At 44.5% G+C, this 72,089-nt stretch overlaps 1 protein-coding gene and 2 pseudogenes across 1 annotated transcript in view; 2 read left to right on the forward strand and 1 right to left on the reverse strand.

The window, feature by feature from the left end:
• Window positions 1–25,090: 25,090 nt before the first annotated feature.
• LOC139826340 (uncharacterized) lies at window positions 25,091–26,503 on the forward strand (annotated as a pseudogene).
• Window positions 26,504–30,880: 4,377 nt separating this feature from the next.
• On the forward strand, window positions 30,881–54,586 carry LOC136115748 (carbonic anhydrase 9-like; annotated as a pseudogene).
• Window positions 54,587–70,901: 16,315 nt separating this feature from the next.
• LOC136115747 (gamma-secretase subunit Aph-1b-like) overlaps window positions 70,902–72,089 on the reverse strand; it is a 5,926-nt gene continuing 4,738 nt past the window's right edge. Inside the window, exon 7 of the mRNA XM_065861966.1 lies at window positions 70,902–72,089. This exon is cut by the window's right edge and continues 337 nt beyond it. The gene's annotated coding sequence lies outside the window, so the exon portion shown is untranslated.

The following is a 72,089-nucleotide window of genomic DNA, read 5'->3' on the forward strand; positions in this document are numbered from 1 at the left end:
GGGTGACACAGGGTATGCATAGGTACTGGCACAGGCTTCCCCATCCTCCCCTCTGCTTTTCCTAGGGAAAGGGTTTGCATGAGGTAGAACCCTTATGCATGTCTATGGGAATTTGGGTGGTTGGGTGAATTGGGGCAAGGGGCTGCCGGGATGGAAGCTGCGTGTTTGGTCTGTCACATTTTCCTGTGGCATTCTGCCCCTGTGTCTAGGGTCACTCACTGTTGAGGAAGGCAAGGTTTTGGTGCTCATTTGCCTCCTCTGTTGTGAGTTCTGGGGCTGCTTTCCCCAGCAGGAGGAGGGTGTCTGTGTGGTGCAATGTAACTTGCTACCCAAATTCTTCGTGGTGTGGGAACTGGTCTTGCCCCACACCTCCTCCAGCACATTGGCATTGCGGGAGTGCCACCAGGACAGCCACTTTCCTGACTACTCTTGCTTACAGAGCCTGAGCAGGGAAGCTGCAGACTTGTCTCGTTAAATGCTTTGTCTTGGGATAGTGGGAGATTTTGGCTGCTCCAGAGTAGCTGCAAGAGTGCTGGTAGAGCTGCTCAATGATGGAAGCTGTCCTGTCTCACTCAGTGGGGTAGAGTTAACTTTTAAATATTCTGTGTGGTAACTGGGAGTAATGACAATTACTCAAGAGGTTCAAATAAAATCATGAATTTACTTAAAACTCAGTGGAATTAAAACAAATATTGGCTTGGCAAAAGTTTGTAACTATATCATAAAACTTAACAAGACTTCAACAACAAAACTCAACAATATTAATCTTGTGTGCTCAGAATAAAGTTAGAAAGAGAGAAAAAAGAGAGATAGATTAAGATATCAGAAGAAAGGTAAGATTTCACCACTACAAGGGTCCATCGATCCAGCGACAATCTCTGTAGCTCTCTTGATGGTGGATGCTCACTACTCACAGTGGATGAACCCAATTTAAGTTTCATGTCAATCATTTAGCTTAAGTAAATGCATACTAAATATAATCTAGAAGTATAAGGTTGTATGAATTTTAATATATTCTCTGTTTCATGTTACTTAGTAAGCAGGATTTGCTTAAATCTTAAGCTGTAAAGTTCTGCTCATATTTACCAAAAGCAACTACAAACTATACTGAACAGTTGCAAGATAAGGCCTCTTTTGCACTTTGCTGAGAAGAAAAGGATTTATTCAGACAAAACAGTACTTGCAAGGCTATGGACTAGAAACAATATCTACAGCTAAACAAAACAAAGACACATAAGAGATCAGTGAAAAGGATCCAATGAGAAGAAAGATGACCTCAAAGTGGAATATTGCTATAGGACTGAATCATGGTATGAATGGTCTGTAGAGATATGGTTTTCTATGGTCGGGTTGGACCTCTGTGAGGGCACCTAGCTTGAGCCAGCCCTCCTGCTATTCTGCTCCATTATTTTTTTTTTTCTGAGAATTTTGTTTCTTGAAAGTCTGCTCTGCATATGGTTATCAGACCTCACCTGAAAGTTTACCTCTGCTGACGTGCAGAAAAAACTTTACAGCCTGCGAGGTTATAAAGAAGGTATGTTTATTCTGTGCCAGGCACGAGAGGGATCTTTCCTCTAATCTCGTGCGCCTTCTAACAATAGGAGGTGTGTTTAAATACATCAAGGTGTTACATACGGTAACCCCAGGAATGCCTGTACATATTCATAACCTTTCCCTGAGAAGGCGGTTCTTATTAAAATGAGTTCCAGGAAATAATTTCCATAGTCTCCTCCTTGGCCCCTCCTTGTTGCACTTGCGCAGTGCCACCTGGTGGTCGTGAAAAAGGGGTCTTTGGATGAAGGCTTCTCAGCTTCCTCACTTTGAACTTTTTACTTTTGGCCAGGATGCAAACTGCTGAGCCGGTTAGAACTGGTCCGGTGTACTCCCTTTGCTGAAGATCTTCGTTATCTTGTCTTCTCAAGGATACAGCTGGGTGCTGCAAAACTTCTTATCTTTGCAGAGTTTGCTTTCTTAAATGAGGTTCTGTTTTCTTAACATAATAGGTTACACAAAGCTCTAAACTAGACACTTGCTATGTGGTTAACCCTTTAAGTGTTAGTTCCCTCTATCACTGGAGTTCTAAAATATAGACTCCAGAGTGAATAGTTATCAGGGAGAGAAGAATCCTTAAAGTTTGCACCGCAACAGGTACAGGTACCTGGAGAGAAGGTAAGCAACATTTGGCTTGGCATATTTCTCCCATGCAGTAAATAATAGAGTGAACCTGCCACTGAACTCTTTTAAGTCACACTTGTCTTTGAGAAATCCAAACACCGTTCTGCAATAAGCAGAACCCTAAATTAGTCCCTTGAGATAGCTGCAAGGAAGAGATAAGTCCTCTCTCCCTCCCTGCCAGGAGTTGCAAAAAACAGCTGTTTAAGGCATAACATACCATGTCCAATGCAGAAGCTAATATCTGTAATTTTTCCATTATGAGGATGATAACAAAGTTTCAGTCTGTTATGGAAATTACGCGTGCCAGCCACCATAAGAGGATTCAAATCTAGGTTTCCACATAAGCTGAAAGACACATTCCTTTATGAAAGTACTTTTTATTAATAGCGCTACAGCTCGAGCTGGGTCCCGCTGAAGAGGGACCCCAGACATATAAATACCTGGGCAATTATACCCTTACTATCTAAGTTCCCCACCCCTCACGCGATAGTTCAGACCAATAGTAATATTGAGGTCTGGGGTCATCTTGGTTTTTTATTGGTTTGATTTGTTTGCTGTTTCATTACTAAGTGGTTGCTAAGTGGTTCATACCTGTATTTCTGATTATTAAGCTGTATTTCTGATCATTAGGAAATCATAGGATTCATATAGCTTAGGAAAATATAGGAGTGTAGCAATTTTTTTTTAAGACTAACCAACCACAATGTGCTTTGTATAAGCATAACTTATACCAGAGGTAACTTTGTGCTTAGTAATTATACCCTGTTGTTAGCATTGTCATAGATTTATGGCATATTCTTCTAAAACAAGACCTGGTCTTTAGAAACAGAACCTGAAGCAGGATGCTGAAGTAATAATTAACCAAAGACTATACGATGTTGCTTAATGTTGCTTAACGGATAAGTTTGTGTGCTGCCAACATGGAGAGTTCAGTTAGCAGGCATGTGATGAAGATGAGAAACAACATCTGAAGAGGAAGAAATGACCACCAAAAAGACTGTAGTGCCCACAAAAAGGACGTTAGATGGTAGTAGAGACTGTAGAATAAGTAGCCTCATGTTTATGTAATTAATTCTTAGAATAGGCGTGTAATATGTTAATGGTTTCTAAGAATTGTAATGCATATGTAATTTTTCTGTCAATATAAGCCAATTAAGAATGATCAGTTGACGACACACTTATGGAGGAGCATCCCCAACGCTGTCCCGGGACGAATAAAGGAATGCTACTTTTAAAACCAAAAAAAGTGGTTTTAAGAGTTTATTAATTTACTGATTTTATGGTATCATTTTGGTGACCCAGGTGGGATAAAGCTCCTGATCCCAATGGTTCCTGGGGTCATGGAGGTTCCAGATGGCACTGATGGATTCTCAGGGAGCACCGTCAACTCCTGGACTGGAGGGCACTCGAGCAAAAGACCATCTTATTCTGTAAGTAAAGCATTCCTTTTGATAATTTTAGTTGAGTTGCCTGCCCCTAAGTAGTGGTGAAAGCTCTGCAGGGTTGGACTAAGAAAATCCAGATTGTCCCTGAGGTCAGCTGATTGGAGCCAGCTCGGCCAGAGCCATTTCAGTGGATCCCAAGGTACAGGGGGGTTCTGCGGTTCCTCGGGTTTTGATTTTGTGACCCAGAAGCCCCTGGCAGCCCTTGTGAGAGTGGCTGACATGGCGTGGGCATTACCACAGTGATGGCGATCATGGTCCCGCCCCTCGCCTTGAAAAAGCCTCTGAGAGGGCAGCAATGCGTCGCTGCCCACCAGGTCCTGGGAGGGGAACCAGCTTGTGAAGCTGGTGAGTACCACCCACACTGTGCTGCAGCAGCAGGTGTGGTAGCTCGTGTAGTAGGGTACAGAGGTTGTCACTCCTTGCTTGTTAGACCCTCTCACCTATTGCCAGTGTCCCAGACTGCTGTCAACCATGGTCTCCTCCAGAAAGAGAGCTTGTCACAAAAAGACTGTGGCGACTCAGACAGAGGCCCTGCCCAGAACCATGACTGTTCAGGTCTCCAGCTGCAGGGAGTGCCAGAACCTGCTGCTGCTGGGGAGGGAGGCCAGTATTTCACCTGCATGAGGTGTGAACAGGTGCGAAATCTGCTCAGCATAGTTGCGAAACTTAAGGAGGAGGTCGAGACACTGAGGTTTATCAGGGAGTGTGAAAAGGAGATTGACTGGTGGAGTAACTCCCTGGTGTGCAAGTCAGAAAGGTCCCAGGGAGATACCCCCCAAAAGGTGATGGACCCCCTGCCCTGTTGGGCAGAGGGGGGAGACCCGAGACAGCCCCTGCCCTGTCACTGTCAGGCGGAGGTAGGGGACCAGAAAGAGGGATTGGAAGCAAGTTCCAGTTTGGCGTCACGGGCAACCCCCCTCCCTACCTGCTTTGCTTCCCCAGGTACCTCTCCATAATAAGTTTGAGGCCCTGGATCTTGAAGAAGAGGTAGCTGAGGATGTGGTGCAAGACGTGCCTACAAGGTCACATAGGAAGAGGCAGTTGACTCCACACCTCAAGACTGCCTCAAATAAGAAAGACAGACAGACAGACAGACAGACAGACAGACAGAAAGAAAGAAAGAAAGAAAGAAAGAAAGAAAGAAAAAGAAAGAAGGGTAACTGTAGTAGGCAATTCCCTTCTGAGAGGAACAGAGGGCCCAATATGCAGAGTTGACCCTCATCGTAGGGAAGTTTATAGTCTACCCAGAGCCCAGATCAGAGATATCACCAGGGCACTCCCCAACCTGATGCACCCAACAGACTACTACCTGATCTTCCAGACAGATGGGGAGGAAGCTGAAGTCTGAGGGGAATGAAGAAAGATTTCAAGGCCTTGGGATGGATGGTGAAAGTGATTTTCAAGTGATTTTTCTCTTCTCTCCTTCCATTTTCAGGTGACGATGTGGGATGGAATAGAAAAATTCAGTCCATAAATGATTGGCTACAAGACTGGTACTACAGGCAGGGCTTTGGATTCTTTGATAACAGCTGGTTTTATAAGACACCAGTCCAGACAGTGATACGTGGGAAAGGTTTATCTCACAGGGGCAAAAGGATGCTGGGACAGGAATTAGCAGGGCTCATTTGGAGAGCTTTAAACTAAATTTGAAGGGGGATGGGGTTGTGTCTGGGCTTGCATCAGTGGGGCAGCACCCTAGAGTTGATGAGGACCGGGAGGCCTCCCATCCCCCTAGGGCAAAATAAGTGTACCCAGCTCACTCCCTGAAATGCCTATACGCCAATGCACACAGCATGGAGAATAAGCAGGAGGAGTTAGAAACCTGTGTTGGGTCAGGAGATTATGATCTGGTGGCAATTACAGAGACATGGTGAGACAGCTCACATGACTGGATTGTGGTCATGGATGGCTATGTCCTTTTCAGGAAACACAGGTGTCAAGGGTTTAGATTGTGGGGTGACAATAAAACCCTGGCAGATGTATTGTTAACCTCCTCTCCCCCCGCTTCCCCCTTTTGCCCCTCCCTCTCCCCCCTTCCCACTGAGGACAGGCTATCGGGAGGAAAAGAAGGACAGAGAGTTGGAAAAATTAAAAATGTTTTACTAATGCTACTAATAAGATTAGAGAAAATAATACAAAATATACAAAACCAATCTTGAAAGTCTCAGCAACTGCAGAGCCAGCACCCAAAGTCCTGGATTGGACTCTGCAGCCAACCGGAGCTGGATTCAGTCTCTCACTAGGCCTCAGTTCGCAGGGACGACTAGCAAGGTCCTCTCCTAATGTTGGCCATAAGCAGAAGGAAAAAGAAGAAGGGAAAAGGGACGAGATCCTCGTGATCTCCCACTTTTATATGAAGTATTAATGTGAATGGAATGTTATACACAGTTGGTCAGTTTCCTGGTCACCTGTTTCTCGTTGCCCCTCTCGCGAGATGTCCATCCATGCTTATCAATAATTTTGCATTCCATTGCTATGTTTACCAAAACATGTATCTGGTTCTCCAGGAAAATGCAGTTAATATGAAGGCTTTAGCTGCCAGGCAAATTCACTAAAAGAGAAACTTGTTTTTTAACAAAACCAGGACAACAGACCAGCCAGGCGTGGTGGTAGAGTTGCTCTTTACATGAGAGAGCAACTACAGTGTATTGAGTACTGTCCAGGCACGGATGAGGAGCGAGTTGAGAGTCTATGGGTGAGAATTAAGGGGCGGGCTGGCAGGGGTGATGCTGTTGTGGATGTCTATTACAGGCCACCAGATCAGGGTGAGAAAGTTGATGAGACCTTTAAAAGACAGCTGAGAGCAGTCTCACAGTCATAGGCCCTGGTCATCATGGGGGATTTTAACTTCCCTGATGTTTGCTGGAAGGACTACTCTGCCAGCCATCCACAGTCCAGGAGGTTCCTCCAGTGCCTTGATGATAACTTCCTCATGCAGATGGTGGAGGAGCCGACTAGGAGAGGTGTACTGCTGGATCTCATCCTCACTAACAAGGAGGATCTGGTTGAAGCAGTAAAGGTTGAGGGCTGCCTTGGTTGCAGCAACCATGAAATGGTGGAGTTCAGGATCTCATGTGGCAGGAACGGAATAGCAAGCAGAATTGCAACCCTGGACTTCAACAGGGCAAACTTTGGCCTTTTCAAACAATTGCTAGGGGAAATCCCATGGGCAAGGCTGCTTGAAGGTAAAGGAGCCCAAGATAGTTGGTTAGTGTTCAGGGACTGCTTCTACCAAGCTCAAGATCAGAGCATCCCGACATGTAGGAAGTCAAGGAAGGGAGCCAGGAGACCTGCGGGATTGAACAGGGAAATGATGCATAAGCTCAAGTGGAAGAGGAGAGTTGTCAGAGGCTGTTGTCAGAGGATGTAGGGAGGCAACTGGGAAAGTGAAGGCCTCCTTAGAATTAAACCTGGCGAGAGGGGTCAAGGACAACAGAAAGAGCTTTTTCTGATACATGTCAGATAAAACTAACACCAGAGGCAATGTAGGCCCACTGATGAATGGGGTGGGTGCCCTGGTGACAGAAGATACAGAGAAGGCAGAGTTACTGAATGCTTTCTTTGTCTCTGTCTACTCTGCCAGAGGCTGCCCCGAGGAACACTGTACCCCTGAGGCCCCAGAAGAAGTCAGGACAATGAAGGAGTCTGCCTTAGTTGATGAGAACTGGGTTAGGGAGCAATTAAGCAATCTGGAAAATCCAGATTAAGCAATTAAGCAATCCATGGGTCCGGATGAGATGCACCCATGGGTGCTGAGAGAGCTGGCTGAGGTCACTGCTAGACCACTCTCAGTCATCTTTGCCAAGTCTTGGGAAACGGGAGACGTGCGTGAGGATTGGAGGTGCTGCAGTTCACTCTGCAACGTAAGTGTCCTGGTTCAGGAACGGCACGGCAACCACCCTCAGGTCGCTCGGTCCATCAGCTTGCAGACACCAATGTGGTGGACGGTAAATGGCGTTTATTGGTAGGTAATAAAGCAATATATACCTTGAGTTTTACAACGTCACATCCGTCTGCTTAGATAACACACGAAACACTACACCTATCAGGGGAGGGGCCACTATCTTCCCGTACAGCGCGAGATCTTCCGAACGCAAGACCCTAACTACCAACATTTCCCCCCCCCCATGCACAACTAAATTAGCTAAAATATAAAAGTCTTAAAAAAGATATATGCTTCTTAGTGTAATACTGTGTAAAAAATCTTTAGAGGTAGACTTCATAACATAAAATATAAGGCACAGTGAACAGGTGAAAACTATGAGGTAGTTATTAATAATGGGGTGTTAGTAGGGATAACTAGGGATAAGATTAGTAAATACTTTTCTTAAAGTAGTTGCTGGCGTTCAAGCAAAAGGATATTAACTTGCTCTAGCCGGCTTTTAACAAACGACATCAGCCTATTCAGTATGCAGGGTCCGAAAATCAGTGTTAGAACGATCATTATGATCGGCCCTGCTAGGGTGGATATCAGGGCTGTTAACCATGGTGAGTGGTTAAGCCATTAATCAAACCATCCTTGCTGGGCCTCTCTATCTCTTCTTCTCTTTTCTAGACCCTCCCTAAGTTTGGCCATTGTGTCTCTGACAACCCCTGTGTTATCTGCATATACACAACATTCTTCTCCTAAAGCTGCACAAGGTCTGCCTCGTTGTAAGAACAAGAGATCTAGTCCTCTACGATTTTGTAAAACAACTTCGGACAATGATCTCAATGACTTTTCTAAGGCGGTGATCGATTGTTCGATTCGAACCAAATCTTCATCTACTGCTACTCTGAGAGAATGAAATCTTTGATTTTGTCCGACTAGCGAGGCTATTCCTGTTCCAGCCCCCGCGGCATCTACGGTTAACAGGGCAGCTATGGTCAGAGCGGTAATGGGTTCTCATTTTTGCATGTGATTAAAAGTAGAAGGGGATAGATGTTCATATATGTATTCTTCTGGATGGTATATGATCCTTGGAACAACCATTGCTTGTATACAGAATTCATTGTTTTGATCAAATATGTTAAGGGATATGCATGGTGTGACTCCAGTTTTTGAACATATCCATTTGGTATTGCTAGCAGGAACTAACCTTTCGATTCTTTTTCTAGCCTGATCTCATTTGCGCATAACGCCTTTTTCCCAGGAGGTACCTTACCGACACAAGAGCCTTGCCCTGATATGTATTGCATTGTAATTCCTGGGATGTTTGTGGTGTTCCAAAGGCATTGCGATGGGTTAGGCCCGTTTACTAGTCCTGGTTTAGAGGGTACACCTACTGCTTCATAAAAGGGTGGCCTTATATCGAAGCAAAGCCAGCAATTTGCTGTGATATTTGGATTGGTAGAATTCAATAGCTGGTATGACGAGTTCAACAACCTCCATAGGGGAGGCATTTCAATTTTGAAAGTATCGAGTGTCTTGGCGTTATCGGGAGCTGCAACCTTGGCATTGTTCTTGGTATTGTCTACCACAGGTTTAGATGTCTGTGGGTTAAGAACCCGGTTAGGCCCAAGTGTCTGAGGTGTTTGTAGCCTGACCTTGGTGATTTGTATTAGTGTTCCTGGATCCTTTAAGGTCTTACGAAGAAATACTGACCATGTTTTCCCTAAAAGCCAACCCACATTGGTCGGGTTTCGGATCTCTACGTCTAGACCGACACAGTCACCTCTTCGATCCAGCATTTCATTGTACGCAAATATTGGAGGGATACATCCCCTTGGTCCCCAATCTACTCGCAAAACTTCATCCTCTTTTTTGGACTCCACTTATTGCTTGTAACAATGGTTTCACATCCCCAATACCCACAAAACAAATATCCTGGATAGTGACAGTAGCTTTTTCCTGGATTTGAACTAGGGCACCAATATGTTCCCCACAATGAATGAGTTATGGGAAATAAGTCACTTATTTTAACTGAAAAAGTTGGAGCACCCGTTGTTGTGATTTCCCTTATTACTCGATTGCTCCCCACGTTCCGTAGGATCCACTTGAATGGCTGATGGTGGCTGTAATCTGATTCTGTTTTACCTGTAGCAACAAACCCCAGAATCAAGATCAAACAAAGGCATCGCAGCTTCCCACCACGGAGGCCGCTTTGCTGTTGTCTGGACTCTTCCAGTGCAGAATTCTCAGGCTCAGACAGGACGCTTGCTGATTTGTTGACGTCGTCTGTCACCGGGGCATACGGGCTACAAGGGCGGCCAATGATCCGTTCCTGCAAATAAAAACTCACGGTTTTCATTAGTTTTATTCTGAAGCTCTGGTTTAATGGACTTAAGCGGACACCATTTGACCCTGCCATCTTTTTTGACCGCCGCATACCCTCGTCCTGTCAGAACCAGTTTCCACTCTTTCTCCCAGTCTCCCAGCTCATTTCTGACTACAACTGGCGGGCCCTCTTCCAATGCTCGAGTGGCCCAATGTTTTTGGACAGGACTATTCACCTCTTCTCCCCAGGGGAATTGATTCAGTGCTAGCAAGGCAGTCGCTAACAAACGTACCTGGTCTCCTGAGGGAATGGTGGAGGTAAAACCTTCTGGTTTTGCTAAGACTTCTAGCTTGGATTTCAGAGTTTGATTTGCTCGCTCGACTATAGCTTGACCTGTACTATTATATGGGATACCATGTATTAGAGTAATACCCCATTTCTGAACGAATGCCTGGGTTGATTTGGACACAAAACTCGGACCATTATCCGTTTTGATCTGATTAGGGACACCAAACCATGCCATGGCTGTCAGCCAATGTTGGATGGTTGCTTTGGAGTCGGCCTTAGAGTGTTGTGTGGCTACGATTACCCCGCTATATGTGTCTACGGTTACCGCGAGCCACGCTCGAGGTCTTAGCAACTGACAGAGTGTGAAGTCCGTCTGCCACACCTCGGAAGCTTTAAGACCTCTGGGGTTGACTCCACTGGACCACAGTGGTGCTTTTTGACAGTGGGGACACGTAGCTACTATGTGTTTTGCATCGGCGGTTGAAACCCCACATCTCTTAACTAGCGCTTTAGCTCCAATGTGGAGGGACTCGTGTAGCTGACGGGCATCTCTCAGTGTCCATACCCCTTTTGCAGCGGCATCTGCTTTATCATTACCGATTTGGTAAAACCCTTTGATCGGGTCGTGGCTGTTGACGTGGATGACCGATATGGTGCCTTTCCGGGAGAAAAGTGCTTCTTCCAGCATTATGGCAGCCGTGGTTGTTGACACGCCGGGCCCCGTCATGGCCAAGCAAAGTTTTGCTACGAACAATGAATCAGTCACTATATTGAGGTGTTCCATTGGGAACAGTCCACACGCCAGTACCACGGCCATCGCTTCTAATTGCTGGACTGAAAGCGCACAATCGGTCATTTTAACGCAGTGCCATTCTCCTCCTGATTGCCACACCGCTGCTGCGGTTGAGGTCGTTGAGGATGCGTCTGTAAAGACTGTTGGTCCCTGCTGGGGTCGGTCCAAGATCTTCCGTGGGAGGTCGATGTTGACAATTTTCAGCATTTGAGCCCAAGGCGGCTTAATAGCGTACTGGACTTCTCCGCGAAATCCGGCAAGGGCTATAGCCAGAGATTCTGACATCGCTACTGATTGCGTTAGCGACTGTTTGCGAAAGGGTAGGTATATCGTAGCGGGTTCGATACCTAGGTATCTTAAAGCGAGTTTTCGGCCTTTCATGGTGAGGTTACCAAGGCACTCAACTCCTGGAGAGAATGCACGTGACGGTTTCCCCAGGACTATCCACTGTATTGGCCGAGCTTTATCTTGGGGACCCTGGGCTAATGCCCCTACTCCCCCGCCTTCTGTGAAGTATACATACAGATCAAGTGGTTCTTTCGGGTTCCACCTGGCCAGTGTGCTTGATGATACTTGTTGTTCAATAAAATCGAGAGAGTTCATTGCTTCTGTCGACAGAGTCTTCTGCTCCCATGGGTTTTTTTCCTTTTAAAAGGTCGTGCAGGGGAGTCATGATCTCGGGAGGAATCAGGACGATATTGCGGAGCCATTGTAAGGACCCCACTAGTTGTTGCACGTCATGGAGCATTTTGATGTCCCGACGGATATTTATTGAGGGGGGGTTATTTAAGAGCCTGTGATCCCCACACCCAAGAAACTTACACAGGGTCCTTTTTTAATTTTAGCACTCACGATTTCAAATCCGTTTGTCTTCAGAGTCTCCGAGACCGTTAACACTAGCTGGTCCACCTGACTACCTGACGGTGCGGCGATCAGGATGTCGTCCATGTATTGAATGATAGTCGCGGTCGGGTCACTGCGTCGAACTGGTGCCAGCACCCAATCCACCGTGATCTGGCAGATGGTAGGCGAGTTGATCATTCCTTGAGGCAGCACTTTCCACTGGAAGCGTAAGTTAGGACGTTGACTATTTGGAAATACAACAGAAAAAGCAAACTGCTCCTTGTCTTCATCATGTAGAGGTATCGAGAAAAAACAGTCTTTAATATCAAGGACGGCGCAAGGTTGCCCTTCCGGTATCATAAAGTTCATAGGCAACAACGTCTGAACAGGACCCATTGGTTGAATTGTCTTGTTTACCTCACGCAGATCATGTAGGAGACGAAACCCTTCACCGGTTCACTTGGGTATAACGAAAACTGGAGTGTTCCATGGGCTAGTAGAAGGCTCTATATGACCTCGTTGTAGTTCGCGGTCGACAAGCTCGAGAAGAGCATCCATTCGAGGCTTCGACAGGGGCCACTGCTTGACCCACACTGGGTTGGGCGATTTCCACGTCAGTTTGATCGGTGGGAGTGGGTATGCGGCAGTGGCCCTTACGGTAAATTTGTCACCCTGGCTTTTAGGAGAGCTAAAGCATCCCTTCCCAACAGAGGAGGGACTCCTGACATGACATAGGGGAAGAGAGTAATTGTTTTCTCTGGTCCCTTTTCAGTGTTTAGCGTGATAGCGACCAATCGAACGCTCTTCCGAGCTCGGGTTAGTCCCCCTACTCCACCCACCATGGCGGCGTCCTCAAGTTCCCAACATGGAGGCCAGTTCGTCTCAGGGATAACTGTAACATCTGCTCCGGTATCAATCAAAAAGGGGACGCTGATGGTGATGCTATTTGAGGTATTATAAAGGGAACAGATCCCCCACACCACTGGTGGGTTATCACACCTTATGGCCACCGCCACCCAGGGGTCTCGCCCCCCGAGGGTGGAACTTGCTGTCCCTGAGATGAGGGCAGGTTCGGCTGAACTGTTGGTTGGGATATAAAATTGGTTGCCTCTCGAGGGGGTGGAGGGTTCTGGAGCACGGGGATCGGAAGCACTGGTTTCGGAAGCACCGGGTTTGGAAGCACTGTATTCCACCCGGGGTTGGCATAATTGGACCGCCTCATGTCCCAAGTGGGAGAGGGCTGTGTGCGGCCCAATTGCCCCCTCCCCGACCCGTTTCCCTGATATTTTGACCTGCATTCCTTAGCAAAGTGCCCTTTCTTTCCACAGGCCCAACATGGTCCTTTGGGTCGGCTTTGGAGTGAAGGGAACGAGACTGACAGACCCCCATACTGATGACAATTTGATGTGACATGGCCTGCTTAGCCACACTTAATACATACCATCACGCTAGCTATTGCAGTGCAAACAGCTACCTGGATCGGGGTCAAGTGCTCTTCTTTCGAGACATGCTTAATCATGTCCGCAATGCTGGACCCCGCTGGCAATGACCACAAGATTTCTTTAGTTGCCGAATTACACTGCTGGCGTAGGCATTCTGCCACAACTGGGCCTTTTGCCTCCACGGGCAGTGGCGAAGAGTCGACCGCTGCCTGGAGACGATCTACGAATTGAGTGAAGCTCTCACTCTCGCTTTGTTTTATTGTTGACCAGGGCGATGGTTTGGCAATGACTCTGGAGGCTGTGCGAATGGCTTCTCTGGCTGCACGAGTGGTTGTCATAACTTCATGGGCCCGCAGGCCCTGGGCCTGTGCCTGGGGGGTGATCATTGCTGGGTCCGTGCCCATGAGCCGCTGCAGGCTGGAGCCATGCAGTGGGTGATCCGCCCCAGCCACTTGGGTCAGTTGTCTCGCACAGTTGTCCTCCCACTCTTGTTTAAAAACGATCATCCCTGCCCCGTCAAAGATCAGCCTGCAAGTTTGTTTTATATCAAACGGGAGCATGTCGTCTCCCCCAAAAACACCATCTATGAGGGTGGAGACCATGGCTGAATTAATCCCTTTATCCGCGGTGGCTTTAACAATCGCTTGCACGTCCTTAGGGTTTATTGGTGTGTGAACGCTCTGTCCCCTGTCCGTCACTCGGATCGGGAATGCCAGCGCGGCCGACGGAGCCCAGTCGGCACACGCAATCTTAATTTTCCTCCAATCCATGAGAGGAATTTCTCCCCCTCGCGATTCCGCTTTATTTCGGATGCGGATATTTTTGCTTTTAACTCTGTTTGATCCTGCATCCTCCTCCGAATTTGAATCAGTATCTGAGTCGGAGTCGGAACTCGAGTGGTCAGTTACTTCCGTATCTGATCCGGAACCGGAACTTGAGTGACTGGTTACTTCCGGGTTCCGGTGCCTTTTAAACGAGTTCCGGCCCCGCCCACTACCCTTGCGGGCGGGCCGCTCTCTGCTCCGGCCCCGCCCGTTACCCCTGTGGGCGGGCCGTTCCCACCCTCTTGGCTCACCCTGCCTCCTGCTGAGGGAGGAGTCTCCCCCACAGCAGCACCTCCCCAGATGGACGCCCACATCAGCTCTCCGCCCCTCGCCCCCGCCTCCACCACCCCCCCAATCCCCCGCTCTGTTGTTCTCCTGATCCATCACTATCTCTCCTTTCCCACCGAAGGCATCTTCCTCCCGCCCCTCGGCTTTTCCCTGGGAACCATCTTGGAGCGCATATGGGGGGGGTCGTGCCCAGACTCCCTCGGACCCTGGTTTCCCAGCGGCGCGAGCCGCCTCGGCTAGCCCGCCCCAGAAAGCTTTAGCTCGCTCCCGCGCTTCTGCGAATAAAACGGAGTCAGAGGAGTAAGGGGAGGGGTCGCCCTCCCGCTGATCTTTGGATTCAGCTCGCTCCTGCGCCTCCGTGAGTGGGTCAGGGTTTGGGGATGGAGGAGGGGGGTCGCCCTCTCGCAAATCCTTAGAGTCAACAGGATCGTCATTATCTGAGGGGTGCGGGGTCTGCGTGGTAGCCCCGACTCCCAGTTGTGGGGTGGCCATTAAACAAGCCTTAGCTGCTTTCCAAGTCTCTTGTGCTTGCATAGCTTTTTGCAAGGCTTGCACGACTTTCCCCCACGACTTCAGGTTTTTCCCACAACCCGAGGACATTGTCTCCTCGGCCAGTGCTTTGGTGCACTTGTCCCACCCCTCCAGGTGGAGAATCTCCACCGGCTGTTCAATTACCCCAATTTCCAAAAGCCTCGCAACTGCAAGAGTAAAATCTTTAGGCCTACAATCAATTCCCCATTGCTTATGTACTTGAGATACAACCTTCACTAGGGCTTCCATCTTCCTAGTGGCTATGGGAGCATCCTCCTCTGCTGTGGCAAGTCCAGCTGCCTCGACCGCCGTTCACACCTGAAGTCAGGAGATATTCCCGGGTTTCGGCACCAAAATATGCTGCAGTTCACTCTGCAACATAAGTGTCCTGGTTCAGGAACGGCACGGCAACCACCCTCAGGTCGCTCGGTCCATCAGCTCGCAGACACCAATGTGGTGGATGGCAAATGGCGTTTATTGGGAGGTAATAAAGCAATATATACCTTGAGTTTTACAACGTCACATCCGTCTGCTTAGATAACACACAAAACACTACACCTATCAGGGGAGGGGTGTCGTGGTTGAGACAGACAACCGACATGGACCAAGTTCTTCTAGGATGAAAGTAGTAGATGCCATTTATTGCCACAAGTGCATTTTTATACAGTTTTACCAATTCATGTGTCTCTTCACTATTGGTTACAAGTTACAGCAGTAACATCTCATTGGCTAATTTTGCTATCATCAGTGTTACTCTTCTACTCCCTCCTCTCTCACGGGTACATCCTTAACATCTCCGGATACTCCTTTACTCCCATCTTTCTCATGGGTAGGCCTTCATATCTTCAAGGCTAATTTCTGTTCCCATGCCCTCCGTCAGGGAATCCACGGACCCACCGTAGTCCCCCACAATTCCCCCTTTTTGTTTTTCTGCTAAAAAAATTGCCTTCATTGTCCACTGCAGGGCCCTTTGCAGCAGAGAAATCATGCGTGGCAACATTAGTAACACAACCACAACAATCATCAAAACAATCAGTCCCATTTTCACTACTGATAGCAACCATCCTAAAAACCCCCAACCATTAAGCAATGCTAATAACAAAAAGTCTATCGCGGCTCTACTCTGCCATGTGGCATGTCTTACAGAATCTACATCTAACAAAAGTCCACTTAAAGCCTTAGAAGTTCTGTTAGTTTGCTTAACTAACCAGCATCCTAATTTTTCTAAAGTATTTAAAGCTTTAGTTGTGCCAACACCAGATACATGAGGTTCTAAAACCCTTAACCCTGATCCCCAAAAGTCTACATTATCATCACATTTGACTCATATACATGCAAAAAGTATTTTTCTTGTCTTGCTCTTCTGTGATCTATTATCATAGATACATTGGGCGTTAAGAGAGTTAATAGTCCCAAAATACACAGTCCTCCAACAGCATTAGAAGGAATTCCTGGTCAGGCTCTATCTCCACAGATCAAGAATACACCGTACAGGAGGTTTTTGGGGTCGCTGTCCCACATTATCAATGACACCCCTTGGATTCTTCTGCGAGGTGTTACAGCATCGAGTTTCATTTCTATAGTTACCAAGGGTAGCACTAACATTTTGCAGTTTATCCATTCATGTTCTCGTATATTGTTCTGACACTTTTCACAAACCAGGTTGATACAAGCGTCCATGGACATAGATGCCAGCAATTCCAGTTCCTGTGGTTCAATGTCTATTTCTGGGAGACAGTTAATCCAAAGTGCCATGTTAGTATTATTACAGTTTGTTGCAATGCCTTTGCACCAACCACTATTTTGAAACAGTTGTGTGATGCTGCTGTAGTCATCAATGGGGATGCCAACCAAGTACGTGTGGAACAGGTTTTCCGGAGATGCCATAGCTAGGCATATAGAGTCCTGGCCAGTCATGGTGGCTAAAGTAATCCACATTAGTCTTTGTCTGTGCAGGCATCCAAAGCGCAGCAGATGCAGCAATCATTGTCAGGAAGATAACACAGATTTCACATTTCATGCTGGCAACCATTGTGGCCCTTGATCTGTAATGACACAAGCATAGCCTCTCCCTCAGGTTATCAATTGATGTGGTCTTTTCCATTGACCATTAACTAGTGATTCGACCACAACTAATGTAGGTTCTTTCTGACTCAGCATGTTTTTGGGTCATACTTGCAAAGTGTTTCATCACATACAATACTTTTGACAATTGGTTTTGTGGTGTTTTCCCTACTTCTCCCCCCTTTTTGTTTAAAAAAAGAAAAAAAAAAACAAAAACAAAAACACAGTTCAGAATCAGATACGTACGTTGGACCTTGATTACATACTCAGAATCACAAATCAAATTTAGAGGTTCCTCCTTTAAAAGCTCTAAGTAATGTAAAGCTGCGCCAAGTTCTACTAATTGCGTTGAACCTTCAATAATTTTTACAGAATGATGCCAATTGTTATCTTCACACCAAACCACTACAGCTTTATGAGACTTCCCAGAACCATCAACAAAAACTGTGCAAGTATGTAGGATCAGACCAGATACAAGTATGGTCTATGACCTGATGTTAAAGAATTGCAGGTTCTGAGCAATTTACACTTTACATTTATGCATGCCAAAAGCTGTGCTGTTAAGAAAATCAGTTAGTGCAATTTACAAAGACACAGATTGCAAATAAAAAAAATAAAAATTAAACTTCACAAATGGTACATGTAGGACAAAAGGATCATGGCCTATTGAGACTTAAATTCATTCCCTGCTTTTCTGGATCAGAATAACAATCAGTATATCAGTCTGTTAGCAATGTCATCATACTGTCCCACAAGAGCCACAGGTTTTTTCTATGTTGCAGCTATAAACAGACAAATCTGCAAGTCCAATCGAATGCAGTCAGCCTGTAAGGTTGTCATAAATTTATTCCTCAAAGTTTCTAACTCCATTTTGGCTGTCATATTTATTGGATATTGTTTTCCCTTACCGGATCGAAGTCCTGTTTCAGATCTATCAGCGCAGTGTTTGCTTTATCGAAACATTGGCTCTTAATATTAGTGGAAATACAGCATTCAAAATTTCCTTGGAGATTTTTCACTTGCACAAGTAGATCTGCACCATCCAAGCAGCTTCTTGTAGGACATGCAACTAAACAGAATTCTCAGAAAACATTATTTCAGCTTACAATTTACATAACAAATCTTGACCCAAGAGAGGTATAGGGCTTTCTGGTAAATACAAGAATTCATGTATTAAAACTTTGTTCCAAATTTGGCATTCTATTAGTCTCAAAAAACAGTTTTTCTTTCATTTTCTTCCATGACCTCAAAAACTAGCACAGTGAATTTACTAAGAAGTCTCTTACAACCAGTTACCACAGAATAAGTCTATATATATACATATATATGTATATATATATATATAATATTTCTGTTCAATTTCCCAGCTTCACTAGAACTATGGATCCACTGGTGATGTCTTTAAATTTCACCCTCAGACTCCTTCATGCAGTATTACAGGTCTCTAGCAGTAACATTGCTTAGGGGAGGGGCGCGGGGGGGAATAAAACCTCCCTCTCACCCCCATCTGACATGGCAAGATGTCCAGCTCAGCATGAAAACAATTCAGTTTGAACTCCATGCCAAACCAGCCTGGCTGCACTCCACACCCAAATCAGTACCAGTTTGACCCAGAGAAGCACTGAGCGCTCTGACCCCCAAAAGCTGACCAGTGTGAAAAGACCGACTTCAGCAAGGAGGTAAAACGATGAGCTCTTTCCCCAGATGTGCCAAAACCTAAGAAACAAGACAGAAGCAAAAAGAAACAACACCAACAACCCCTGATTCAAAGCCGAGAATCAATGCAGTGCCACAACAAGGATGGGTGAAAATACTCCAGGGAAAATAAAAGACAGAGTGGGGGGAGTAAAGCCCCCCTTTCTCCGCTTAGCAGCAGGAAAACAGGTTTGGTGTTTTTTTTTTTTTTTTTTTTTTTCCTGCAGTTCAGCTGTACCAAGGCCACACAGCTGGCGTAATCGCTGGTATGAAGTAGGAGGCTCTGGCAAACTCCTCAGTTGAATGAGCTAGTTTTATAAACAATTCCAATTAGTTCAACAGTTGTTACATTCCTCAGCCCCATTTACCTTTCACACTTTACAGATGTCAAAAACCAGCATATTAAACATCAATCCATTATTCCATTTTCCTAGATCCAAATCAGTTCATATTCTAGCAATTTTTAAATACAACTTCACACAATACCAAGTTCACATCCATCATACCATTTAAGTGTTTTTGGTGTTTTTTTTTTTTTTTCAATGCAAAGCAGAGTTTAACAATTTAAATTCTTTTCTGGTCTCAAAATTACTACGTAACAATATAAGCAATTACTCTAATGCGGAAGGATGCATCCTAAGGGGGAGCAAGGTGGAATTTTAGCAGTGGAACCGGTTCCCATTTTGTAATTATCTCCTCAAACAAAATTCTTTTGGTACCAAATATAAATATGCAAACTAAAATACTGAACTCAGATATGAAAACCAAATACCAAGTTCAAATATGCAGATAGATCAGAGTTACACTTATTCAAGACCATATCTTGATTTTAGCATTGCACCTTTGAACCACTTACTGCTCATCCAGGTAGCGGTGCTGCTGGGTCTCCCTGACAAAACAGGTCAGTGCGCGCTGGAGCCCCATCGGCACCTGCCCCCCCGCTGCAGCAGCAAGCTGGACCGGGCAAGGCTTTTAATAGTGTCTCATCTGGGGTGCTACAACTGTTATCCCAAAAACAGGGTTCTTTAATTGGTGTGCATACACAAGAGCCAAATTTAGTACATAGTGATGAAACACAGCCCATCACAGAGTTGTGCAAGTCTGAATGCCGGAATAAAGCTAGCATGCTAGGAAGAAAAATAACAGCTACTACACACAAAATTTTACCATCACATTCACGCAGTAAAGAACTAAATTACTCATGATCTTCTGTATTATCACAAAACGCACATTTTGAGTCTCATTCTCATTATTTAACAGTCTGTGAAATCACTGGACCACACAACAAAAGGCCTACTAAAACTGCAACTTGCTTAAACAGATACCCACAAAGAAAACAGGTTAATGAGGAAAGCATCTTGCAGACTTCAGCGAGTTTACTGTGACCTGTGTGTTATCAGTTAACTCTCTCTCAGCTTGCTGAAGTTCAAACCGTTCCAGCTGTAACACTGTCTGAAATGATTCAATGATCTCTTGTAGAGTTTTATTTTTGTCCTGCTCTTCTCGCTTTAGAAACAACAAAGAGTTATACTTCAAGGTTCTATTCTCCGGACACTTTTCCCAATCATCAAATTTACACAGCAGCCACCATTAATTACAATATTTTACAAGATCTTCCTTCCTCATATTTCCAAGTGCTTTCCTATGTTCTAAAACACCTCCCAATACCGATTTCTTATGAACACGACTGAAAACAGTCATTCCTGACCCCATCTCGTAAGTAGAAACTACGAGAAGAGGGAGGGAGGGGGGGAAAGCACAGGGCTGCTTGCAGTGCAAGTGGGAAAAGTGGGAAGAAGGTTTTACGGTGCGCTTATACCACAAAGAAACAATTCTAACAACAACCAGTGAAACAATTAACTCACAGTCCTGACAAGCTACTTGATTTTCAGAGAGTCAATACACAGAAACACATAATATGTACTGTAAAACTCGCGGATAACATGTTGATAGTGAACATTAGCATTCTCTACTGCGAATTTCAACACCAGTGCTTCCTTAGCTTCTAAGTTTTCAACCTGCTTATTGATGGCCTCTTGAAGATGGTCAATAAATTGCATGTAATTCTCATTGGGACCCTGATTAATAGTTGCAAATGATTTGGCTGCTTTGTCGGTTTCAGGCACCTTTATCATAGCTTGATATGCGAGGTCTGTTGACTGTCTCAGGATTTCAGGAATTTATTGTGCCTGTAATTGTGGTATGCCAATTAGTGTCTCTTCCAAGAGTTGGGGGGTAAATCCCAGCTTTTTGGTAAGTTTGGTTTACGCTCTGAATCTCTACCCCCCCCTCCTCAGGAATTTGCTCTGCAGCAGCGTGGGAGGGGGCCGGGGGCAGGCTGGGGGGACCTAAATTTATAGGAATTACGTTATTTGGCTCAGTCTGGCTCACCACGGGAGGATCCTCCCCACCTAAATCTCCAGGCAAGGGGCGATAGGAAAAAAAAAAGTCCACTTTTTCCTTCTGCGACTGATAGCGGCAGGGCAGAAGGTTGAACTGTGATTAATGGCGGTGACGTAGACGGTGGAACCACGATTGATGATGGTGGAGCAGACATTTGAGCCGTGATTGATGACGGCGGAGCAGTCGGTTGAACGCACCGCTCCGACCGGTGCTCCGGGCCCCCCCCCCGAGATCGTATATAACCCAACGCTGTTTTTTCATGTGAGTCTTTCATAGCTTTTATCTGATCTCGGGGCCACACATACGTACGCTCCTCCTCTATTCCTTTTAACTTTCCAAGAAAGTGTCGAGGATCCTTATCCGTATCAGATAATATGGACTTGGGCGCTGTTGACGAACCTTTAGTAACAGGGGGGGTCGGAGTAGTACTTAATCTTGCTTTTTCCTCCGAATCTGGCCCAGGAGAGCCAGGAAAACCATCCCTCCCTGCTGTCTCTGCATGTTCCCGTTGCTCTTTTAATCCTCTCAAAGTCTCTAGCAAAAAGTGACATGTTGTTAACAGTTCAGTTGTTTCTTTGCATCTTTCACTAGTGCTTTGCCCCATAGTAACACAGTCCTTCCTTCGTAAAGTCAGTTCCAGAGGGCTAATACCCTGCTTCTTCAGAAGCAACTTTCATGTAGATAATATAATACCCTCTTCTTTAGATAAGTTCCATCCCCCCCGTTCCCGGTAGCTCACCAACTCTTAGTGTGGTGTCTTTTCAACGATCTGGATCTTCGGCAGCTCTCCTCGGCTGCTCCATCAGCTGTACCAGGCTCCGTTTCCGCAGCTCTCCTTTGGCTGTCACAGCTTCACGCTGTCCCCTTCTTCATGCGAGATCCTCTTCAGGCAGGATCACGTCGGGGTCACCATATGTCGTGGTTGAGACGGACAAACGACATGGACCAAGTTCTTCTAGGATGAAAGTAGTAGATGCCATTTATTGCCACAAGTGCATTTTTATACAGTTTTACCAATTCATGTGTCTCTTCACTATTGGTTACAAGTTACAGCAGTAACATCTCATTGGCTAATTTTGCTATCATCAGTGTTACTCTTCTACTCCCTTCTCTCTCACGGGTACATCCTTAATATCTCCGGATACTCCTTTACTCCCATCTTTCTCATGGGTAGGCCTTCATATCTTCAAGGCTAATTTCTGTTCCCATGCCCTCCGTCAGGGAATCCACGGACCCACCGTAGTCCCCCACAGAGGGGCCACTATCTTCCCGTACAGCGCGAGATCTTCCGAACGCAAGACCCTAACTGCCAACAGGAGGAAAGCAAATCACAGAATCACAGAATGTTAGGGATTGGAAGGGACCTCAAAATATCATGCAGTCCAATCCCCTGCCGGACCAAAACACTTAGATGAGGCTACACAGGAAGGTGTCCAGGCAGGTTTTGAATGTCTCCAGAGAAGGAGACTCCACAACCCCCCTGGGCAGCCTGTTCCAGTGTTCTGATATCTTCAATGAGAAGAAGTTTCTTCTCAAATTTAAGTGGAACCTCTTGTGTTCCAGTTTGCACCCATTACCCCTTGTCCTACCATTGGTTGTCACCAAGAAGAGCCTGGCTGCATCCTCATGACACTCACCCTTTATATATTTGTAAAGATTAATAAGGTCACCCCTCAGTCTCCTCTTCTCCAATCTAAAGAGACCCAGCTCCCTCTGCCTTTCCTCATAAGGGAGATGCTCCACTCCCTTAATCATCTTTGTTGCCCTGCACTGGACTCTCTCCAGCAGTTCCCTGTCCTTCTTGAACTGAGGGGCCCAGAACTGGACACAATATTCCAGGTGTGGTCTCACCAGGGCAGAGTAGAGGGGAAGGAGAACCTCTCTGGACCTACTAGCCACCCCCCTTCTAATACACCCCAGGATGCCATTGGCCTTCCTGACCACAAGGGCACAGTGCTGGCAAGCAAATGTCTGGATACACAGTAATAACAGTCACACAAATAATAGAGTCCAAAGCTTTGTCAAACTGTACATCTGCCCAGAACGCGGAATTAGTCACCTTCACCCGAGCATTGTAACTTAGTAAAGACAAACGTGTAAACATATGGACTGACTCTAAGTATGCTTTTAGAGTGCTACATGCCCATGGAGCAATTTGGAAAGAAAGAGGACTGTTGCCTGCTCAAGGAAGTGAAATAAAGCACAAAGAAGAATTACTGAAACTTTTAGAAGCTATTAGGGACCCGTCAGAGGTTGCTGTGAGGCACTGCAAAGCTCACCAGCCAGAGAAAATTGCTCATAGTAAAGGAAATCGATTAGCACATTTATCTGCTAAAGAGGCTGCAGAAAAAGTACAAGATAATTCGGTTTTAGCCTTAATTCCAGAAAGAACTCTTATTAAAGGGTTTAGCAGAAAAACCAAAATATGTTCAACAAGATATATGGCTAATAGAAACCTTAAAAGCTACATACAATCAAGAAAGATGGGCAATAGCACCTGACAAAATAGTGGTAGTACCATATAGCTTATTATGTAGTCTACTGAAACAGGAACATAAGGCTACGCATTGGGGAATCAGAAAATCTTTTGAAACACTTGCAGAAATTGATAATGGGAAGAAATTTAGTTGAGGTAGGACGATCAATCACTGAAAGATGTGAGATATGTTGCAAAAACAATCCTAAAACACAGAACAAAATTCACTTTTCTAAAACATTAGAAGGTCATGCTCCAGGATAACTTTGGCAAATAGATTTTACTGAATTACCCAGGAAAAGAGAGTTGAAGTATTTATTTGTATTAGTTGATACTTATTCAGGATGGCCTGAAGCTTTCCCATGTCGTACCAACAAAGCCAGAGAAGTCGTAAAGGTTCTGCTGAAGGAGATAATACCCAGATTTGGTATCCCAATTGGAATGTCCTCAGATCGAGGGCCACATTTTGTTGCAAAAATTATCTCAGAAGTAAGTAGGCTTCTCCAAATTACTTGGCAGCTGCATACCCCTTAAAGACCACAGTCGAGTGAAAACGTAGAAAGAATGAACTATACAATTAAGACTCAATTAAGCAAAATCTACCAAGAGACTTCATTAGACTGGACCAAGGCTTTGCCCCTGGTTCTGTTGTGAATTAGGGTACAGCCAAGAGGAAGACAGGAAATTAGCCCTTATGAATAGCTCTATGGATGCCCTTATCAAGTACCGGGGCTCCTGAGCAATTTACAGGTTCAGGGAGAAAATGATCATGTTAAGTATTTAATAGCCTTGGGAAAAGTGATATTGCAGCTTTTGGAATATGTTGTGAAAAATCAATCACTTAGTCTTGATTTTCCAGCACACCAGTTCCAGTCTGGAGATTAGGTATATGTCAAATCCTGGACATCAGAGACATTGCAAGAGAAGTGGAAGGGGCCATTCCAAGTACTTTTAACTACATACACTGCAATCAAGACACAAGAGAAAGGGTGGATTCATTATTTCAGAGTTAAGAAAGCTCCCACTCCATCTTGGAAAATAGACAACAATATCCACTGAAGTTTAAGATAAAGAGGATGGAGAAAAGGCAGATCAGAGTTCTATTTTGCTATTTCACTATTCAAGTTTCTTGAAGTATTAGCCAAGAGAGTTTTAGAGATTCAAAAGGATTGTGGTTATATGTGCACCATGATTATACAGGAAGCATGGGACTATATACCACCAGGCATGAATTAAAATTAGCCACTTTAGTTCTGCATGATAATCAAGTATACTCGAGTCATGAATGGAGTTGAGACAAAGAATATCAAATGCCTCTCTTAAAGGGAAAATTTGGAGAAAGAATCTGAGTGGGATGTAGGATGATTAACGGGACTGAGTATTGAAAAGCCAGCCAAATTACATTATCCAACGATACACATTCAAGATTCAGGAAGATAGAGATTTGTAAGGGATTAGATTGTTGGTTAAATTTTACCCTAGAATGGCCAACAATTATAACTTGTGCCTGGAAACAAAAGCAGATAGGATTGTCCTTTAGGTTTAAAGTAGGTGTTATTATTCCAACTACTATTGCTTCACTAACAGAAACCACAGCTTTGCTAGAAGAGGAAGCCTCAAGGCCACATGTTTGAAACCAGACCATACGTAATAAAGTATATGGGTCAAAAACAAATGTTACACAATCCATCATGGTCCCTTAAACAAGTAGAACTATCAATGCAGGTTAACATTTCTGTTATCAAGCCTTCTTGTTTGCCATTCTTAAATACCTCTTACACTGGATGGACAGCATGGTTGCATGCATGCACCTTTACTACTCCCAGGTGAATAAAAAGAGATGTAAAACAGGTATCTTGGGAACTGGTTTTGGAGTTTTAAATGGTATAGATGCTGAGATACTTGCAAACAAATTGGCTGCAGTAACTAGTGACATAAATAGATTAAATCACCCATTACAGTCCTCACTATCAGCGTTAGGAGGTAACCAGTGGCTCTTGTCAGACACTTTGCCTCAGTGGGAAGGATTAAATGAGCAAGATCATCAATTACCTATAGATGCCTTAGGAATATCCCAGACAAATGTTTCCCTAGCACTCAGTTGTATCCATACTCAGTTATGGGCACAAACAACTGTAGCTGCAATCATAAGAGAAGGTGAAGAAGGGCTCTTGCCTACAGAAATACAGAAAGTAATTTGGACAAATGCTACTAAATTTGAGAAAAAAATTCAATCCTGGTGGTATCTAGTCAACTTTACATATGACCCCTTTAAATATACTGCAACAGCATTTGTTTTGACTATCTATAATGCTTCTGTGTATACAATATACCCAATTATAGCACTGGGATTAAATCATGAGGGAACTGTACTTTACCCAATGGAGCATAGAATATGGGCACGACAAAAAGGGAAAAGGTGGCAGACTATTGACGTTGATGCATGTACTGTACGAGAACAACAAGGATTTATATGTGAAAGTATTAAGGCCCAAGATAATTGTTTGGATACAGAACAAAAGGTGTGTCACTTTGAAGTACAGCCTCAGGAGAACCCTGAAACTGTGCTCATGTATATAGGAAAAGGATGTGCATGTATATGAACTATATGTGATTCAATGCTTCTAGATGATCAGATAATTACTACTAATAATCATTCTAACATCTGTGTTTGTAATTTTACCAGAATAGTAGGATGTGATTTTAATTATTCAGCTCCTGTTATGACTCTACAGTTCTTACAATCAAATTATACGTTATTCAATGACATATTACCTACTCCTATTGGAATGAACCTTACCCTGGTGAAGCAGGTTTTGCAGCATAATGATCTATGACAGCTATTAAAACAAGTCAGAGAAAGCAGACAAAACACTTTGGTTACTGTACATCATGACAAAAAAATACACTGTGTATTGGAACGGGTAAAGAAAGATGATGAACATAAGTGGTGAGATACTTTTTGGATGATCGCCGAAAGCCACTGGACTCTTTAACAAAATGTTGCATCCTGTTGTTATTTTACTAATATTGACCTGATCATGCCTAATTTTAATAATAATATTATATATTAGAATTTGGAATATGGTTAAATGAATAGACCATGTAACATATATGACAAAAGTTTTAATGAAGGTTTAAGCTCAATAGCTACAAACCTTCAAAAGGAGAGGTTGATACCTGTATTTCTGATTATTAAGCTCTATTTCTGATCATTAAGAAATCACAGGTGTTATGGTTTAAGGCAAGGTGGCAATAAACCGTGGCAGACTCTCTCTGTTATCCCCTTTACCTCCCACCACTCCTTCCTTTAGATCGGAAAGATGATAAAAAAGATAAGGGGAAAGGAAGAGAGACTTAGACTTCAAGTTGGAGAATTTTAAGGGGTTTTACTAATGCTACTAATAAATAGAGAATATATACAAAATATACAAAACTAATCTCAAGTGCTCCCGATGTGGAGTTGGCGTCACTCCAGCAGCAGTGGAGCTGGATGTACGGAGCTGGCACCTCCAGCAGATGCATCTCGGGCCCCCGGAAGTCATGGGCGGGACTTCACAGCAAACCGGAACCTGGTTGCAGGGATGCAGGCCCTGAGGCCTGTAGATCATAGGCAGACAGACAGGGTCCTCTCTGGATGCTGGCCATGGTCAAAGAAAGTGTGACCCTTGTGATCACCCTCTTATATAGGGGGTATGACGATTATGGGATGGAATACTTCCATTGGTCAGTTCTAGTCACCTGTTCCATCCACCCCTCCTCGAACACACCCTCTCACAATGGAAGGTGGGAAAGCTTATCAGTCTTTCTTGGCTACCATAGTAATAAAGCTAAACGTGAGCTTCTTCAGCATTCCGTTGGTCTTCTTATCAGCACCGAGTACAGCATCCTAGGAAAAATATGCAGGCTAAAACTCAGAAAAGTACAGTCACCTAGAAGAACTTAGCTGAAAGAAAAATCACTAAAAGAGAACCGATCTTGTTTTTAACAAAACCAGGACAACAGGATTCATATAGTTTAGGAAAATATAGGAGTGTAGCAATTTTTTTTTTAAGACTAACCAACCACAATGTGCTTTGTATAAGCATAACTTATACCAGAGGTAACTTTGTGCTTAGTAATTATACCCTGTTGTTAGCATTGTCATAGATTTATGGCATAATCTTCTGAAACAAGACCTGGTCTCTAGAAACAAAACCTGAAGCAGGATGCTGAAGTAATAATTAACCAAAGGCTATACAATGTTGCTTAACGGATAAGCTTGTGTGCTGCCAACATGGAGAGTTCAGTTAGTAGGCATGCGATGAAGATGAGAAACGACATCTGAAGAGGAAGAAATGACCATCAGAAAGACTGTAGTACCCACAAAAAAAGGACGTTAGATGGCAGCAGAGACTATAGAATAAGTAGCTGCATGTTTATGTAATTAATTCTTAGAATAAGCGTGTAATATGTTAATGGTTGTCCTGGTTTTGTTAAAAACAAGACCAGTTCTCTTTTAGTTTCCCTATTTGAGCGCACTGTGTGATTAATACAATCCACTTACTCCATGTAGCATCAGTTTCATGATGTGTGGAAGAAACCTTACCCTTGAACATCCAGCCTAGTACTGGTAATCGGGGTGCCAGGAGAAGCTGCGCTTCAGTATCAATCACTTCTGAAGCAGCTCGAACTCCTTCATATGCTGCCAGTATCTCTTTTTCAGTTGGAGTATAATCAGCCTCCGAGCCTTTATATCCTCTACTCCAAAACCCCAGAGGTCGACCTCGAGTCTCACCTGGTGCCTTTTGCCGGAGGCTCCAGGGAGGACCATTGTCCCCAGTTGCAGTATAGAGCACATTCTTAATACCTTGTCCTGTTCGGACTGGTCCAAGGGCGACTGCATGTACAATCTCTTGTTCAATTTGTTCAAAGGCTTGTCATTGCTCAGGGTCCCATTGAAAATCACATTTCTTTCGAGTCATTTGATAAAGGAGGCACACAATCTGTCTGTAATCTGGAACATGCGTTTTCCAGAAACCCACAACACCTAAGAAGACTTGTGTTTCCTTTTTGCTAGTTGGTGGGGACATAGCTATTATTTTGTTAATCACTTCTATCGGGATCTGGCAACGCACATCTTGCCATTTAATTCCCAGAAACTGAATCTCTCAGGCAGGTCCCTTGACCTTAGCTCTCTTTATGGCAAAACCAGCTTTCAAAAGAATTTGAATTATACTCTCACCTTTCTTGAAGACTTCTGCTGCTGTATCACCCCATACGATGATGTAATCAGTGTATTGCAGGTGCTCTGGAGCTTTACCTTGTTCCAGTGCAGTCTGGATCAGTCCATGGTAGATGGTAGGACTGCGTTTCCACCCCTGGGGCAGTCAATTCCAGGTGTACTGGATACTCCTTCACGTAAAGGCAAACTGTGGCCTGCATTCTGCTGCTAAAGGAATAGAGAAAAATGCATTAGCTATGTAATTTGTGGCATACCACTTGGCTGCCTTTGACTCCAGTTCATATTGCAGTTCTAACATGTCTGGCATGGCAGCATAACTGTTACAGTGGCGTAACTTCATTTAGGCCACGATAATCTACAGTCAGTCTCCATTCTCCATTAGGCTTTGGCACTTTGGCACAGTTATTTTATTAAATTGTGTTTATCTCAATCCAAGTTTCTCCCCTCCCTTTTGATTCTCTTCCTTATTTGGAGGGTGGGGGGAGGGGAGTGAACAAGCAGATATCGTGGTTATATTGCTAGCTCGAGTTAAACCATGACAACCATACTTCTTGGAAACCTACTGAAACATAGAATCATAGAATAGTTTGGGTTGGAAGGGACCTTCAAAGGACATGTAGTCTCTATTCCAACCCCCCTGCAATGAACAGGGACATCTTCAACTAGATCAGGTTGCTCAGAGCCCCATCCAGCCTGGCCTTGCATGTTTCCAGGGATGGGGCATCTACCACCTCTCTGGGCAACCTGTTCTAATGTTTTACCACCCTCATTGTAAAAAAATTATTCATGTCTATCCCGAATCTCCCCTCTTTTATCACAACAGGCCATGCTGAAGAGTCTGTCCCCATCTTTCTTATAGGCCTGTTTTAATACTGAATAAGGTCTCCCCTGAGCCTTCTCCAGGCTGAAGAACCCCAAATGTCTCAGCCTTTCCTCATAGGACAAGCATTCCAGCCCTCTGATCATTTCTGTGGCCCTCCTCTGGACCCTCTCCAACAGGTCCATGTCTGTAGTGGCAGAGCTCCCCCCGCCCCAGGGGGATGGGGTTGTCGCCAACCTGGCTGAGAGGTGAAGCCAGAGACAAAAGAAACTAAAGGAGCACCATTAGAAGGTAATAATGAGTGAGCAATCGCCGGACACATGCGTGCAGAGCGCGTGGACAGTACATGCAGCCTATCATGTTATTGTATAACACGAGTTACAACCAATCACATTGTTGTAAGGCGCGTGGACAGGGCAGCTTTGCTATAAAGCTAGCCCGGTCCGACAATAAAGCGAACTCTGTGAACATCATATTGGTGTGTCAGGTTCTGTGGCTCGCATGGATAAAGCAACACATGTCTTTCCTGTACTGAGGGCTCCCAGAGCTGGATGCAGTACTCCAGGTGACATCTCATGAGAGCAGAGTAGAAGAGGAGAATCACCTCCCTTGACCTGCTGGTCACGCTTCTTTTGATGCAGCCCAAGGTAGTTTTGTGCATTAATTTTACTTATTCCCACATCTTCTGGACATCGGCTTCCACTCTGGTCAATATACATGCAATAAGTGATATTGATAATTGTACATATTCCCCCTTGTGATGCTAACAAAGTATCTAATGCTATTCTATTTTGCAGTGTAATTTTGGAGAGTTGTGAAATCTCTTCTTGTAATGCCGTAATTGCATCAGCAGTATTGTTGCCAAGAATTTCTATTGCCACTGAAATACTAACTAAGGCCTTTTCAAATTCACTCACTCCCAACCAGGGAAGAAACCATCTAGTGAAGTAATGAAATGTGGTTGGCCTTTCTACTAGTGGGTTACTAGGTTTGGTCCTATGAACAAATGTTTGTAATCATGATCCTCCTAAGGTGCAAGTTCCCAACCAGTCTCCTGGTAATATTTTGTCAGTATTATCCAAAACCACCCTTTTCCCTCAGGTACAGACCAGGGTGTATTGGAAAAGTCCCCAAGTATTCCCACTATTCCTATTTTCATTGTTTGGTTACAATCGTTGAAGTTGCTCACAAGGGTAGTACCATTGTATAAGAGCTTAAATTGACTGGAGAGGGCCTGACATTTTACACGTTGCATATTTTCTCTTTGCTTCTGGGATTATCACCTTCCATTGTTGTGAATCAACATAGTCTCAATAGAAAGTAGTATTTGTTCCATGTTATGTCATTTGGTATAGGCATCTCTAACAGGGGAATGCTTGAAGGTGAGTAACTTGGGAGGTGAGTACATATACAACAGTTAGTTTTTTTAGTAATTTAGAATATGGTTTGTGACAAGTTAAAATAGAGGCTTTCTCTCCACTCGTAATGGGGCTGTACAAATTTAGATATTCCCTTTACTTATGTAATAAACACAGTGAATGTTAGTAACTTCACCCATAAAATTTCCATAATCCTTCCTATAAGGCTGGTACATATAGCAAGAGGGGTAAAACCCCTTTGTCCTGGTTTTGTTAAAACCAAGTTTCTCTTTTAGTGAATTTTCCTGTCAGCTAAAGTCTTCTTACTAACTGCACTTTTCTGAAAGCTAGATACATGTTTTGGTAGACATAGCAATGGAATGCAAGGTCGCAGATAAGGATGCACATCCTGTGAGAGAGAGGCAACTAGTAGTGTACTGAAACAGGTGACTGAAACTGACCAACTAAGTATTCCATCCCATTCACATGATACTTCATATAAAAGTGGGAGATCATGAGGATCTCGTCCCTTCTTCCTATGGCCAACATTAGGAGAGGACCTTGCGAATTGTCCCTGTGAACTGAGGCCTAGTGACAGACTGAATCCAGTTCCGGTTTGCTACAGAGTCCAATCCAGGACTTCTGGGTGCAGGCTCTGCTGCTGCTGAAGCAGTGCTGATCTTTGACGGGATTTTAAAGACTGGTTTTGTATATTTTGTATTATATTCTCTATTTTATTAGTAGCATTAGTAAAACATTTTTAATATTTTTCAACTCTCTTCCCTCTGTCTTTCTTTCCCTTCCAATCCCCTGCATTTATTGGGGAGGGGGGGTTGGGGGGAAGGGGGGCTGGGGGGAAGAGGGGGTTAATTAAACATCTGCCACGGTTTATTGTCACCTTACAATCAAACCATGGCACCCTTATAACAGCCTCAGATGGTCTGCTTAACTAGACATCTGGGGAGTCCTGCATCCAAACAGCTCTGAAAAAAGAAACAAAAATGACACAAATTTGGAACTCCTTCATCCTTCAGAAATTCAAATGGTTTCAGTCTCCAAAGTAGCAATTGTGGTAGGTTCCTCCATCGCTGGTCAGTGTTCATCTACTGAATGATCCTCAGGTAGCCGTTTAACATGTGAATGATGGATCCAGGTTTCCTTCCCTGTAACCTTTACAGAAAAGTAAGAATTTAATAAGACAGTATACAGTCCCTCCCACCTGGGTTCCAGTTTAGATTTATGAGGAAAATACTTTTATTAAAACTCTGTCTCTAGGCTGCAAATCATGTATCTATATCTCTGCAGGGGTGGGTTGGTACCACTGAGTATGATCCCTTTTAATTTTGAAACTTTCTTGTAAATGTTTTTGTATCTCCAATACAAATTAGGTAACTCATCCATCTCCATCTAAGAGGCTGGTCCTAGCAGGGACAAAGGTGTTTGCCAAACATTATTCCTGTTGATGACAACCCTAGTGATTGGTGAGGGATATTTCCAGTATCCCATAGTACTATACGTAAAATTTCAGGCCCTTTTACACCTATCTGACTACAAGTTTGAATAATTTTATTATTTCTTTTAATTTCATTGGAGTTTTTGTTATGAGCTGGACAGTGTACTACAGCAATTTTCCTTGGAAGCTTTGTAGCTTCCAACAGCATTTGGATTTCAGTTCCTTTAGAAATATTCTTTTCTGCTGAGGTAAGGAACTCTCGTTCTTTCCACAGCATAGCTGTCGCATGACATACTCCAAAAGAATCAGTACAAATAGTTATCCACTGATTACATTCCCACCAGGCTGCTTTTGTTAATACAGTTAATTCATCCCCTTGGGCACTCACTGAGGGGTGTAGAGGTTCTGCTTCAAGTACCTCTAAGTTTCTCACCACTGTGTGGTCCAGATGTCGTTTTCCATTCATGTAGTATGAAGATCTATTCCTGTGTAACCTCATCTAGGCGTTCCTGCTCCGGTGGGGGGATTGGACTAGATGATCTTTTGAGGTCCCTTCCAATCTCTAACATTCTAAGATTCTATGATTCTATTGGTGAAGAAGATTAGATCAGAGTTCTTTAGAGGTTAATCTTGCAGATCTTCCTGTAGGTGTCTGGAGTGAAACACTACCTCAGCACAATCATGATGTGTCTCATCATTGGAGGGAATAGGCAGTAAAATTGCTGGATTTAAAACATTACAACTTTTAAAAATAATATTATCTACATTTAAAATAATTAATTCATAATAATGAACTCTTTGTGGGGACGATGCTTGTGTAGCATGCTGTTTAAGAATAAGTTCTACTTCATACTGGACATACATGGTTGTTGACTGACCCAGGACTAATGGTCTGCTCCTTTTTATGACAGTTATGTTGCTGCTATTGCAGGACTTTGTCGAGATATTTCTACAATAGCCTGGACATGTTCTGGATCTATTAATCTTTGTCCTTTTGTTAATATTAATTCTAAATATTTTACTTTCTGCTGACACAACTGAAGCTTGGAAAGAGATATACAATGACCTTTTTCTGCTAAAGCGGTACATAGACAAATAGCATCTTTCAAGCAATCTTTGTATGTCTTGCTGACAAATAACAAATCATCTACATATTGTACAAGTATAGGACTTCCAGGTAATATAATATCTTTCAAATTTTTTCTTTGCCATCCCAGCATGTGATCCTTAAAATAGCTGCAGATGTCAGAGGTGGCTTGGTCCACAAACACATTTGATGCCAATTTATTATTAAAATTCTGGAGAGTCATTCTACTGTATGTCAATGAAGCCTGTTGCAATCTTCCCCAGTAGTCACTGGGGTGTTACTCTGACCTCCGTCTACATTCCTGTATTTTAGTTTAATTTACTGTTATCTCCTCACAAGCTCTAATCACATTTATCAGATTTCTAAACACTGTTTGGTAATTATCTCTATCTGTTTGGTTATTATAATCCAAATTAGAATCAACCTGAGGCCAGGCAGTCCAATTTCCCCCTGCCTGTAGGGTTAATTCCACATTCTTTTTGATTATCTTTCTGTCTGGATGGAATAACTCAACAACAGGTTAACATCAGCCCAGGATGGATTATATCCTGAACAAATATTGGGAAATAATGATGCACATTGACCTCCATCTTCCCTTAACCTGGGCATTCAATTTCCCCACATAACCAAATCTTCAGAGTTCCAGGGGTGATGGGTATAACAACAGAGATGGTGGAGGAACATTTCTCACACACATTCACCTCCCCCCCCCCTCTCCTGGCTGCATTACAAGAGGATTAGGGAATCCAGCAGAAGCAGTGGGGACAGCAAAAGTGACTGGGGGGATGATACAGAGAGAGGAGCTTAGGGTGGTGCAGAGATTGGTTCTGCAGGCGCCTCAGTTAAATTAGTTACAATTGCTGCAGCTAAAGTTCTTCCTTGAGGTTTTTGTACTCATTTTCAACCATCCTCTTTATGGTGATTATATGTCCAATTATCCCATACATACCAATAATCCACATGCTGAGGTTTTTAATCTTCTAAAATTTTCTGGAGCGTAGCCAATTTCTTTAATTCAAAGGATCCTTTGTGGGGCCATACCCCCACTCCTCTAACTGCTGGCCAGTCTTCCTTACACAATGTATCGCTTGTTTGTTTTGGTTTTTTAATTAATCTGTAGTGCCATCTATTTTCCTCCAGCTTTCTAGTACCTCAGCTAAGGGCATCCCCTTCTGTATGCCAGGTACATTCCCCATATCTGTATGCCAAATTTGTGTGCCTTGCACTGATCAGGCTGTGCACACCTATCCTAGTGCACTTCCAACTCAAACCCACTCAGCATCAAAAAGCTTACAATATGGTAGTGGAATTTTAGCATGCACCAATGCTTAGAATTTAGTAGTGGAAATTTAACACTCGCCGGTCAGCACCTCCTGTCTCTGAAGTTCCCAGGTGAACTAACCCGATGCTGGCAATTGGACGTTTGGAGATGAGAGAGTCTGACATCCATTGGTGGTTGCCTAGACTCCCATCTGGGTTGCCAAACTATTATGGAAATTACACATGCCAGCCACCATAACAGGATTTGACTCTAGGTTTCTGCATAAACCAAAAGACAAATTCCTTCATGAAAGTAATTTTTATTAATAGTGCTACAGCTCGAGCTGGATGCCTCTGAAGAGGGACCCCAGACAAAGAAATACCTGGGCAATTATGCCCTTACTATCTAAGTTCCCCACCCCTCACGCAATAGTTCAAACCAATAGTAATATTAAGGTCTGAGGTCTTCTTGCTTTTTTATTGGTTTGATTTGTTTGCTGTTTCGTTGCTAAGTGGTCAGCTTCTTATACAATATCACATCCTCTTAGGTTGGTTTTGGTCAATTCTGTAGTTAGTTATTCAGCATGTTGTAATACCATTGTTACAGTTCACATGCCACAATCTATAGGCTTTCTCTATTCTAGCTATTATTTGTTGGAATGAATAAAGGACTCAGCATTCCGATTCAATGTGAATCATGCAAAGCCATTTATTACAGAAACAAGCCTCCTTATATATGCAACTATTCTCTGATCATGCGTCCATGCTCCAAGCATGCATTCACTAATTGGATATCATCTATGTTCACAAGCTGTCCATGCGCTGGAGTCTCACTGTTGATAGGTCCGTTGATTTACGTCTTGTTGAGGTCCTGTTATTGTAGAACTGCCTCCCTCCCACAGTAGGTCCTGTTTTCAGCTTTCCGAGGTAGCCTTGAAATTCCTTTGGGCCTGACTAGTTCAGTAACAAATCTCCATCTAATAGAAACCCATCCACAATTAATGTTTAAGCTGCTAGATCTAAGTTTTGACTAACTTTCTCTACAAGAAGACCCGGGGTTTTCCCTCTGGCATACAGGAGACCTGGCCCTGCTCAGAGGAGGCAGTGCCCTCTGGGAGCATCCCCCTTGCCAGGGCAGAAGGAGGAGTGAGAAAGCAAAGGCAGAGGAGAGGGCCTGAAGATAGAGGGATGTAGTGGAAGTCCAGGGACCTACTGCCTGGCAGAGGTGTGTTTGCTGCCAACATTTCCCTTCCATTCATGTGGTGGGTTTTTTTCTCCTTTTCAAGGTCCTAACCACAATCACTGGAGCTATGAAGGTAAATACCCTGCAGTTACTCCTGCTTTTTTCCTATCACCCAGCAGACCCTGGGCCCGAGCCAGCCCTGGTTAAATGATTACAGGCTCCTGTGCACACTCTGTGGCTCACTCTTCCCTCCTGCCCGACCCTGCCACCTCAGTGGTACCTGAATCTGGGCACAGATGGGTTGAAGGGCTGGGGTTTGCTCTGATTTGAGCAGGAAGCAGCATCTGCATCAATGTCCTCCTGGGTGTGGGGGATGCCCTCAGATCAGGGCTCCTCCCTGAACAGGTGCTTGCCTGATCCTGTGCCAAACTGGATGTGTCTTGCAGCCTGTGCTGGGACTTTCACCTGCTCAGGAATTAGCTTGTGTCCTGCAGGACACCTTTGTCCCCCTCCCTCCCCATCCTGCCTGGCCCTGATCTTCCACCATGGCTTGGAGGGCTTCTCCACAGTACCTGTGATGGGCATTGCTGCAGCTGTAGTGCAAATGCACCCCTTCCTGAGGCGATTGAGAATGACGCATATGGAGACGCAGACAGAGACACACAGACACAGAGTTCTTCTTAGCAGTGAGAGCAGAGCCAGCCAGAGCTGAGCTTTCTTTACTTAACAGTTCTCAATTTATAGGTTTACAGATAAGGGCTTGGACCAAGAGGTTAGACAGGATGGGTTTTTTTCAATAATTGTTATTCCAAACATACCACACTCATCTTCTGACTGTTTTCAGTCACGTTCCCATGCATATCTTGTGGGCGGTTTTCCGACCCACACATTCACATGCCCAGGCCCAACATTTATACATCATACATATGGGGGCAGTTTTCTATCCTGAGATATTCTCACTGGCCTGAGCTATCACTCCTTACACTCATAAAAAACATACTTCTATATAACCTGTCCAAGGCCCTTCATGTTTTGACTAATTGCTGTAATTTAATCATGTTAGTATTATTCGTCGAGATGGTCATGTTAGTATTGATCTTCCTTTATCATCCAGGTGGCTGCAACCGCATGTCCTGCTGTTCCCACACCTTCCTGCCACAGTAGTGGGCCAGGCCCTGGCATCATCACTCTGCTTGGGATCAAGGATTGGCTAGGACCTGCTAATGCACAGCTCAGTCTTTACAGGGGTCCTCTGAGGAGCTGGCGAGGTGAGCCTGGGCTTGCACTAGCCCAAGGCATGCTATTAGAGAGGCAGCCCCTGTGCTGTGAGCAGAGGTTTTAGGGGCATCAGCCATGCTTATCCCAGCTATGGTACTGCAGAGAAGCAGCAATTTAAACAGTCACTGCAGCCATGTGAGCTGGCCCTTTGCAGGGTTGTACCAGCACTGCTACAGCTGGGAACCCATCAGACCTGTAGCTGTGGACTCACATGATCCCAGCAGCACTGTGGCCCCTCGCTCATGGGGCTCAGGTAGCAGAGCAGGCAAAGTGGTAGGTCACTACCTGCCAGAGGCCAGGCTGTGTAAGGCAGCAAGTGTGTGATGAGCTGCAGAGCAGCAGAGCAGCAGCTCCTTGGCCTGCCAAGTCCTTTTGTAAATGATCCTCTTGTGCACTTCACAAACACCCCTAAAATAGACTTTCCTGGCAGCTCACCACACTCTGAGATCTTTCCTGGTACAGCTGCATGCAGTCATATGGTGGCTCCCAAGCTAACTTGGTGGAAACTAACCTTGTGTGCATGGCTTATTCCCTGGACAGTGCCCTTCCCCACCACCTACCAAATCTCCTTTCTGGCAGGCTTCTTGCCTGGGTCATCTCATTGGTGCTCCCTCCCTCCCTGTACTAGACTGGGAGCACTGGGGCGTGGACTATCTAGGCTGTGTGAGCACCACGCAGTAGCCCATCAACATCGACACAGCCAGGACCATGTTCAGCCCCCAGCTGTGGCTGATCCAGCTCTCTGGCTACAGCCTGCCTGCCAATGAGAAGCTCAAGCCGAGGAACAGTGGGCACACAGGTGGGTGCAAAGGCACAGGCTAGAGCTCAGGCAGAGCCTGCTTAGCCTTTCCTGGCAGGACCAGACTTCTCTGACACCCTTCCCTGGGCTCTGGGAAGGGGATTATCTTACAGGCTGCAGTTGCATTGCCTTCAAGGCCAAAAGGGAAGCATTGGGCTGCTGAGTCCATGTGCTTTCCTGGCTGGAGGGGAGAAACCAGGAGACAGAGAACTCACTGCTCGCTGCCTTTGGGAGCTCGCTCCAGGAATTTGTTATAACCCATGTTTCCTTTAAAAATGTGTCCCTGGTATTTCTGATGCAGGTTTACAGCAACTGGTTCCTCTCATGCATTTCATTTTTAAAGGATTATTTAGTCTCTGATGTGGCTTAGCCTTTAAGGTTAGGATACAGTCTTTTAGGATACAACATTGTCCGACTTCTTTGAGTGTGTGTATTAGGATGCTGTCTCAGGATCTTAAGACATTTTGTAGAGGTTTTAGAATGTTTTTTGGAAATTCCAGACACAACTTAGATTATTTTAGTATCAGTCTGACCATGCCAGATATGGAGGGAAAAACCCATCTCCTTCCCACTCACCACCTCATAGCCAGGGATGGTAGTCCTGGTTGCTACTGGCTCTTTCTGGGAGCACATTGAGTGTTTTGTACATGCTGGTGTCTGTCAGTCCCTGAGCTTAGAAAAGCTGGCAGAGACAGGGATTTGAATTCTCTGAAGGTATGATAAGGCACCTCCTTGCCCTGGTAGCTAGTGACATGGAGCTGATCTATGTATACAGCAAACTCAACAGATTGGACTCACTGTGCATGGTCAGATCAGTCATGCAGTGCATGCACAGAGCTTTCTATTATTGCTTCCTGCTCTAGCATGCCTGCAGAGTTAAACTAGTTGCCATTTTAGACACCCTGACATCTGGTGTTTCTTGGTTTTCAGAAAAGCAGTCAGAACATTTTCATTGGGGTGGGAGATAAGTAGTTTCTCACATACTTATAAGATGCTTTTTCTTTATTCTGGCAATTGCTGGTCTGCTTTATAAAAAGCCATAAATAAAAAGATGCAAGTCTACTAAGATATTTGCACAGTTACTCTTTTTTGTAATATAAAGTATATACACCGTATAAGCTTTTGCAAGGGCCTGAAAATTACTCTGGTAACTAGTAGAATTAATGTACTGATTTAGATGTACAAAAGAAGTGTAAAAGCAGATAAATTCCCAGGGAGGGAGCAGTCTCTCGCTTCCGGTATTTGAGTTTTGTATCTCTGAACCCAGTAGCAGGGAACGCCGCAGAGAACAAATGACTCATCACGGTCCTGTTACACTGTTAATCCCAAATCTGTGCCCTAGGTCTATGATGTGACTGAGACACTTCACCTATAAAGGAGGAGGTAGGAAAATAGTTGATTTTTTTAAAAGGAGGAAAAGGTGCCTAGAAGAATAGGACAGCCTTTCTTAAGGTCCAGGGATGCTCCTGATATTTTTGCTGCATGTCCAGGTAACTCAGCTTTTAGATCTGCTGTTTGAGTTCAAGATACCTGGCTAAACCACATGAAAGTAAAAGGCAAAACCAAGTATGTATTTACTGTACCCAAAGAAGCAAAGTTTTGGCTCTAAATACTTTCAGAAGATTTAATGCTTCTGTGTCACCAGCTCCAGTGCTGGTCAGACACTCACAGGCCCCTTTGTTTGAATGGTCCCAGTTTGCCAAGTGTGGCAGCTCTCTGTCCCTGAATGTCCTGCTCTCATAGGTATTCACCACTCTGTCAATATCTTTCTCCATGAGTTTTGTCCACAGTCTCTTTATATTATTCTCACTTACTGAATAAATTGTTGGATCACATCTGGCCTGGAGCTGGCCCCTGGGAGTCTCTGCGGGAATGGGGGGAGGGTGCCTATTCACTTTCCAGCATTTTCATAGCAGCTATTTCTGAAGCTGATGTATTTACCAGGGTGTCTTGGAACCTGAAGCTGAAAGTTGAAGCCTGTTGCATTGGCACACCTCTGGGCATTGACCCACCCATAGCCTCATTAAAGATGGAAAGCAACCTTGTTTGTTGTAGCAAATTTCCACAAGCCCAGGATGACTCCCTGTAGACATCTCTGCATACCTTGTGGGATAGACTGGACTTTGTGTTTTATTGACTGACCTCTTCCTTCTGCCCTTGCAGTTGTCCTTGAGTTGCCTGAGTCACCGGCCATCACCAGTGGCTACACCCAGCAGTACCAAGCCATGCAGCTGTACCTGCACTGGGGCTCCCTGTCAGGACCCAGCTTGGAACACACCATCAACAGGTGCCACTTTGCTGTAGAGGTAAGGAGCCCTTGTGGTGGTGCATGCATCCTTTCCTCTCCTGGTGCTGGAGTGCTGTCCTGGTCCTAGCTTATGGCCCTGGTTGTCACTAGATGAAAGCTGTAACTACTTGGCCAGGACCTCTGCTCCCTGGGCAGCTCTGCAGCAGCAGAGATCAGTGTAGGAACCCATGCTTTGGTGCCGAGTACACAAAACAAGAGCGAAACTCATACTGCAGCCTGAGGTGCACAGGTGAGGAGACAGGATGCTCTGCCCGCAGGTGGCCTGAGGCTGATCATGTGTGAGCAATACAGTCTGTCCCTCTGCTGCAGCCAAATCCTGGGCTGATGGAGCAGGAGCCACAGCAATCCCCAGGCTGAGGGAGCCAGCTCCTCCGGCAGCCATGAGCAACCTGCTTTGGGAGCTACAGGGACTGATTACTCTGTACACATTGTCTTTCTGCTCTGCAGATTCCATCTGGCTTCATTCCTCCTTCACTAGTGCTGTCCTCAAACCGAGCCCGGCTCTGCAAATACAACCCCCCAGTATCTAGGGCAGAATACTGGTTTGCTGTCCATGACCAGGGAAGTTCCTGTGGGCAGCCCTTCATGCTTGCTGCTTCGCGGTGGCACACTTTCTTGGTCTCACCAGCATATTCCCTTGCTAGGAGGGGTGTTCAGCACAGTCAGTGCATGTCTCTCCCACCCCTTGCTCTGGCAGGCTAGAGCCCCATGGCACTAAGCACCTCTTGGAGGTGCCCGTCCTGCATCAGGGTTGCATGTTTCCCTTCCAGATCCATGTGGTCCACTGCAACACCAAGTATGACAGCTTTAAGGAGGCAATGGTCTACCCGGATGGCCTGACCATACTGAGAGCCTTCCTGGAGGCAAGTCCCATAGTTCAGCCCTGGGTGAGAAGGGGTAGGAGCAGTGCTGGGGGGAGAGTGGGACTAGGAGGGCAGAGTTAGGCACAGTTTTGGGGACAGGCAAAGGTGCAAATGTACCTGGAGAAAGAGAGGGCAAGGCAGCCCTGATGGGAGGAAGGGGTCACTAGGACAGGGTACCCCTCTCAGGGAATAATTCTTCCCTGGTGTTACTGCCATCACCACCCAGTCTTTGTTCAGCCCCTGTGCTTGTCATTTCTGTGGGGTCTCTGTGTTGCAGGTTAGGCCAAGGAAGAACCCATACTATCAGAAAATACTTGAGCAACTGTACAAAATCCAAAGAGAACATAAGGCCCTGTCCCACCTAGTACTTGTCCAAGAAGCTGCAGCCCAGCAGAGAAACCCACTGCATTGCAGAGAGGCTGTAGCAGGCATTTACCATGTGTATGTGAGAAGGGCAGCATTGCACAGCTTGTACAGAAACAGCTTTCCAATGTGCCCTATGCTCTCACATGCTTTCCCCTGCCTCCATGGCAAACCTACTGACCTTTCTCCAGCACACTAGGTGCAGCAGGGAGGACCCTGGCATATGTGGTGCCAAGCTGGGCTGGAGGGATGCTCCAGGTTAGGTCTGTTCCCATGATCTCCATACTGGTCCTGCTTGTTGTCCTCCAAGGGATTGTCCCACTCTTGCTCTCACGGTGTTTCTTCTCCCAGGCAAGGAAGTCTTGGTGCCTGGATTCAACATCACAGGCCTGCTGCCTGCCAACCTGAAACTCTACTTCCACTATAGTGGCTCTCCGACCACCCCTTCCTGCTACCAGTGGATGGTCTTCAACCAGGGCATACTGCTCTCTCATGAACAGGTCCATCAGGGCAAGGAGCTCCATGCCCAGTCTTTCCCAGCCTCTCTCTGCAAGCATACACCATCTGCATCTGTCCCGAGGCTTGTCTGGCTTCCAAAGGCAGGACACACCCTGCTCTGTTCACGCTGCTCTCTTTCTAGATGTCAGTGCTGGTGATAAGCCTGAGGAACAATGACAGCAAATGCCGATGACAACAGATGCCAGCAAGTTTCCAAACCACCCTCCTTTTGGTGAAGTAGCTGCCTTCTGGTAAGGAGCGTGTGAATGTGCTCAGGCCTCACCCAGCCACGGGGATGCAAAGATAGGGCAAGGAGTGGGAGTTGAGGCTTCATGTCTCTTTTGGAAATGCAGCATTTGCATGGGTTAGCTCTGCCAGGCAGGTGACTTGTGGCAGCACTGGTCTCAAGATCCCACTCTCCCCCATTTCTGCGCTTGTCTCACCCTGCATGGAGAGGATCGGTTTCTAGGAACTAGTTTGTCCTTGGTCTTGCAGAAGCAACAGTAGCATGGCTGGGGTATGTGTGGTCAAGGGCAAGTAGCCAACTCCTAGCATCCCAGCCAGATTCTTCATCCCCAAACGCAATAGCTAAATTTGGTAGGAGCTGCAGAGGTACATGCTTGCAGCGAGCATCCCACTGCCAAGTGCCAAGACCTGCAGGGGGCTCCTCCCGAAGACTGCACTCTGCCAGTGGGTGACACAGCCATCCTGTCCAGGCGCACAGTCCCCTGCTTGATGCATCCCCATCTACCTGTCCTCTGTTTGTCCTTGAAGGCTTTTCTCGTGTTAGTAGTTTCCAATGATGAGTAGAAATTCATGTTAACCCTCAGGTGTGACTATCACTTTGCATCACTGAATTCTTGCCCATTACTGCTCTCTGAGATCACTGGGGGTTTTCTGTCCAACATCCTGTTCCTTTTCAGTTTTGAGAGGTGACTCAGATTTGTCATTCCCCTTGGTTGGAAAAGAGTATACATGATACTTAAGGTCCGTAAACAAAGACTTATTTTGCAGCTCGGCCCAATTGTTAAATGATTTAGTAGTGGCAGAAAGATTTACATAAAAAGAGTTTTGAGGCATATGTGGTGTGGGAATGGCAGGATGTGCAGTTCCAGCTAAATAGCCTTGGACAGGTTATACAGAAGTATGTTTTTTATAAGTATAAGGAATGATAGCCCAGGTCAGTGAGAATGATATCTCGGGTCAGAAAAATGCCCCTATATGTATGATGTGTGAATGTTGGGCCTGGGCATGTGAATGAGTGGGTCGGAATGCCGCCCACAAGATATGCATGGGAATGTGACTGAAAACAGTCATAACATGAGTATGGTGTGTTTAGAATAACATTTTTTGAAAAAACTATCTAACCTCTTGGTCCATGCCCATATCTGTAAACCTATACATTGAGAACTGTTAATAAAAGAGAGCTCAGCTCTGGCTGACTCTGCTCTCACTGCTAACAAGAACTCTGTGTCTGTGTGTCTCTGTCTGCGTCTGTACAAATCATTCCTCATTGCTGCAATTGGTGCCCCGTGTGAGTGTATGACCTCTGTGAGGCTCTTTGAGCAGTGTGTGTGGCAGTGACCCTGCAATCCAATGGGTGAGTAAATTTTTGTAACCACACTAATCCCTGAGTGTAACAGGGAAAAGCAGTCCTCGTTGAACAAGAGATCTGCAGGATTGCATTAGTAATAGAACAAGCTGCTTCCCCTGTACATAAGCTATATCTGTGAGTTTTACAGTGCATATTACATGCTTCTGTGTATTGCCTTTCTGAAAATCAAGCAGCTTGTCAGGAATGTGAGTTGTTTTACTTATTGTTGTTACAGTTTCTTTGTGCTATTGTTCGTGTAAGTGCACTGTAAATCTTCTCCATCCTTCTCCCACTTGCTCTGCAAGCCGCTCCATGCTTTCCCCTCCTCCCTCCCTCTTCTCATGGATTTTATTTACGAGATGAGGTCAGGAATGACTGTTTTCGGTCATATTCCTAAGAAATCGGTATTGGGAGGTGTTTTAGAACATAGGGAAGCACTTGGAAATATGAGGAAGGAAGATCTTGTGAAATATTGTAATCAATGGTGGCTGCTGTGTAAGTTTGATGACTGGGAAAAGTGGCTGGAGAATAAAATCTTTAAGTATAACACTATGTTGCAATTAATGTTGGTTTTAAAGCAAGAAGAGCAGGACAAAATAAATCTCTACAAGAGATCATTAAATCATTTCAGACAGTTTTACAGGCGTAACAGTTTAAACTTCAACAAGCTGAGAGAGAATTAACTGATAACACACAGGTCATAGAAAACTTGCTTAAGTCTGCAAGATGCTTTCCTTATTAACCTGTTTTCTTTGTAGGTATCTGTTTAAGCATATTACAGTTTTGATAGGTCTTTGCCTGTTATATGGTACAGTAAGTTCACAGACTGTTAAATAATGAGAATCCATGGACTCAAAATGTACATTCTGTGATAATACAGAAGACCATGCTGCGTGAACATGGTGGTAAAATTTTGTGTGTGATGGCTGTTGCTTTTCTTTCTAGCATGCTAGCTTTATTCCAGCATTCAGACTTGTGCAACTCTGTGATAGGCTGTGTCATCTCAGTGTACTAAATTTGGCTTTTTGTATGCACACCGGATAAAGAATCCTGTATTTGGGATAACAGTTGTAGCACACCAGATGAGACGCTAATAAAAGCCTTGCCCAGTCCAGCTTGTTAGAATGGCGGAGCGGCAGGTGCCAATTGGGCTCCAGTGTGCACTGACCTGTTTTGTCAGGGAGACCCAGTGGTACCTTTACCCAGCTGAGCAGTAAGCATTTCAAAGGTGCAATGCTAAAATCAAGATACTGTCTTGAATAAGTGTAATTGTGATCCATTTGCATATTTGAACTTGGTATTTGGTTTGCATATCTGAGCTCGGTATTTTAATTTGCATATTTATATTTGGTACCAAAAGAATTTTGTTTGGGGAGATAATTACAAAATGGGAACCGGTTCCGCTACTAAAATACCACCTTGCTCCCCCTTAGGATGCATCCTTACACATTAGAATAACTTTGTGGGGGAATCCTCTGATAAAAGAAAGTTTGCAACAATATTATATTCATTTGAGGCTTGAATGTGGGTCGTATCTGTAAACCTATACATTGAGAACTGTTAATAAAAGAGAGCTCAGCTCTGACTGGCTCTGCTCTCACTGCTTACAAGAACTCTGTGCCTGTGTGTCTCTGTCTGTGTCTGTATGAATCATTCCTCATTGCCGCAATGTGGGGTTTTAAACCTTACGTTACTACCCTGTTTCCCCAAAAGTAAGACAGGATCTTATATTAATTTTTGCTCCAAAACTTATTACTTTTTTACATGTATAGCTGCCTAGGCACTATTTAAATTGACTTTTTTATGAACTGTAACTAGGGCTTATTTTTGGAGTAGGGCTTATATTTCGAGCATTCTCAAAAATCCTGAAAAATCATGCTAGGGCTTATTTTTGGGATAGGTCTTATTTTCCAGGGAACAGGGTATATAACTTAATAAAAGAAAAGCAAAAGAATAGAAAAAGGAGGGGAGGGAAGGAAAGAGAGACAGAGATTTCACCACCCTTATGGCTCCCACGATGAGAATGATGGGGTTCGTAGTCTGGATCCAACAATGTGTGGTGTCCTCTGGGGTCTGGCTTGATTCATGCGATGAGACTGGTGGGCAGAGTAGTCCTCAAGATGGTGGGCACACTGCCAGTGCTTGTACAGGTGAGCTTTTTATAGTCCTCTGGATTGCCTGCTTGTATAATCTTTGGTCTTTTGTGCAGGCATCGCTGGAGGGCAATTGTGAAAGGTGGAAGAGTTCCAAAGGGTCTAGAACAGGGGTGTTAAACTCATTTTCACTGGGGGCCACATCATCCTCGTGGTTGCCTTCAAAGGGCCAAATGTAATTTTAGGACTTTTTTTTCAGTCCTAAAATTACATTTATACAGACCTGTTTTAAAAGGTCTATATAAACTAAATCAAATATATTTAAGTATTGCATTTTTTAATGCTAGATTTGGTTTTAATTAACAAAAGCAAATATTCGTAATAATCTACTAGATGTGAAACTGGTTTTGAGAGCAACAGGAAAGTAAAAGGCTTTCAGAACAGAATCATAAATGGTGTGTGGCTTCTTTCCACTCCATGGCAACTCAATAGCATTAGTTTCACCAGTTTCAACAACACTAGTAGAAACTCAATAGTTTCCACTCAATAACTGCAATTACATATTAACTAAAAAGAGATAAAACATTCAGGTACTCTTATGCAGCCTTTAACTTTTCCAACACTTTTCTCCTCTCTGACCCTCCTCATCCTCCAAACTGTTACACATGAGCACATCTTCTAATCAGAAATACCATAGAAATGACAGCATACTACTCCTCCACAATTCACTTGAGCAGTTTGAAGTATTCCTGTGAAATAAATAACTTACACTTTTTCTATGGATAAACAACATTTAATCCAATTCCTTGTATTCCTTAAACACGTGTTAATTAGAGCATAAGCAAAACAGCGCTGGGTGCACGGGGATTCGCTCCGCCCAACACACACACCTTCTAACAATAAGAAGTGTGCTTAAATACAGTAAGGTATTACATATTCATAATAACCCCAGGAACGCCTATACATATTCATAAACTTTCCCCACTTCTGATTAAAATGAGTCTCAGATAACCATTTCCATAGTCCCCTCCTTGACCCTCCCCTGTTGCGCCTGCGCAGTGTCACTTGGTGAATTTGAGGAGGGGTCCTTCGGGGTCTTTGGATGAAGGCTCCTTCAGCTTCGTCACAGTGAACTTTTTACCTTTGGCTCATTATGTTGAATTGACTGGAACCCAAGCTGCCAAGTCGATTGAAACCAGACTGGCGCCCCCTTTTGCTGTAAATCTTCGTTATCTTGTCTCCTCAAGTTTACAGCTAGGTGCAGTAAAACTTCTTATCTTGGCATTCGATGGGGTTCTGTTTTTCTTAACATAAGTTTACATAAAGCTCTAAACTAAGCATTTATTGTGTGGCTAAGCCTTAAAGTGTTAGTTTGTTAGTAGGCACCCATTATATGTTTAGTTAACCCTTAAAATGTTAGTTCCCTCTGTCAATATAACTTCATAAACAAGTTTCATAACTTTTTACATAGAACTTAACCACCTTTTCCTTTTTCCAGGTTCAGAGCCCATGCCTCATTTGATTATACCTGTAAACATTAAACATCTTAGCACGAATCACAACTGCATTTCTCACACCTGTTAGCACAAGCAGAAGAGGGAAATGCTGGCATCACATAATAATGCAATATACAGCTGGTAAAATTATAAAAACCTCAGAGAAAAACAAATATAACTGTTGCTTTTTCCATGCGAGACACGGAACCTGACACACCAATGTGATGTTCACAGAGTTCGCTTTATTGTTGGACCGCCTTACAATTGTTGACGCGCCTTACAACAATGTGATTGGTTGTAACTCGTGCTATACAATAACATGGTAGGCTGCGATTGCTCACTCATTATTACCTTCTAATGGTACTCCTTTAGTTTCTTTTGTCTCTGGCTTCACCTCTCAGCCAGGCTGGGGACAACCCCATCCCCCCGGGGCAGGGGGGGGCTCTGCCACTACATCTCCCCCTCTTTTATTTAATACAATATTAACAATACGCCGTATCATGCTTTAAAGACAGTGTGAAATACAGGGTAAGAACATTAAGGCTAATACAATTACAATTAACAAGAACAGACCTGTTTTCAATATTCCTTTTGTAAGAAACACTTCTTCTGCAAAATATAATAGGCTCAGGCAGGATCTCTAAGCAAAGCAATTTTAATAACGATATTGCAACACCGGGTGTTCTACCTAAAGGCAGGCACACCGAACACGGCAAAAAGCCCCTGCTTGTATTTCCCCAAAATCCCAGCCGCAATTTCCCTCCCCTGTTCCCCATTGGTTGGGTACTTCAGGGTTTACAGACTATCCCGACGCATACAATCCCCTTCCCCTCTAATTTAGCTTGTAAATACAGGTATCAGTATGTATACAGGTGTCAGAAAATATTCCAGGAAGAAACTGTGTATTATATTAAGAATTCATAGTCCGATGTCTCTTGGTCCTTCCCCCCCGCTGGGGTCAGACGCCAGGTCCTTAGCTATGTAAAAACAACAGCTCTTTGTTAAATGTTTCTTACACTTTTAACCAAACAAGGCATCCAACACAAAAAACCCAACATCTTCTGTTATTTTCTTGTTCTGCAAATCTTCTATCTTTTTATCCTTTAAGTTCAAACAACACATACATTCATACTCTTCATAACTGTGACCATGGCCAATAACAAAAAATTAATTGCTGCTCTGTTTTACAAAGTGGTATTCTCAACACTGGCTACATCCGTTACTAAAAGTGATAACATCTCTGAGGTTAAGGGTTGTCATCATTGCAATCGGTTTCTTCTTTGTTAGCTAGCCAAGGTCTCACCCACTTTGCTGGGGTCCACAAATTTTTGTGGTTACCTGTAGAAACACAAGCATATCCCCTTCCCCAGGTTATTAGTGACATAGGACCTTCCCATTGTTGTGTTACTGGATTAAACACACTAACCTTAGGTACATTTTCGGAAAAATCTTTGACATTTTTGATATGGTGCATAACAACCAGTTCCATTTCAGTTTCACTTTTAGGATTAAGCCAGTTCAGCACATACAATGCCTTCATCAATACCTCTTCTGGGCTCACACCAATTCCCCCTTGTTTTTTCAAAACAGACAAAAGATTTTTCAATGTGCGGTGTGCACGCTCAATAATTGCCTGGCCAGGAGAATTATAAGGGACTCCAAACAGGTGTTGTACCTTCCACTGCACGAGGAAGGTTGCAAGTCCATCAGAGCGGTATGCAGGACCATTATCTGTTTTGATTTGTGTAGGGACACCCATGACAGCAAAAGTTTGTAATAAATGACGCTTTACCGCCTTTGCATTTGCTGAGGTCAAAGCTGTAGCCCACAGCAGTCCTGAACAGGTATCTATGGAGACATGAATGTACTTTTGTCGGCCAAATGGTGCAAATTCAGTAATATCAGTTTGCCATAACTGACCTGGCTGCAAGCCCCGAGGATTTACCCCCTTTTGTTGCAGAGGTACTATGCAGGCACAATCAGGACAAGCTGCAATAATGGCTCGAGCTTGTTCCTTGGTAAGTGTAAACTGTTTTCGGAGTGCTGCTGAGGACTGATGAAAGAATTCGTGAGCTTGTCTGGCTTGTTCAAAAGGAGATATATCTGTTACTGCCACAAGTTTGTCTATAATGCTGTTTCCCTCTACTAGACCACCTGGTATGTTAGTATGGCTTTTTATATGCATTATAAATACTGGTGCTGTCCTATAATCTAATACGTTCCACAAATCTAACAATGCTTCAAACAACAAGGAATTGGAAACTTGCTGCAAAAGCGCTCTATGTATTCATTGTACAACTCCCACAACATAAAGAGAATCTGCTACCAGATTAACTGGACAGTTATGCCATTTTTGTAATGCTGCTAAGCATACTGAGGGCAGTTTCTTTTAATACGTCCTGTCTGTCTGCAAGTAAAACATGTTAGGCCACAAGAAGAAGGGCTTCGGCCTTTCATTGCAGGCTTAAGTGCTGCAGCCAAGGCTGCAGCGTGGGCTTGAGCATGTATTTTTGCTTTTTCTACCTCCTGTTGCATAATCGGTACCCGTGTGCAAGCTTCCACCATCTCTGCCAGAGAAGCAGTTTTTCCCAAACCGGCTAATATCTGTTGGCATTGGGTGTTTGCATTCATCATAGCCAAATCTTTCCCCACAGCAGCTTTTGCCTCTGGAGTCAGGTTAGGAGAGGCATCTATAGCTTCTTTCAAACGATCCACAAACTTCATATATGGTTCCCCAGGATCCTGCTTTATTGTAGAATAGGGTGGCACAGGGTTACCTATATTTGGTAACTCTTTCACTGCTGCCAGAGCAATCCCTTCTGTTTGCTGCAAAATCCTTGGATGAAGCGCTGCCTGAGTAGCACCATCCGCATATTGCCCACGACCCAGTAACTGGTCCATGCTATCTAACCGCAACGGATCATCAGCTGGTAAATGAACATTTTCTAATACTGCCAATTCCACCTTCCCCTGCCACTTGTCCAAGAACAGCAAATACCCCGTTGGAGGAAGCAATAACTCCATCAATGCCCTAATATCTGTTGGAGTTAGTACTTGCCCCTTGAAAAATGAATTGATTAGCTGCATCACGTGCTTATGATCCATACCATATTGCATAACTGCACTTTGCAATTGCTTAACCGTTTTCCAATCAAAGGGCGACCACTGCCTTTGTCCTCTGTTATCTATGTGCACTGGCATTGCTGTAATGCTGCTAGGTAACATGATCCCTTCAGTGGTTGCATCTCTGATTACCCCTTGCCAACGTTCCCCTGCATTATAAGAATGATCTCGAGGAATATCTCTACCCTGATGCACAGGGGCAGCACCCAAATTATCATTACTATCACTGCTATACAATTCCCTTGTGTTTCCCTGTGGATCAGTAAGTCGACGCATATTTGCAAACCGGTCTGCTAACCCAGTCTCCAGCACTTTTCCATATCGCACTCTCAAATATTCATCTGCTTCTCTTACAGACCACATCCCATCTTCAACACATTGTCTAGCCCATTTTTGTATTTGCTCCCTTTTGATACGGAGCTCCTCCGGAGTGAGGTCTAATTCCGCCCCCTCCCTTTCCTGTTTTCCCCGTTTTTCACATTCCCTGCCAATTGCCTCCAGCCCGTCCTTAATTGCATCTGACGCCTTTTTATATGCTATTAACCGCGAAGTTTTACTGTTACCGCCATCTAGTCGTTTCATAGCTTCTAGAACTTCTTGCATCTGGCTCTCCTGCCGTCTCAGTAAGTCCTTCAGGCTCTGCACGTGGCTCTCCTCCTGGAAGTCAGGGCGATTCTGCGGTGCTCCGTCCTGGTGTTCCATCGGGTCCTCCGGCAAAGGCACGTCGGCTGGATTAACTTGTCCTGGCTTGTTGAAACTTGCTGGTTGCTGCCATTCGTCGTCGGAGCCAGGCAATGGCTCAAAGGGTGCAGAGGGTATCATTTGCTCTCCGCTCCAGAACTTCAGATCTTATACGGGACATAGCAGTGGTGTTGATTTTTCGGAGTTCTCGGAGTGGGGGCAGCTCGCGGCGGGCGGCTCCGAGGGGACGGCACACAGCTCCGGCTCCTCTGAGACTTCCTCCATCAGCTGCCTGACCTCCCGCCAGGGTCCGGCGAGATCGCAAGCCTCGCGGCTCCCCCTTGTGACCGCTTCCCATAGTTCGTTCCCTATGTCTTCCCATGTACCGGGAGAAAAAAATTCGTCCGTCGATCGGACACACCCCTTCCACTGGGCAAATAGGAGCAGACACTTTAACGCGTCTTTTTCTAAATACCTTCCTGTTCGTGCAGCCAGCTGCAGAATACTTTTCATTATTATTTTTTCTTCCACGGATGCCGTGTTTCCCATGCCACCTGCTTCCCCATAGGCCTACTTTCCGCTATTCTTCAAGCGCTGGGCTGACGTCGCCTACCAGGCGGCGTTTCTCACGTCTTCACTTCTGGCAATCTTGCTTCGATAGGAAGTATCACGTCGGGGTTACCAAAATGTTGCTTTTTCCATGCAAGACACGGAACTTGACACACCAATGTGATGTTCACAGAGTTCGCTTTATTGTCAGACCGGGCTAGCTTTATAGCAAAGCTGCCCTGTCCACGCCTTACAACAATGTGATTGGTTGTAACTTGTGCTATACAATAACATGATAGGCTGCATGTACTGTCCACGCGCTCTGCACGCATGTGTCCCGCGATTGCTCACTCATTATTACCTTCTAATGGTGCTCCTTTAGTTTCTTTTGTCTCTGGCTTCACCTCTCAGCCAGGCTGGGGACAACCCCATCCCCCCGGGGCGGGGGGGGGTCTCTACCACTACATATAACAAAAGTTATTTTTAAAACTATGCTGTGCTCTCTTCTGCAAGGCCCATTTTTTTCTGTGCACAGAGAAATCCCAAAAGGTGTTTTCTCTAACCATAACTTTATTGCAATGATAATCATGTAATGCAGGGATGTCAAACTCATTCAAACGCTATTCTCCTGCTCCTGCAGCACAATGCACATCACACATGCTGAACAATTGACTAGCACCCTGGCAGGAGCCTAGAGTCAAGAAGCTTGGCACTGCTGTTGGGTGCTGGGCCAGATAAAACAAGGAGGTGAGCCCGATCTGGCCTGCGGGCCATGTGTTTGACACCTGTGGTATAGAAGGGTCTAGAGCGGTCTGGGGTCTTCTCTCTTAGTGCCCGGCCGGGCCTATGAGAACACTGAACTGGGCCAATCAGAGCACGGAACTGCGTGACCTTTGTCACACCCCTACCTCCTGTGGCATCCAGCCTTTTGTCTGTGGCTCCTTGGCTTGTGGTTGACATGTAAATCCCAATTCGCCTTATCACGATGTTCCATCTCCTGTGGCTCTGCAGAACTAGTTTTGCCACAGTATTTGAGACATTACCCTTTCAGTCTCTCACACCTATGCTTTGTGTCAAGGTGACTAATAGAAACAGCACAAAGGCTTGGTGGCAGGTCTTTGGGCAGTGCCTTAGTAACCACACACCACAAGGCAGGGCATTCCCCCCCTGCAGCTAGCTTGCTAACAGCCATAGACTTTTAATCACTGTGGTCTTCATTCAGCCTGGCTAGCAGTTTCTCATGTGGCACCACATCAAATACTTCACTGAAGTCAGGAGAGATAAAATCTATATTTTCTTTTGTCTACAATATCACTTATCAAAGAAGAATATCAAGTTAGGCTAGCGTACTCTATCTTTGGTAAGCCTGTTAGATACTTTATAATATTTTCCACTTACTCCAAGCCTTTCTTTTGATACTTGCTTGCAGAAGCTCTTCCAAAGTGTCCAGCCACTGAGGCTGGGGCAATGGGAGCTGGCAATGGCCAGCTGCTTCCTCCCAGGGAGCTGCTCACCATCTTGCCACAGGCAGCTGTTCCTGTGGTTGCGGCCTGCCAGGCTCATCCCATGCTCCTCTCTAGGGTCTCCTGCAGGACTTCGTGCAGTCATGGGGTGCTGCAGTGCTCTGCTCCCTGTCTGCCTGATTCCCAGGCGGTGGCAGCCATGGTGGGGGAGTTTCTGGTTGGACTCAGTGAGGCTTTCGTATGGGCTGTGGTTCAAGGAATGTTTTTTTTTCCCCTGTAATGTTTTTGGCAGGGTGTTGGGGCCAGGCTTGGGAGCTGCTGGGGATGCAGAAGGCAGCTCTCCCCTGTCTGCTCACAGGCAATGGGGAATCTTGCAGACAGCCCTGCTTTGACAGCATAGCCTGAAGCCCTTCAGGCTTGACATTTCCCTCCCCACACACCTTGGGCAACCTCTTGACTGTGCTGTCTCTGTTCTAGGTGGGGACAGCTCAGCAGCAGCAGGAAGGTGAGGTGCTGGCCTGAAGGAGGGGATGGTGGCCGGGAGAGCATACCTGCTTGGAAAGGGGAGTCCTGGCAGTTGTGTGCTGAGCAGGGGGCAGGTAGCCATGGTGGGGGTGAGGGGCTGCCCTAGCATCTGCACATCTGTAAGAAACTATTATCTTGCCAATATAATAAGCTCAGGCATGATCTCTCACAAAGCAAGACCAGGTGTTCTACTAAGGTAGGCACCCTGAACAAGGCTCAAGCCTCTGCCTATATTCCCTTAGTCCTGGACGCAAATTCCCTCCCCTGTTCCCCATTGGTTAGGTACTCCAGGGTTTACAGCCTATCCGATGCTTCCCAGATGTCCTGCCTCACTCTCACTAGTGCCTCTCTCACTACTCTGAATCTAATGACCCCCTCCCGTTATTTACTTATTTCCATTTAAGGTATGGTTTCTTGGCTCTCTGACTATTACCTGCCCCCCTAACTTAACCTTTAACCAAAGAAATCGGTTTACACTAGTACATTTCTGCAATCAGTGCAAAGAGGCTTTGTTTTATGTTTAAGGTCTGATAGTCCGGATGTCTCTCAGTCTTTATCGGGTTTCAGATTTACAGTTGCGAAAACAACATTCTTCCTTTAATAGCTCCTTACACATCTGGCTCTCACAGACATCTTCTTTTCTTTGTGTTTTGCAGGACACTCCAGGTCTTCATTTCAGGCAGGTAAGCTGAGGCTGCTGCTTTCATGTTCCCTCTGCCTTTAGGCCACCAGCTTTCTCCAGCTTTGCCCCATCTCCCTCAATCAGTAGCCGCAAGGGACTGTCCCCAGTACAACATGCCTGTGCTCAGCTTGCTTGCAGAGAATGTGCTGACCATGTTCTTCAGGGTGTTCTTTGCCATCATGGCACTGACCTTCCTGCTGTACAGTGACAGGAAGCTGCAGGAGGAGGGGCTCCAGGGGGTGGCAAGGGTCAGTCTGGGGCATGGGAAAGGGGAGTTAATGGTGGTCTCTCAGGCAGCAACACAGGTTAGCAGGGCCCCCCTGCCTCCTCTAACACCCCCCCCTTCCTCTTTCACTAGGCTTGACTCACTGACCAAATCCAAGGTCATCTACACAGTAGCCACCATGGACAACACCATGTGAGCCCTGTGCCTCTGCAGAGGTCCTGGCCTTGCTGACTCAGCCTGCCCCAGCCCACCTTCCCCTACTCCTGCCCCAGGCCGAGGGAGGGCCAGTGCTCTAGCAGTCCTTGGCCACACAGATTGCCCACATGGACTGTTTACCTGGGGCAGTGTGCTGTTTTGACTGAAAATGAGTTAATTTTCTTCATGCAGTTAGAAACCTTTCTTTTTCATAGCTAGCACAGTCATTATTTGGACTTAGTTTGAGAAGAGATAACACCCCAGCACAGAGTTAATGTTTTTAATTGCTCTGGTCTGAGAGCCAAGGACTTTCTGAGTGCTCTGCCCACAGGTGTGAGGCATTGAGGAAGGGGGACTTAAATAGGGCAGACCTTGACTGACATCCAGACTGATCAATTAAAGTATTCCATCCCATTAGTGTCATGCTTCATAATTAAGGAGAGTTGGGATCTTCTGTTTTCTCTCACTTCTTGGCTTTCTTTTTTGTGTCAGAGCTGGGGGGGGGTTCTGTTTTGGACGTTTAGCTTGGCCTTTTGCCGTTTTGTAGAGGCCTCTGGGCCTTTCTACCTTTTTTTCTCTTTTTGGGATCAGCTGTTCAGGACCGAGTGCTGCTTCCTGGGGCTGGCTGCTTAGTGTGGATGGAGTTAGTGAGGAATTGCCTTGGATATCTTTTGTTTTTATTCTATTTCTATTTCATATATATTTTTACTAATAGTGTATTAATATTTTGTTATTTTATTAAACTGTGTTCATCTCAAATCAAGTTTCTCTTTTCCCTTTTGATTTGCTCCCCTATTTGGTGAGACTGAGTGTTAGTAACAGAATCAATTTTACAAGATGTTCCCTCAGGCCTTGCCAATAGCATTGTTACGTATTAGGATTAAACCTAGGAGTGGAATGTCAGTAAGTCCATATGAGATTCTGTACGGCAAACCATATGAAGCACCAAACCCAAACCCAGAGGTACATGTAAAAGGCAATCAGGACTTGTACAATTATGTGTTGTCTCTTGGCAGGACATTGAATTGACTCAGATCCGCACTAGTGTGGAATCGCTCACTAGCGCTTGAGAATCCGGTACATGATATAGAGCCTGGAGACACGGTGTATATAAGAACTTGGAATGAAGAACCCTTAAAAGAGCGTTGGGACGGACCCTATCAAGTACTCCTGACTACATTCACCGCAGTCAAAGTTGCTGGAGTAGACTCCTGGATACACTATACCCGAGTGAAAAGAGTCCCAAGGCTGTGGCAATCGCAAATAGTGGGTCCTACCACGCTCAAGATTATATCGCAGTAATGTCTGGTTTGCATTACCAAACTGTCACATCTGCCTAATCACCAATCAAATCATAGTAAATGAATCAATAATTGAAGTAGTTGATTGAGGTGAAAATGCATTGTCTAAAAATAGAAAAGCATTTTCAAAGGGGGGAAATGTTAGTAACAGAATCAATTTTACAAGATGTTCCCTTCTGGAACAGGTGCAAAACTGATCTATGCAATGCAAAACTGATTTATCCTTTGCATATTGTGTTTTACCTAATAAGGGATTTGAGTATATTCTTATCTTATCAACCTAGCATTTATCTTAGCCCAAATATGCCTAAAATGAGAAGAAATATACACAGTATCTCTGGAAATTAAGCTAGTCAGCAGTTATGCAATTATAGAGTAGTGCGCATGTGCAGTACCCAAAGGTGAAAAGGACAGAAGCGATGAAGACTACTTACTTCATCCTGAAGACCCCCTGAAAGACCACCAGGGGACACTGCGCATGATCAAAGTAATTCCAAGGTGTTGCAATCGATGTTGCAATAAATGTTGAGTAACTATTACATATTCTAATGATCGTAAATGAATATATGAATATGTATGTGAATGGACTGTATAAATATTGTGCAACTTAAACTGATCGCTGAAGCCAGCTTTGGGTGCGAACCCCTGGTTTCCCAGCGCTGAAATAAAGCACCGCGTATAACTACGCCTGTGGTTATGTGTCCTGATTGCTAACATGAGGAGGGAGGCGAGTGAGTGACTATTGTGGTTGTGTTGCTAGCTTGGGTTAAACCATGACAGGCAGCATCTGGCCTCAGCAGATATTTTTGTTATTAAAAAAAAAAAAAAAAGTAAAACCCTTCCATGGTGCCAACTGTCTCTGCTGTCCTAGTGAAATAAACAACTCAAGCTACTCCAATCATGGATAGCAGCACTTAATACCATTTATTATAATGTGTTTGATAAAGCTTAAGCAAAACAGCGCTGGGTGCGCGGGGAGCCTGCGCTCCACCAACACGCACACTAAGATCTCCAAACTGGCCCTTTTTATTGTCCTTGAGTTCTGGATTTTGGTTAGTTTCAGCCTATTTTTGTTTCTCCGGTATTACTTGTTCTTTCCTTTGCAGTCTTCAGGAGGCCTTCTTGCGGTTGGTCATTCTGGAGGAAGTTCCTCTTTTTTCCTCCGTGTCTTCTTCTTACCTTGTTACCTTCTAGTTTCATGATTAGTCTTACAGTTGGTTTAAAGCAAGCCAGGTTTACAATTAGCCACACAGTTTGCTCAAAGCTTAGCCATTATCTCCTTTGTCCTAGCTCCATGCCTTATTTGGTTAAGAGGGGGTCTTATTAGCAATCGCAATGTCTTTTATAACTTTCGTAATGTCCTTTTTGTAACTTTCCATGCAAGTAGAATAGCTGCGCTCTTTTAGCGTGAATCAAAATTACATTTTTCACACTAGTCTGAAGCTATCAGGCAGAACAGGCACTGGTGGAGCTGGACCCACAGCAGAGGGATGCACCCCTTACTGACCAGCAGACGGCATCAGCCTCTGTGCCCTGGGCAGAGCTCTAAAGCAAGCAACACAGGGCTGCTTGCACAGCCTAGCCCTGCCCTCCATCTTTCTGGGACTTCTTCCTCCTCTTCTTTGTGCAATGTGTTGGAAAAACATAGCCATGGCTTAGTAGGGCTGGAGAAAGAGCTGAACGTTGGCAGAGGCACAGCTTCCTTGCTGGCTGGTCCCTACCCAGCTCCCCTCCAGATCTGATGTAGCTGGAATGGTCCCTGACCCATGGCTGCCTCCCACCTTTCCTGGCAGCTCCAGCACAGTCACAGCCAAGCCCTGGGAAGCTCCACTGAAGCCAAGAGAAATGGGCCGTACCTGGGGTGGGGGGATGGGGACTTGCAGGTCTCTAGTTCTCAGCAGCCTTCACCTCAGAGTGGTAAAAGCAGAGATGGAGAGGGCAGGAGCAAGACCTTCAGGCAACTGGGGTCTGCAACTGCGAACCACCCCCTGTGGTCACACCAGCTCGAACCACTGCCAGCAGTGCATTGTAATTTAGCCCCAGCCCCCCTCAGCCAGCAACTAGAACCACATGCTGCTCGCTCACCCCTCCCCCACCCCCGATGGGATGTGAAGGGAGAATCAGGAGACAAAAGGCAAAATTCGTGTGTTGGGATAAGAACAGTTTAACGGAACAGTGGAAAAAAAATAGTGAAAGCGAGGGACACACAGAGCAATCTCTCACTGCATGGTAATACCAATGTAGGAAACAATTCTTTTGCAAATATAATAGGCCCAGGCAGGATCTCTTAGCAAAGCATATTTTAATAATGATTTTGCAAGACCGGATGTTCTACCTAAAGGCAGGCACACCGAATAGGGCAAAAAGCCCCTGCTTATATTTCCCCAAAGTCCCAGCCGCAATTTCCCTCCCCTGTTCCCCATTGGTTGCGTACTTCAGGGTTTACAGACTATCCCGACGCACACAATACCCTTCCCCTTATCAATCTGTTTAAGATATGGATTCCTGGTACTTTGGCTACACTTCCCCCTAAATTAACTTATCAATACAGGTATCGGTATGTATACAGGTGTCAGTACATATTCCGGGAAGAAACTGTGTATTACATTAAGAATTCATAGTCCGATGTCTCTCAGTCCTTCCCCTCTAAATGAGTTTGTAAATACAGGTATCAGTATGTATACAGGTGTCAGTCCATATTCTGGGAAGAAACTGTGTATTACATTAAGAATTCATAGTCCGATGTCTCTCGGTCCTTCCCCCCTGCTAGGGTCAGGCGCCAGGTCCTCAGTTATATAAAAACAACACTTCTTACTTAAATGTTCCTTACACCAAAGTACAGCCTGTTTCCGTGCAATGATTCACTTGAGCAGTGATCAAAAACTCTCAACCACAGCTCACGCCCAAACCTCTCCCCCTCCCAGTCCCGGAGAGCAGCTCGTGCTCACAACACAATAGCGCCGAACCACGTGGTCCAGAGAGAACCCAAGTGCCCCAGACCACCTGGCTCCCTGGCAGTGAGAAAGGGAGCCTCCTCCCCGGCCAGTCCCCAGTTCTAAAACTGAGCATGACCTTATATAGTAACGAATACCCTTTTGGTTAGTTTTGGGTCAGCTGTCCTGGCTGTGTGTCCCCCTAGATTCCTGAGGAAATTAACCCTTTCTCGGCCAACGCAGCACACTGTGGCACACACCCCCTCTGTTATAGTTGAACTGTTTGGGTTTTTTTTGTAAGCTGTATTCGGTTTTGTAAACTATGTCCAAGATTCTTACCTCATCTTGAAGCTTTGCAGGTTGTATTCAAGTTCTTTTCTTAGTTTGAGAATAGAGAGCTGAAAGCTAGCCTTTATCTTATCTTGAAAGTGTAGGATGTGCATCCAAGAGTTTCACAGGATTCTATAATGAGCATATGGATAGTGCGCATGTGCCGTGACAAGAGGTGAAAAGGACACGAGTGAAGAAGACTATTTACTTCATCCTGAAGACCACCTAAACGACCACCAGAGGACATTGCACATGCTTAGAGTAGTTCCAAAGATGTTGTAATTGAAATTGTAAAATTGTAATTGAAATTGTAAAATTGTGTAATCTAATGAATATGCAACACATACATTGTAAACCTAATGAATATGTATGTGACCAAATTGTATAAATGTAATGGAGTTCGAATCAGTTGTTGAAACCAGCTTTGGGTGTGAACCCCTGGTTTCCCAGCGCTGAAATAAAAGCACCGCATATAACTACGTCTGTGGTTATGTGTTTCGTTTGCTAACATTTTTGGCGACCCAGATGAGACCTCGTGGGCACTGCTGAGGCGGATTGTGTCTTGATCCTGCTCCGTCTAGCACCAAGGTATTCTTGGGGAGTGCATTGGACGCAACCGACCTTCCACTGCTCTCGACAGACCTCTGATTGGTAAGAAGGTGCTTTTATTATTTGGGTTTTGGGTTTTAGGTACCTAATATCTGGTTTGTTTTGGTAACCTGCCAATCAGGTTTGGTTTGGTAGCCTGCTGGTCAGACGCGGCAAAAGCCACGCTCGGTTGGGCAGGGAGCTTCCGAGGTAAAGCCTAGGCACCGTCCGTCAGACAGAGGGAAACCTCTGCAGGTTTGGCATTTGGTTTGGTTTGTGTATTTGTGTTGATAATATGTCTGATACAAATATGTCACCCTTGAATTGTTTACTGAAACATTGGAAGGAGGCTGGGTTTGGACAGTCTATGCATAAAAAAGAAGTTAACTGAATATTGTACCCACTGGTGGCCCCAGTAATTAATGAGATTTTGTCAGAGGGAAGGTAAATGGGATGAAGTTTTGTGTGTGATAGACATTACTTTTCTTCCTAGCATGCTAGCTTTATTCCAGCATCCAGACTTGTGCAACTCTGTGATAGGCTGTGTCTCATCTCGGTGTACTAAATTTGGCTCTTTTGTATGCGCACTGGATAAAGAATCCTGGTTTTGGGATACAGTTGTAGCACACCAGATGAGACACTGATAAAAGCCTTGCCCAGTCCAGCTTGCTGCAGCAGCGGGGGGGGGCCGGGTGCCGATGGGGCTCCAGCGCGCACTGACCTGTTTTGTCAGGGAGACCCAGCGGTGCCTCCACCTGGTTGAGCAGTGAGCAGTTCAAAGGTGCAATGCTGAAATTGAGATATTAGCTTGAAGAAGTGTAATTGTAATCTGTTCGCATATTTGAACTTGGTATTTGGTTTGCATGTCTGAGCTCAGTATTTTAGTTTGTATATTTATATTTGGTACCAAAAGAATTTGTTTGGGGAGATAATTACAAAATGAGAACTGGTTCCATTACTAAAGTACCACCTTGCTCCCCCTTCAGATGCCTCTGTACACATGAGAGTAAATTAGTGGGGGAAGCGATTTGAATGTTGTGAGAAATGCAGTTGTGATTCGTGCTAAGATGTTTAATGTTTACAGATATAACCAAATGAGGCACAGGCTCTGAACCTGGAAAAAGGAAAAGGTGGTTAAGTTCTATGTAAAAAGTTATGAAACTTGTTTATGAAGTTATATTGACAGAGGGAACTAACATTTTAAGGGTTAACTAAACATATAATGGGTGCCTACTAACAAACTAACACTTTAAGGCTTAGCCACACAATAAATGCTTAGTTTAGAGCTTTATGTAAACTTATGTTAAGAAAAACAGAACTCCATCGAATGCCAAGATAAGAAGTTTTACTGCACCTAGCTGTAAACTTGAGGAGACAAGATAACGAAGATTTACAGCAAAAGGGGGCGCCAGTCTGGTTTCAATCGACTTGGCAGCTTGGGTTCCAGTCAATTCAACATAATGAGCCAAAGGTAAAAAGTTCACTGTGACGAAGCTGAAGGAGCCTTCATCCAAAGACCCCTCCTCAAACTCACCAAGTGACACTGCGCAGGCGCAACAGGGGAGGGTCAAGGAGGGGACTATGGAAATGGTTATCTGAGACTCACTTTATCAATATGTATAGGCGTTCCTGGGGTCATTATGAATAAGTAATACCTTACTGTATTTAAGCACACTTCTTACTGTTAAAAGGTGTGCGTGTTGGGCAGAGCAAATCCCCTGCGCACCCAGCGCTGTTTTGCTTATGCTCTAATGAACACGTGTTTAAAGAATACAATTAAGGAATTGAATTAAATGTTGTTTATCCATAGAAAAATCATAAGTTATTTATTTCAATGTGAAATTCTGAGTTAGCTGTATTGCAGTTAGTGTTGTTCTGTGGATAGACTGATTTGGATCTAAAATTAATGCAAGGGATTGATGCTTAATATGCTGATATGCTGTTTATTGACATCTGTAAGAAATTACAAAAGGTAGGAGCTGAGAAACGTAACTATTGCTCAGCTAATTGAAATTGCATATAAAGTTTATAGTTGCAGGAATTAAACGAAGAGAGAAAAAGGGCAAGAGGAGCCCAAGCCTATGCCCGGCAGGGCAGCTCCCCCTCGATAAGCTGCGGCGAGAAGAAAAAAAAAAAAAACAAAAAAACAAAAAAAAGTGAAAAGCTGGCTGCCTGTTAACCTGTTAAAGCGGTGGAAAAAGGGGGGGGAGAGCGGCGGCTGCTGGAGCTGGAGCTGCAGCTCCTCTCCTCCGGGCTCGCCGCCCGCGGGGACTGAAGCGGGGTGGGGGCAGTCGCCGCCTGGCCCGTTCCTGCTGGGCTGCTCGGGTGTGTGTAACGCGCACAGAGTACACGGATTTCCCCTTAGATATACACCTTCCGACCCAGGTTCAGAAGTAGGAATTCAGCCAGTAATAGAGAAATTCCTGCAAATAGGGTTATTAAAGGAATGTGAGTCCAGTTATAACACCCCTATGTTGCCTGTCCGCAAGCCAGATGGGTCATATTAGGTGGTTCAGGACTTATGAGCTATAAACAAAATAGCTGAGGATCTCTACCCAGTGGTAGCAGACCATGCACCCTTCTGACAGTATTAACACCTAATTTGACTTGGTTTATCATTTTAGATTTAAAAGATGCTTTCTTTTGCCTCCCTCTCCATGAAGCTAGCCAGACAATACTTGCATTTGAATGAGAACCCTAAAAATAAATGTAAAACCCAGCTTACATGGACGATGTTGCCACAAAGATTCACGAATAGCCCAACTGACAGAGGGAACTAACATTTTAAAGGTTAACTAAACATATAATGGGTGCCTACTAACGAACTAACACTTTAAGGCTTAGCCACACAATAAGTGCTTAGTTTAGAGCTTTATGTAAACTTATGTTAAGAAAAACAGAACCCCATCGAATGCCAAGATAAGAAGTTTTACTGCACCTAGCTGTAAACTTGAGGAGACAAGATAACGAAGATTTACAGCAAAAGGGGGCGCCAGTCTGGTTTCAATCGACTTGGTAGCTTGGGTTCCAGTCAATTCAACATAATGAGCCAAAGGTAAAAAGTTCACTGTGACGAAGCTGAAGGAGCCTTCATCCAAAGACCCCCAAAGACCCCTCCTCAAGACCACCAGATGGCACTGCACAGGCACAACAGGGAGGGGTCAAGACGGAGACTATGGAAATGATTACCTGGGACTCATTTTAATAAGAAGCGGGGAAAGGTTATGAATATGTATAGCCATTCCTGGGGTCATTATGAACATGTAACACCTTACTGTATTTAAACACACCTCATATTGTTAGAAGTTGCACATGAATGGTGGAACGATCCCCCTTGCTTCCGACGTTGAAATAAACATATCTGCTTTATAACTTTGTGAGTTGTGAAGTTTTATGACTTTATAGGTTGTAAAGTTGTTTCCGTGCGTCAATTTTGGCAACCACGAAGGGACAAGCTCTGCCCGGCTGTGCGGACCGCCTGAGAGAAACAGACCTCCTAGACGTGTCCCAAACCTTTTGTTACAGAGGGGCTTCGCTCCGCTCCGGCTGGTCACCACGGGGGCAGACAATGACCATTTGCATTAAGCAGATAAGGTATGTTTATGTTTTACTATAACACGGGCCTGTAACATGGGGGGCCAGTAACTCACGAGGGACGCCTGCGCATGGCCAAATTCCCCGTATTGGTGTAAACGGGTACCTAAGGGGGTTACTGACTTGACTCGACCAGAAGGGGGTCAGCCGCTAGCGATCTTGGGGGTAGATCGAGTAACCCTGAGACTTCTGTTGCGTCTCGATTACGGGAGCCAGGATGGACCTGCTAATGACTGTTATGGAAGCGGGAGAAGGGTAAACAGAGTCTCCAGTCGTGGGTTCGAGTCCCACTAACAATTGTCGGGGGTTCGAGTCCCCATGGCAATTGACGCCTTATAACATCTTAACCCACGGGAATTGAAATTTATATTGCTGTAGCTGTAATTGGAATACTTATGGTGACAGTTACGTGTTGTATGATCAAGAAGTTTTTGTGCCCGGTACCATGCTTTGTGTGAATGAGTGCTTGAGATGCAGTCTGACTGCAAAGCGAGTGTGGAGTCCCGATCCGCAGTTCCGTGTTCTCTGCGAGGAAACCGGACGGAGACGGACAAAGCGAATGATAAGTGTTTGTTGAACTAATAGCGAGCTTGGTAATCATGTGTGTTATCTTTATAAGTACCCGGGCATTCCACATCTATTGTAATAATCTTTAGAGTACAACCATCTGTACAATGAGCAATTTAGCTTTTAACTGTGTGCATGTGGTGAGAAGGTTTTGTGTGTGATAAGCTGTGTCTCATCTCAGTGTACCAAATTTAGCTTTTTGTATGTACACCAGGGAAGAAATCCTGTTATGGGATAACAGTAGTAATACCCCAGATGAGACACTAATAAAAGCCTTGCCCAGTCCAGCTTGCTGAAGGAAGCGGGGGGGCAGGTGCCGATGGGGCTCCAGCACGCACTGACCTGTTTTGTCAGGGAGACCCAGCAGTACCTCTACCCAGCTGAGCAGTAAGTGGCTTAAAGGTGCAATGCTAAAATCAAGATATTGACTTGAATTAATGTAATTGTGATTTGTTTGCATATTTTAGCCTGGCATTTGGTTTGTGTGTCTGAGCTCAGTATCTTAGTTTGTATATTTATATTTGGTACCAAAATAATTTTGTTTGGGGAGATAATTACAAAATGAGAACCGGTTCCATTACTAAAGTACCACCTTGCTCCCCCTTAAGATGCATCTGTACACGAGAGTAAATTAGTGGGGGAAGTGATTTGAATGTGAAATTCTGGGTTAGCTGTATTGCAATTAGTGTTGTTCTGTGGATAGACTGATTTGGATCTAAAATTAATGCAAGGGATTGAAGCTTAATATACTGTTTATTGACATCTGTAAGAAATTACAAAAGGTAGGAGCTGAGGGACGTAACTATTGCTCAGCTAATTGAAATTGCATATAAAGTTTATAGTTGCAGGAATTAAATGAAGAGAGAAAAAGGGCAAGAGGAGCCCAAGCCTATGCTGTGAAGTTTGAACATAAATGTCTCGCCCCCTCCATAAGCTGGGGTGAGAAGAAAAGAAGTAAAAAGTGGACTGCCTGCTAAAGCGGCGACAAAAGGTGGGGGGAGAGTGGCGGCTGCTGGAGCTGGAGCTGCAGCTCCTCTCCTCCGGGCTCGCCGCCCGTGGGGGATGTAGCGGGGGGGGCAGTCGCCGCTGCCTGGCCCGTTCCTGCTGGGCTGCTTTGTTGTGTGTAACGCGCACAGAGCACCCGGATTTCCCCTCAGATATACACCTTTGGAGTCGGGTTCAGAAGGAGGGATACAGCAGTTAGTGTTGTTATTTACAAGTCAGTCAGCAAATGATATTCGGAGGAAGTTACAGAAACTGAAAGCAAGATTCTCGTTCTCAATGCCAATAAGTAATGACTACATAGTAGTAAAGAGAGCGACTGGTCAAAGTGAAAGAGCATATTTTTGTGAACCTTGGAATATAGATTGAGTAAACAAGTAGGCATTCACAAATTTCTGTATATGCCTAACTCCATGAATCCTCTTTTGGAGAGAGACCTATTGGAACAAATGGGCGCAGTGATAAGATTTGAAAAAGGAGAAATTACTCTGGAGGCAAATGATCAGCAATATGTGCAAATAATGAGTTTCCTTTTAGTAACTGTTCCCACAGTGGGCAAAATTAATGAAGAGGTTGTGAACCAAATGTATCCCAGATTATGGGCCAGTGATGTACCTGGAAGAGCCAAAAATGCCCCAGCAGTCGAGGTAAAAATCAAAGAAGGACAGCAGCCGGTAAGGATTAAACAATACCCTTTGAAAAACGAGGACAGGGAAGGAATTCGGCCAGTAATAGAGAAATTCCTGAAAACAGGGTTATTAAAGGAATGTGAGTCCAGTTATAATACCTCTATATTGCCTGTCCACAAGCCGGATGGTTCATATTGGGCGGTTCAGGACTTATAAGCTATAAACAAAATAGCTGAGGACCTCTACTCAGTGGTAGCAGACCCATGCACCCTTCTGACAGTATTAACACCTAATTTGACTTGGTTTATCATTTTAGATTTAAAAGATGCTTTCTTTTGCCTCCCTCTCCATGAAGCTAGCCAGACAATATTTGCATTTGAATGAGAACCCTAAAAATAAATGTAAAACCCAGCTCACATGGACGGTGTTACCACAAGGATTTAAGAGTAGCCCGGCAATATTTGGAAATCAGTTAGACGCAACTGCAAAGGGGTGGCCTGGATGCCTGCGGGCAGTTGCTGCAGTGGTACTGAATATACAGGAGGCCCGGAGATTTACCATGGGTCAGAAAATGACTGTGCTAGTATCCCACACAGTGTCTAACAAGATGGTGTAGAAATTATTGTCACTAACACTGTCAACCCAGCTTCTTTCCTCAGTGGTAACTTTGGAGAACCAGTTCATCATGACTGCCTGGAGACCATCGAAGCAACATAATACAATCGACCAGATCTAAAAGACATGCCTACTGAAAACTCTGAAAACGGAAGCAGCTAACCATGAGGGTTGTGCATGTGCACAGAGCAATTTGGAAAGAAAAGGGACTTTTGAACTCTCAAGACAAATATATCAAACGTGTGGAGGAGATATTGAAACTACCGGAAGCAGTTCAGCTTCCTAAGAAAATGGCAACCATGCATATTAAGGCACACCAGAAAGCGAGCTCGGAATCAGAAAAGGCTGGCGGACAGAGTGGCAAAACAAACAGCTGAGCAAAAGGTAAAAACAGAAAGTGCTCTGGTCCTTGGCGGGCAGGTCTCTTTAAAAGGTAAGCCAGAATATACTAAAGAGAATCGAAACTCATCATAGATTTAGAGGAATCATATAATAAGGAAGGGTGGATTCACACCCCCCCAGGGAAAACTTATTGTCCCCTTTCATCTAGTTTGGCCTTTAGTAAGGGAAGAATATAGGAAAGGATTTTGGGGAATAGAACCACTATACAAACATTTGATTAGGGAAACAGGAGCTAGAAATTTGTATATCATTGTAAAACAGGTGACAGCAGTGTGATCTTTGCCTCCAGACTAATCCCAAAAATATGCCCAAGCTAGAAATGGGTCAAATGGGGAAGGGGCCTGGACCAGAATGGGAAATTGAGTTTTCAGAACTCTCAGGAAAAGGGGGGTACTGATATTTGTTGGTATTAACTGATGTTTTTTCAGGTTGGCCAGAAGCATTCCCTACCAGGACAGCAAAAGTTTAGGAGGTGACTAGAACATTGATACATGAAATAACACCAAGGTTTGGAGTTCTAACCGTTATATCCTCTGATAGAGGGCCACATTTTAGTTATGTGTATGTGAAGTCTTTTGCAGAGAACTTTGGAACCATAATAGGAAGGTCCGTTTCAAGACCTCCTGATATCCTTCACTGCTACCAATATTAGAGAACAGAATGCCTGGATTCATCATTCTAGAGTGAAGAAAGCCTGTGAAACACCATGGAGGGTAACCTGGGTGCAACTTGGAAAACTATATTTTTCACAATCACCTTTTAGTCTTTATAGGTGACCAGTCTGGATGGTGCTCACCGCATTGGTAAGAAGAAACTCAAAAGAACAAAACAAGTAGAATTTTTGGTAGATATGGGGGCAACACTAATTAAAACCCGGAAAGAAGAAACTCCAACCCCATGATGGGAGGGGCCTTTTCTTGTTTTGTTAACTACAGAAACAGCTGTTTGGACTGCAGAGAAAGAATGGACACACGTCTCTTGAGTTAAAGGACCACTGATGGAAGAAAGAACCTGGAAAGTAACTCAAGAACCGGAGGAACTGAAACTGAAATTGACACGGGATCGGTGATTTAACTACTATTAGTAGTATTAATGTGAATGGCCAGTATAAATGAAAATAAGAATGGTTTAATAGTTAAATGTGTTGAACCAAGTTGTATATGTAATTCTCTTTTTTTGTGTTTGATGTTTAGGTTGTAATGGACTGTGGTATAAGCATATCCACAAAGAGAACTTACCAATAGAATTGTGTAATAAATGTCTAAGAACAGAAGATAAGGAAACCAGAGCTAGGTTGAGGATTCTAGTTGCCACTGGAAGAATAGAAAAAGAATAGTGAATAATGGTGGGAGGTATTTACTAAAGGGGTGAATGGGAATTTAGAGAGTCCACCAGTGATAGGAAGAATAGAGTGTAGAAAGAGAAATCAAATTTCGTGTTGCTCCTGTTGCTCTTGGGAAGTGAAGGCCAAGAGTTGGGAAACGATAAAAAGTCGCCACGTTAACGGCAAAAATAGGAAAGGCGGGGACACTACCCTTGCTGCTGAGAAGATGACGAACTCGGCTGCCAGCTGCAACCTGGTAGGCCAGAGAGGCAGAGGGTGTAGAAACCTGGACCTGATCCTCTTGCTAGGAGTGGTGACTTATTGTTCCCAACATAGCCTGGCTAATCCCTGTACCAAGTGCTATGAGCATGTGAGAATAGGAAGACTAACCCAATATGTTCTAAACTATCATGCTCATATTAATTCTGGATGTTATGATAGAACAAAATTGGAGAAGTGTGAAATCCAAGGGAGAAATTATGGGTAGCAACTAACCCAGGGAAAGGTGGACTCGGTGTAGGCTCTGTCTCCTGCCCTAGGGGAGAAAAGAATATCTGTTTTACACAAGCTGGTATGTGGGGCTATTCAGATGGAGGGGGAGTGCAAGATCAGTATAAGGAGGAGTTAGTTAAGAGTGCCACTCAGGAATTAAAAAGAAAGCAAGAGAAACAGAAATTGGTACAGAAAAGCAGTGATTGGTATGAAGAAATAAGGCAAAAAGACAAGGGATTACAATTACCAACAGTAGAGAAAAATCCGTTTATAGATCTTATGGAAAAGATAGCCCAGGAATTAAATGTCACCTCATGCTGGATATGGGGGGGGGGGTCTCAAATGACTGAATACATTGGACAAACCCCTTGTAAGTTAGTGTTGCGGGCAAATTCATCAAATGCCTCTATTCCTCCCACTTGGTGGCCAGGTCCACCTAATAGATATTGGTCTCAAAATGGTAGCCTGGTGGAAGAAAATAGGGTTCATGATAGTATGTGCATTTCTGGGTTTACTGTTTGTGCCATGTATGATCCCGTGCTTTATTCGGTTAATACATTCAGTAGTCCAAGGCATGCAAATCTCAGGCATGCCTATAGATCCTGAAATGGTAACAAAAGGCACGGGGTATAAATTAATGATTTTAAAAGATAACACCAAACTGGACCTAGCCACCGCTAGGCAAGTGCTAGCTAACTTTGAAGCCAAAGCATGAATCAATAGGATAAAAAAGAAAAAGGGGGAATTGTGAGAAATGCAGTCATGATTTGTGCTAAGATGTTTAACGTTTACAGATATAACCAAATGAGGCACGGGCTCTGAACCTGGAAAAAGGAAAAGGTGGTTAAGTTCTATGTAAAAAGTTTTGAAACTTGTTTATGAAGTTATATTGACAGAGGGAACTAACATTTTAAGGGTTAAGCAACTACATAATAAGGGCCTACTAACAAGCTAACACTTTAAGCCACATAATATCTAGTTTAGAGCTGTATGTAACCAATTGTGCTAAGAAAAAGCAAGACTTCATCGAATGCCGAGATAATAAGTTTTACAGCACCAGCTGCAACCTTGAGGAGACAAGATAGCCAAGATTTACAGCAAAAAGGGGGCACCAGTATAGTAATTGAGTATTGTACAACGGTATCAATATAGTGAAGCAATTCCATGGTGTATACGATGGTCCAATGTGACAGGAGGAGTGACAGCACCATGGTGGAATTGTTCACGGTGTATATAAGAACTTGGAATAAAGAACCTTTAAAAGAACGTTGGGACGGACCCTATCAAGTACTCTTAACCACATTTACCACAATTAAGGTTGCTGGAATAGACTCCTGGATACACTACACCCGAGTGAAAAGAGTCCCAAGGGTGTGGCAATCATAAATAGTAGGTCCTACCATGCTTAAGATTACACTGCAGGATGTCTAATTTTGTTATCGTATTGTGTTCTTGGCAGCGTATGTACCAAGATTGCTTGCTTTCGTGGAAATATCCCTTAACAGAGAAACATATGTGGTGACTGAGAGAGAGAGCGCCACTCTAGTCTACAAAGTCATTGGAGAACAATTGGAAAGTCCGACTGTCGTATGGGAAAAATTACACAAAGGAGGAGACAATACATTGATATACAATAAGTATCTCAAGGATCAGACAACGGATGGATCGGTGGGTCTAGAGGATAATAAGGTAAAATACCAAATACAATTCGCGGCCAAAACAGATCAGGGATTAAGATTACAAAATAGGTCACGAAGAGCTATAAGAGATAGATGAAGATGATGTGTGGCACGAACCATCAAGCAGTGTTAAATTCGGCTGGGCACTAGAATCTTTCTTTGCACCAATAGCAGCCTATAGGAACAGGGAAATGATTGACAAATTAATTGGGCAGATGGATCGATTTGCAAGGACAACTAAGAAACGTTTTCGAGATTTCAATATGCAATTGCAAGCCACGACCAAAATGACTTTGCAGAACAGAATGGCACTTGACATAATGTTGCTAAAAGAAAAATGGTGTTTGTGGATATCTGAAGGACAGAATTGATCATTGTTGCATTCATATCCCAAATGTAACTTCTGAGGTTGAGAAAGACATTTCCCAACTAACCCAAACGGAAAAGGAACTGCAAAAGGAAAAACAAGACGCAGAACAAATCTGGATTGGGGCTTTACTAGGTAAATTTTACTTGAATTTGGGAAGATGGGTACATTCTTTATTGGAAAACTTATTTGTACTTGTAGTCTTGGTTGCTCTTCTCTTTTTGTTGTATGCTTGTATTAAGCGTCTAATAAGTCGAACAAACGCCAGGAACAATCGTATCTTTAGTGTTCTTAGTAGAAATTATACTAATTCTCTTTTTGATAACCCTCCAGTTCAAGAAGAAACACAACGCACACGGCCACAATTAAAAACAATCACCGACCAGCCACAATCAGGGCCAGTTGTTGAAGGAGCTGATTAAAATGAAGTGAAAATGCATTGTCTAGGAATAGAAAAGCATTTTCAAAGGGGGGAAATGTTATAGTTGAACTGTTTTGTTTTTTTTTTTTGTAAGCTGTATTCGGTTTTGTAAACTATGTCCAAGATTCTTACCTCATCTTGAAGCTTTGCAGGTTGTATTCAAGTTCTTTTCTTAGTTTGAGAATAGAGAGCTGAAAGCTAGCCTTTATCTTATCTTGAAAGTGTAGGATGTGCATCCAAGAGTTTCACAGGATTCTATAATGAGCATATGGATAGTGCGCATGTGCCGTGACAAGAGGTGAAAAGGACACGAGTGAAGAAGACTATTTACTTCATCCTGAAGACCACCTAAACGACCACCAGAGGACACTGCGCATGCTTAGAGTAGTTCCAAAGATGTAATTGAAATTGTAAAATAGTTGTGTAATCTAATGAATATGCAACACATACATTGTAAACCTAATGAATATGTATGTGACCAAATTGTATAAATGTAATGGAGTTCGAATCAGTTGTTGAAACCAGCTTTGGGTGCGAACCCCTGGTTTCCCAGCGCTGAAATAAAAGCACCGCATATAACTACATCCGTGGTTATGTGTTTTGTTTGCTAACACCCCCACTCATCTATGGTACTTCTTTTTTTGGTATAAAAGCCCACTGTGGACTTCTCAGCCCTGAGCCTGATGGCAGTTTCTCTCTCCCAGTTCCGTAGCACAGCATCAGGGCTGATGCCTACCTGAAAACTCACCTCTGAGGGCAGGAGAGAGCAACGATCCACTGGCATGGTCCCCCGAAACTCCCTCCCCAAGCTGGGCTGGCACCAGTTGCCAGGTTGCATCTCCTCCCAAACCCAATGCCACCCTCTGTATGACACTGTCTTCTCCTGTTCTCCTCCTGCCCTGGATGCTCTCAGCCCCCTTGGGTCCCCCAGCACCACTGGCTGCTCCCAACTCACCATCCCTGCCCATCCTCTCCCATGCTGGGATGTCAGCTCACTGAAGTTACCACAGTCCAGTGTGGGGGTCCATGGCTCCCAAGGCAGCAAGGCTGGGCCAAGAGACAGACAAAGCAGCACCATAGCAGTCAGCCCTGGCCGAGAGTCTGGCAGCACTTTGCAATACCATTTCCTCCACCCTGCAGTGAGGAAGCAGCACAGGTTTCCCCCTACCCTGGCATAGGAGAAAGCACATCTTCTGCAGCAGGGGGAGAAGCAATGGGTTTCTTTGGACTCAGACCTCTGGCAGTCCAAGGTAGCATCCT

The sequence above is a fragment of the Patagioenas fasciata genome, chromosome W (assembly GCF_037038585.1).
Source record: "Patagioenas fasciata isolate bPatFas1 chromosome W, bPatFas1.hap1, whole genome shotgun sequence".
NCBI lineage: Eukaryota > Metazoa > Chordata > Aves > Columbiformes > Columbidae > Patagioenas > Patagioenas fasciata.